This window comes from Megalobrama amblycephala, linkage group LG8 (genome assembly GCF_018812025.1).
Source record: "Megalobrama amblycephala isolate DHTTF-2021 linkage group LG8, ASM1881202v1, whole genome shotgun sequence".
NCBI classification, from domain to species: Eukaryota; Metazoa; Chordata; class Actinopteri; order Cypriniformes; family Xenocyprididae; genus Megalobrama; species Megalobrama amblycephala.
In genome coordinates, this window is record NC_063051.1 from 2117697 (window position 1) to 2189785 (window position 72089).

At 36.4% G+C, this 72089-nt stretch overlaps 2 protein-coding genes across 8 annotated transcripts in view; both read left to right on the forward strand.

Annotated features, from left to right (window-relative positions):
• The first annotated feature begins 2552 nt into the window (after window positions 1–2552).
• On the forward strand, window positions 2553–42972 carry ralgapb (Ral GTPase activating protein non-catalytic subunit beta). Of its 4 annotated transcripts, none has more exons than XM_048198640.1 (33): window positions 2553–2732; window positions 6106–6313; window positions 7725–7927; window positions 8034–8200; window positions 9132–9318; window positions 10634–10765; window positions 10897–11075; window positions 12033–12083; window positions 15954–16001; window positions 16181–16228; window positions 20353–20504; window positions 20713–20920; window positions 27344–27545; window positions 28287–28454; window positions 28628–28742; window positions 28850–28997; window positions 29370–29434; window positions 30415–30553; window positions 31692–31825; window positions 32939–33121; window positions 33239–33390; window positions 33478–33665; window positions 33751–33854; window positions 34914–35069; window positions 35220–35429; window positions 36860–37018; window positions 37124–37283; window positions 37483–37605; window positions 37836–37972; window positions 40866–40971; window positions 41158–41233; window positions 41308–41456; window positions 41546–42972. In XM_048198640.1, the coding sequence occupies exons 2-33, from the start codon at window positions 6137–6139 to the stop codon at window positions 41737–41739; spliced, it is 4620 nt and encodes a 1539-aa protein (XP_048054597.1). In that variant the 5' UTR covers window positions 2553–2732; window positions 6106–6136; the 3' UTR covers window positions 41740–42972. The 4 variants fall into 4 exon arrangements, with proteins under 4 accessions (XP_048054597.1, XP_048054598.1, XP_048054600.1 ...); XM_048198641.1 differs by having other exon boundaries at window positions 31704–31825; XM_048198643.1 differs by lacking the exons at window positions 12033–12083; window positions 15954–16001; window positions 16181–16228 and having other exon boundaries at window positions 2554–2732; window positions 31704–31825.
• Window positions 42973–58712: 15740 nt separating this feature from the next.
• LOC125273372 (potassium voltage-gated channel subfamily KQT member 2) overlaps window positions 58713–72089 on the forward strand; it is a 63917-nt gene continuing 50540 nt past the window's right edge. For all 4 annotated transcript variants that reach the window (XM_048198647.1, XM_048198644.1, XM_048198646.1 and 1 more), the window contains exon 1: window positions 58713–59107. In XM_048198647.1, the coding sequence (XP_048054604.1) occupies window positions 58815–59107 (293 nt within the window). In that variant the 5' untranslated portion in view covers window positions 58713–58814. The remainder of the gene's footprint in view (window positions 59108–72089) is intronic.

The window sequence follows — 72089 nt, forward strand, 5'->3', positions numbered from 1 at the left end:
ATTTAAATGGGGGGAATCTCAATATGAAATAAATGTTTTTCTCTAATGCACGTTGGATACAATTAATGGTACCCTTAGAAATTCGTATGAGTACAATATCTCTGAAGTATATTCACATCCATATTTATATTTTTAGCAAACCAGGGTGACTAGAAACATGAAATTATCCAGCCATGACTTCCTGTTTCACAAGTGTATAAATATGAGTAAACACAAAGGCCAGATTCCCTTAATCATCCATCAGAACAGGTAAAACCAAATAATATTGTTCTGAAAGCTTCACAAAATAGAAAGTGGCTCTAAGAAAGCAGATAAAGCATTGAAAATTCCAATTTTTTTTAAAATTAAATGATATTAACAATTAACAATAACTTTTCACAGTTCTTATTTACCAATACCAACGATTTTGTCCACATCTGTATAAAAATAAAAATAAAAATCAGACAGTAATGTTTTTTCAGGATTTGTTTTAGGTGCAGATGTGCACTTTCCCGACGCTGTAAATACTCTCCTCTTGAATAATTTATATCAACTGTCTGTTCGGGTTACTATAAGTGTCGCAAAGATTCGGACCGTTATACAAATGCCAAATCATGCTGACAAGGTTCAATGAGGCCATAAAAGAGGTATGAGAACAATTTTCACTACTGTAACTGCATACAGAATCTCACATGGTAACCAAAATACTACACACTAATCCACTAACGCCATCAAAAAATAAATAACTAAAAACTAAATAAACATTCTACAAGCATAATTCACAATGAATGAGATATGATTTTACAGTGACAACTGCAGCTAGTAATAATTACAATTTTATGATGACACAATTACAACTACTTTCAATTATGCAGTTACTAACCCAATTTATTTTCTTTTAAAGATTGCCTTTAAAAGAAATGAATCTTTTTGAACTGAGAATGAAAATTCATTATAATTAACATGCAGTTAACTGGCTTTAAATACAAATGGTAGTAGAGAAACACATGTGAAAGAGTGCATTTGATGTCTCTTCCAAATGAGGGCGCTGTTTTCAACTTTATTTATAGCGTCTAGATCAATAAACAGAGTAAGAATCAGTTTCAAGCAGCAAACAATTCAACACAGCAACCCTTCAGCAAAACATTTTATCTTTTGCAACTGCATGCTCTAAATATATTTCTCTTAATATATGTCTTTTTCCTCCTCAGAAGTTTTTTGCGCCCCTGGAGGAGGAGCATAGCGAGGTCAGACTCATTTGAACAAACCGATTCCCTAGGATGCTTCGTTCAAATGAACCGCATCAATACAAACGATTCACCGAGTTGTCAGTCACAGAAATGAACCATTAAAGAGTTAGTTCACCCAAAAATTAAAATTATGTCATTAATTACTCACCCTCATGCCCTTTTACATCCGTAACACCTTCATTAATCTTCGGAACACAAATTAAGATATTTTTGTTGAAATCCGATGGCTCCGTGAGGCCTGAGCAATGACATTTCCTCTCTCAAGATCCATTAATGTACTAAAAACATATTTAAATCAGTTCATGTGAGTACAGTGGTTCAATATTAATATTATAAAGCCACGAGAATATTTTTGGTGCGCCAAAAAAAACAAAATAACGACTTATATAGTGATGGCCGATTTCAAAACACTGCTTAAGCTTCGGAGCGTTATGAATCAGCGTGTCGAATCATGATTCGGATCGCGTGTCAAACCGCCAAACTGCTGAAATCACGTGACTTTGGCGATCCGAACTGCTGATTCGACACGCTGATTCACAACGCTCCGAAGCTTCATGAAGCAGTGTTTTGAAATCGGCCATCACTAAATAAGTCCTTATTTTGTTTTTTTGGCGCACCAAAAATATTCTCGTGGCTTTATAATATTAATATTGAACCACTGTACTCACATGAACTGATTTAAATATGTTTTTAGTACATTAATGGATCTTGAGAGAGGAAATGTCATTGCTGGCTATGCAGGCCTCACTGAGACATCGGATTTCAACTAAAATATCTTAATTTGTGTTCTGAAGATGAATGAAGGTCTTACGGAGGTGGAACGACATGAGGGTGAGTAATAAATGACATTATTTTCATTTTTTGGTGAACTAACCCTTTAATGTTCAAAATGAGATTCAAACATACATTTTGAGTTGATTTTCGGTGTATTTACGAATAAAACGTTTCATCATGTGTGATTTTCAGGCATAATTTGATCGAATTATTAAGGTACTAAACTATACCATTTATGGCATGTCATGAATATTCTAATCTTTAAGTGTAATTATATTCATCAAACTACTATGATATTATTTTCTGTCATACAATTTTTCGGAAATGTTCACGTGATCGTTTTCTGTAACGTTCAATAAATATTTGTAAAACGCATCTATTTTCGACGAAATATATAACATAGGCCCTTGTTACTGTAGTTAGTCGTGTGATTTTGATACTATTTGATATTAACTCTATGATTGGGACCATTATTGTGTTTTTTACCTGACAAGACAGTGTAAAACGCGAATCTGTGCGAGTGAATCACTGAAAGGAACCGGTTCAAATGAACGATTCATTCGCGAATCGGACATCAGCCACTGCAGCCAGCCAAACCCCCGCCGCCCGTGCGATGGAGGAGCGGATCTGATCTCATCGGATCTACCGACAAACATGCTGCTCGATCAAACCCGTTTCCCCGGCAATATTACCAGAACGAGCGACTGATTGATATGTGAACTGAATCAGGTAACGTTAACGCTGTATATATTCATATGTGTCGTTTGTGTGTCCGCTTCGGACAACTGTCACAAGGGCCGTTTTCCAAAATCTAGTGAGCTGCCTACATAGACAGCATTTTTGAGCACTCTAGTTTCAAATCCAAGTGTGATTCCTGCTTAGCCAGTATTTTTGAGGCAAAGTAGACACGGAAACTTGCTTAGCAGCATCCAAGCTCTTTGTTTTGAACACAAGTGCGCTATCTAGCTAGCGAGCTTTGCAGATTTTGAGACACCGCCACAGTCCCGCATTGCGGCCTGCTTCTGTGTTTACAATGCTCTTTAATATTGTCTTAGATTTAAAGGTTATTGTTTTTGAAGAAGGTATGATCAGCAGAGATCGATGATTGACGGCTGTCATTTGTTTATTTTGAAGCGCTCGTGAGCTGTCAAACAGATTGATTCGCGCCAAAGCTAGGAAAACGAGCATATTTTATATGTTTTCTGGTTTATTTAAGAGCATGGAAGGTAATTATGTTTGGTTTTTTTGCTCATCTGTTTGAATGTTTATCAATAAATTCGTGGTTTTAATCCCAGTCACCATTCCAATTGGGAATCAGTCTGTGTTAGCTTAGCTCGCGAGATGCTAATAGACTGTAGCGTTTCATTCTCTTTCATAAAATGAGTATTATTTGCATATAAATGTTCTAAGGGCGTGAAATGAATATATAAATATGAATTCGGACGTATGTGTTAAGATTTAAAGCTTCATTGACTCGTAACCGTTCGGTTAACACAGAGGCTAACAAACACATCGGCTACGGAAGTTGAAAAGAAAACATCATCTGGACATGATTTTTAGGAAGGTTTATTCATCTAATTGGTTGTTTGTCAGTAAGAGATTGTTTGTATAATAAGAAATGCGCTAAAAATAGATGATATGGTATTCTTAGAAGTACCTTAGAGTAACATGTAAATACATGGTACATAAATATTGGAACCAAACAGTATTTTGACGTGCCAGAATATACAATGAGACCTAATATTATATGTATGTATAATGTGTGTGTGTGTGTGTGTGTGTGTGTGTGTGTGTGTGTGTATATATATACACACACACACACACACACACTACCCTCCAAAAGTTTGGAAACACCCCTGGCAAAGTGTGGTTTTGGATGATATCAGCATAAATCTTTATCATTTTTGGTGCAAATACATTAAAGTAACTTGACACAAATTTAAGTTTTTTCTATGTATAAACTGTTTATGTAATAAAATATGTTTTCTTAGTTTGTGTTGTCCCTTATCAATGCAAAATTATCACAAATAAAAAAGGATTCATGCCAATATTGTCTAAAACCCCACTTTTCCAGGGCGTTTGAGTGTGTGTGTGTATATATATATATATATATATATATATATATATATATATATATATATATATATATGTATGTATATATATATATATATATATATATATATATATATATATATATATATGTATGTATATGTGTATATATGTGTATATGTATATATATGTAAATATGTATATATATGTAAATATATATATATATATATATATATATATATACAGCTATGGAAAAAATTAAGAGACCACTTAACATTGATTTCTGAACTTGGAGTGGTCTCTTAATTTTTTCCATAGCTGTATATGTATATATATATATATATATGTATATGTATGTATGTATATATATGTATATATATATGTATATATGTATATACATGCTCTAATGATTTACTCAAAAGACACATCAAATAATGGCGTAATATGCATTGGTAAACTTCTGTGCTGTGTATATATATTTTAGTCTATTCTACACAAGATAAGCGGTGTTATTTCTTAGGGTTTGAGATCCATTTGGCTCTGCTCCATGTTTAAAGTTTTCATTGTAATATTAGCTCAGATTGTGTCTAGATTAGTGAAGAAAAACGAGACTCGTTTGCAGCGTCTGGATAGTATCAGAGCTGGCAGGTTTTTCAATAAACTAACTGGTTCAGTTCAAATCACAGTTCCGCGTGTCTCAGGATCAGGTGATCGACACGGAACATTCTGAGTTTTTATCAAAACAGCATCCTGCATAGTTTGTCATCACTTCTGTGTGTGAAAACAGACCCTGATGTCTGATAAGAGGAAGCTTGTTATGAAATGAGACGGGTAATTTTATGTCACAGTAATGGGATATGTCATAATATAACTCTTTTTGCTGGAAATTCAGTGCAAAAATGTATTGTTTTATTCACCAAAAATTTAAATCACACACAAAATAAGTGTAAGCTTAAGATTTGATTTGAACATTTAACAAAAATGTTTTTTTTATTATTATTATTGTTTTAATTTTAGTTAAAGGGGGGGTATCACAAACAGTTTCTGCCAATCTCATGTTAATCTTGAGTACATCTAGAGTAGCAATGCATCCTTCATATCTCCGAAAAGTCTTTAGTTTTGTCGTTTTTATATGCTAAACCGAGTCTTTCCGAAAAAAGCCCAGATCCTGGAGGCGTGTCAGTGCTGTGGGCGGAGCTAAAGAGTCACGAGTGTACGCAGCTTCTGTGATGTCTGCATTACAAATAAAAAGGGAACAAAAACATTCGTGTTGTTTACATTATATGCACTTGTGCACCGATTGCCAACAAAACACAGACATCTGATGCAGCTTTACTCACCACCCGCGATCTGCAAATCCAGCGCCGAACTGGAACTTGTTTACAAAGTATTTGTCTCCGAAATCCCAGGAACAAACAAACATACATGCACAACTCCGTTGCTGCCTCAGAAAAAGCTGAAAAGGGTCATCTTTCCCTCGCAACCAAAAACACACTCCTTTGTTTACAGGAGCTGCATCTCATTTCGGAGGCTGCGTCCTCCGGAGGTCACATTTGAAGGCTGCATACGTCATCAAGGATGTCTTATTTAAGAAAAGTAACCGTAATAAAATTGACTGATATTCATTGTGAGGTGTAAAATACTGTAATTTCTTTCTTACGTTGCAATCTAACGGTTAATTTTCTTAAATGAGACTTCCTCGATGATGTATGCAGCCTTCAAAGGGTGCAGCCCCTGAATTGGGACACAGCCATTGTTAAAAAAATCTCTCGGCTTCCGTATCCTGAACGAAACGCGTTGATGGGCGTGATCTTGCTTTTGAAACTTTGGTCATGTTTAGCATGAGAATGCAACTCTTTAACTCTCAGCTCATTTGCATTTAAAGGGACACACACAAAAACGGCGTGTTTTTGCTCACACCCAAATAGGGGCAAATTTGACAAGCTATAATAAATGATCTGTGGGGTATTTTGAGCTGAAACTTCACAGACACATTCTGGAGACACCAGAGACTTATATTTCATCTTGTGGTCTCATTTGCATCTCTCCTCAGGTCGCAGTCGGATCCTGTAGAAGTCGCCGTCATGTACTCTGAGTGGCGGTCTTTACACCTGGTGGTCCAGAGCGACCAGGGCCACCTGAGTGTGTTACACACTTACCCATCGGGCGTGGGTCGAGACGTGGCAAACGCTGTGGTGCGTCCCCTGGGAAACAGCCTTGGAGGAGCGCCGTCCGAGTGCCTCCTCAAGACAGACAAGGAGGTAAGAAGTGTGTGTGTGTTTCATAAGATCTCACATCTGTGAAGAATCTTGAATTCAAACCCGAGGCTGCGGCAGGAAGAATTCAAGGTTGACTTACTGGGTGGCATGTTTGAATTAATTCAGAAGTACAACCTGTTAACTGTTAACTGTTAACTTCTGCTGAGGTTTTTGGGTGGAAAATGTTTGTTTTTCTCAGCGCAATTCATGTGCAGTTTATCTTTTATATTTGATATGGTCCAAATTCACTTTTTAACACACTTGCCAGTGACATAATAATTGAGAGTGTTTAACCAGCCATAAATATTTCTTGTGATGATGCAACTGTATTTTGCACGTCCTTTTATCTAATCTATATCTAATCTCATTTCATAATTATTTTATCTATTTACCTCTTTATTTGACTTATTTCGTTTCTCGTTTTTAAAATATTTCATCAAGCAAAAATGAATATACGAAATGTGCTGTATAAATAAATTTGCCTTGCCTAAAATGTTTTTTCATGAGATCATATGCACCATATAAGCAAAATTGTGATTTTTGTTCTTCATATTTCATATATTTGGTGGCTTAATTAATTAATTTTTCATGCAGTTCATAGATGTTTTCATTAGTAGATGAAATTGCATTATTTTCTATATGAATCACACACACACAGTCTCCAATTTATACATAAATTAATGTGAACATTGCTGGACAAACTTTATTTTTTGTTCTTAATCATAAATTATACACCATCAGACCTCAAAAGTGAAATTTAAACCTATTGTCCTTTTAAAGGTTGTCATATAAGGACCAATTCATCAAGCATGTAATGTTGCAGTTCCTAAAAAAGGGTTTATTAGGAAGTTAAAGACCAGCTCTGTGTTGTTTCCTCAGTTGCTTATTTGCATAATTTGGTTAAAAACAAAACATGCTGGTCAAGGTACATATTGACCTAAAATGGAAGATGTGCTGTGATGGTGTTATTAGTGCAAAGTTTTGAGTGCATTTTAAGGTCTTGTTTAGTTCTCTCTGTTGTTTGTGTATCTGGGTGGGTGTCATTCAGTGCTAGTTACAAACCTTCATTTGCTTGTGTGTGTGTGTGTGTGTCTCTTCACTGACTTCCATTGCATTGTGCGTGTGGTTCCTGTAGGCTTCTGTGTACTGTGATAAGAGGAGAGGATATCCTGCCAATTCCCTCTCTGCCTCCGATTTTTTCCTGACCTTTTTTCTGACCTCTGATCCATCTCATTGCTTGCCAATGGTGACCGATGCTTTTGGAATATAATTGTGCAAAAACGCAGATCTATTTTCCTGTTTTACTCATAAACATGCACCAAACTTTTCCCTCTCAAACTCAAGGATGGTTGATCCATCTCAAACCGGTTTAGTTGCTTATTTATCCATCTAATGCTGTCCTTGTCCTCCTCAGGTGAAATGGACCATGGAGGTGCTGTGTTACGGCCTGACGCTCCCCCTGGATGGAGACACGGTTAAGTTGTGTGTGGACGTCTACACTGACTGGATAATGGCCCTGGTGTCTCCAAGAGACTCAATACCACAGCCTATCATTAAAGAGCCCAACCTCTACGTCCAAACCATCCTGAAACACTTGCACAACCTTTTCCTGCCCAGGTGTGTTTAATTGCCCATGATGCACAACATAGCATGCATCCAAACCACTCAGACTCAACTTCCTGTTTGTGCTTTGATTTTGAATATGCATGTTTCTTTCTCCCAGACCAGAGCACTTCAGCCTGGTGCACTTTAAATTGTGTCAGCAAGTGTTGTCTGCGGTGCAGAAGTTGGCACGTGACTCGTCCGGGATGGCCAGAGAGACGTGGGAAGTGCTGCTCCTCTTTCTGCTGCGCATCAATGACACGCTACTGGCCCCGCCCACTGTGGGAGGTCTGTATGATGCCATGGTCAAACATAATGTTGTTTCACTGTAAAATAGAACAAAGTTCTGTATTTTACTAGATCTTACATTGACTAACAAACAAATGAGAGAAGGTTTTGCATCTAAGCAAACGGCTGGTAGGGACTACAACGAGCTTCTTCTCGGGTTGGTGACAAAGCAAACCCTAAAATTTACATAAACCCCGCCCCTGAGAACACACAACAAAGGGGGCGGGGCCATGTTGGGCTGCTTTAGAGAAGAGGAAGAGTTGTTGTAGTAGAGTGTTGTTGTCATGCCGTCATTTCACGCCGGACTGCTTCACAAACGAGGGTCAATTCAACACAAAAGATGAACATGACGGCACATGCTAGTGGATGAGTTGAATCAACTCCACAGCAACTACATCAATTTATCCACTAACCATTCAGAAACGTCTAAAAGTTGTAACTTCTTCCTGAGTCTCTCCATCAGTGTCGACTCCGGTTTGAACAATGTAAGGCTGAACAAAATCCTAATTTTGGCTGCATGAGATTCTCCAACTTTGTTGTTGTTGAGCTGTTAAAGCTCCGCCCTCTTCTGGAAAGTGGGCAGCTCATTTGCATTTAAAGGGACACACACAAAAATTGAGTGTTTTTGCCCACACCCAAATAGGCAAATTTGACAAGCTATAATAAATGATCTGTGGGGTATTTTGAGTTGAAACTTCACAGACACCAGAGACTTATATTACATCTTGTAAAAAGGGGCAAAATAGGTGCTGTGTTTTTGTGTATGGAAACTACCAGCACAAGAGAACAGGAATTTCTTCCTCTTTTAAGGAAATATTTCAGTAAAAATGTCTGCTTTTGAACCCCTAAAGTGTATTTACCAGTTGCCACTTGTGCTGCCAATAAAGCTTAACATGTAATAAACAGGTATCTGTGCTTGTGTCTCCTGTAGGTGGTATAGCAGAGAAGCTGGCAGAGAAGTTGATCAGCGTGCTGTTTGAGGTTTGGTTCCTGGCCTGCACACGCTGTTTCCCCACGCCGCCCTACTGGAAGACTGCCCGAGAGATGCTGGCCAACTGGAGACATCACCCTCCGGTGGTGGAACAGTGGAGTAAAGTGATCGCTGCTCTCACTTCCAGGTACTTTAGCTCTGCAGAAGTGAAATAGCTGCAGCTTTACAATACTTCTACAGCATTTATTCATCTTAGTTGATGTGCAATTCTACATGTACTAATACATTTTAAAGGTACACTGTAGCTTTTGGCCCTCTAGTGGTTAGAAAAACAAAATGCATTGTTTTGGTTGTGCTTTGGCTCTGCATGACTATCCTGCTGCTCATAAAACATTCACTACTAGACTTAGAGACATAACCAGCTAGACGTTACTGTAGCTTTTTTTTGAGCTACAGGAATTGGTAAAGTAGACTATGAAAGCTTGTTTCCGCCACTAAAAAAAAGGTACGCTGCCCTCCAAAAGTTTGGAAACGCCCTAGAAAAGTGTGGTTTTGGACAATATTGGCATGAATCCTTTGTGATAATTTTGCACTGATAAGTGTCAACACAAACTACGAAAACAACATATTTTATTACATAAACAGTTTACATAGAAAAAACGTTTGAATTTTGATGAATTTTCGATTCATCAAAATATCCAGCATTAGCAGCTATCTGACCTAAACTGGGTTCTGATTGGTTCATTGTATTCTAAACTTAATTGACAATCAATTGTTGAAGCTATTAAGGTGTGCTGACCCAAACATCTTTTACAAACCTGGGCCAAGTTTAAACCAGTAACCAGCATCACAGCTGGCAAAGGGGCGTGTCTGACTTTGACATAAATATATTGCCATTATTATGTAATCAAAATGAAAATTATTATTGCTGGTCTTCAATGATAATGTCAAGTTACTTTAATGTATTTGCACCAAAAAATGATAAGGATTTATGCTGATATTGTCCAAAACCACACTTTGCCAGGGGTGTTTCCAAACTTTTGGAGGGCAGTGTATATGCGACTTTTTATCTCACAATTCAGACTTTTTTTCTCGCAATTGCAAGTTTTTTTTGATGCAATTCTGACTTTTTTCTCAGATATAAACTCACAATTGCATCTTAAACTGTTTATATCTCACAAATTCTGACTTTATAACATGCAATTGTGAGTTATAAAGTCAGAATTGTGACATAATCTTGCAATTCTGAGAAAAAACGGCAGTCTTTTTTCCCCTCACAATTGCACACTATAACACACAATTGCGAGTTTATATCTCACAATTCTGACTTTATATCATGCAATTCTGAGAGGGAAAAAGTCAGAATTGTGAGATGAAAAAGTCACAATTAGCTTTTTTTTATTTTTTTATTTCATGGTGGAAACAAGCTTCCGTAGTATTTCTGTAGTACTTATGTCGAAGCTTTTGTTTGTTTGACCTTATTTGTTTTGTTGTCCACACAGGCTGCTGCGGTTCATGTACGGGCCATCATTTCCTCCGTTTAAAGTGCCAGAGGAAGACGCCAGCCTCATCCCCGCTGAGATGGACAACGACTGTGTGGCTCAGACGTGGTATCGCTTTCTACACATGCTCAGGTCTGCAGTAAAACTGACTCTGTGTTTCTAATAGGTTGATTACCCTTGATTTCCACTTCAGAAACAATTGATTTGAAACAGAATCAAGCTCTGTTTGTTTAAATTTGTATGCTATTGGATCCATTTTGCAGTAACCCTGTGGACCTGAGCAATCCCGTCATAGTGAGTTCCACCCCGAAGTTTCAGGAGCAGTTGTTGGGGGGAAACGGCGTTCCTCATGAGGTCATTCAGCACCCCTGCCTCAAACAGCTGCCTCAGATCTTCTTCAGAGCTATGAGGGGCGTCAGCTGCCTCGTGGACGCGTTCCTCGGTAAGATCTGTGAATATTCACAACTCTGCTGAACATTCAGGGCTCTTTTATGAATTGCATTGTTTTTTTGGATGCTACTGTGATGGCATTACCATGATATTTAATGAAATAAATGAATATGGTAGTCATTCAGTACCATGGTATGTAGGGGTGGGAGAAAAATGTATCTCTCTTCCAGCAATTATGAATCGATTCTGAGCTTATTATTTTTTTGAATGCATATGCACATATGGTACTTCTGTGCACTAGAGTCGTATTCTGTTTGCATACACACAAACACACACAAAACTATCAAACAAGTAAATAAACTTGCATAAGGTTTCATAGTTGAAGCAAAATACAAGGACGATCACAGGCTTCAATGCACATCATGTGCAGTGTAAGAAACATGCGCTTTGCACGTTTCACCCGCCTGTATTTCAGTGCTCTTGAATCTCAAAATGCTCTTTTGATGCAAAATTAAACAGTCAATTATGTCTTCAGGATCTAATATGGTAAAATAGATCTGTGCGTTAGTGTGAATGGCCTGTTATCAGTGATGATCAAACAGCAATAATGCTGAGAAAGAGGAAAAAAAAGTTTTAACATATAATTGTTTTGATGTATTGTTAATTTATAATTATTTAAAAAAGTACTTAAAATTTACTTAAAATAAACATGCACAGATAATATTGATATTCAGACTCATTAACTAATAAGAAAAAAATAGATCAAGAATTGTTTTAGAATCGGATTGTGATTCCCAGTAAATCAGAATCGTATCTGAAAGATTCGCACCCCTGATGGTTTGTACAACAAAGCCTCTGCATATATTATAAGGCTTTCCATGAATTATTTATTGCACTACATTCTAATCTCAGATGTTTTATTCTCTGTGGTTTGATGTTTCTCATTATTGTTTGAATCTCAGTTGCAGTGATGTATGAACACTGGCTTTGACTGTCTTTCCATTTCTAGGTGTTGCTGTTTCTAAGAAACTCGAGTGTCATGAAACTCTGCATTCTTCTGGTACTCATACAACTGTGCTCTTCCCTTTTCAATGTCAATCTTACCGCTTTTCCACCGAAATGGTGCTGCTATTCTCTCGGAAAGTGCATAATGTTACTCGTTGCAATGTAGGTGCATTTGATGAACTCCTACACAATTTACTTAATTTCCCAGTGCTTCTGAAATTATTTCATTTACAATCATCACATGTAAATGCTATTATTTTTACTTGTTACATAATATATTTAAAGAAACTAGCTAGTTAGTGATTAGAAACATTACTTTGGATGTTAAAATCACACTCTAAAAAAATGCTAGGTTAAAAACAACCCAAGTTGGGTTGAAAATGGACAAACCCATCGGTTGTGTTAAATGTTTAACCAAACTACTGCGTAGTTTTATTTAACTCAACTATTGTTTAAAAATGACTATGTCTGGCTTAAAATGAACCCAAAATATGTTGGAAATTAAAATTCAAACACATAATTATTAGACACAACAATAATAATCAAAAGGTGAACATTTATTAATAAGCTTTATTGTTTAATTATCATTCATTAAACTTAATAATAAAAGTTAATTTCCAACATACACTGGGTTCATTTTAAGCAAGTAATTTTTAAACAATAGTTGAGTAAAATAAAACTACCCAGTAGGTTTTGGCAAACATGTAACCCAATCACTGGGTTAAAACAATCCAATCGCTGGGTTAAAACAACCCAATTAACCCAATTGCTGGGTTAAAACAATCCAATTGCTGGGTTAAAACAATCCCATTCGCTGGGTTAAAACAATTCAATCACTGGGTTAAAACAATCCAATTGCTGGGTTAAAACAACCCAATTAACCCAATTGCTGGGTTAAGAAAATCCAATTGCTGGGTTAAAACAATCCCATTCGCTGGGTTAAAACAATTCAATCACTGGGTTAAAACAATCCAATTGCTGGGTTAAAACAACCCAATTAACCCAATTGCTGGGTTAAGAAAATCCAATTGCTGGGTTAAAACAACCCAATTAACCCAATCGCTGGGTTAAGAAGAAAATCCAATCGCCGGGGTAAAAAATTGCCATTCGCTGGGTTAAAACAACCCAATTAACTCAATTGCTGGGTTAAAACAATCCCATTCGCTGGGTTAAAACAACCCAATTAACCCAGTTGCTGGGTTAAAACAATCCCATTCTCTGGGTTAAAACAACCCAATTAACCCAATCGCTGGGTTAAGAAGAAAATCCAATCGCCGGGGTAAAAAATTGCCATTCGCTGGGTTAAAACAACCCAATTAACTCAATTGCTGGGTTAAAACAATCCCATTCGCTGGGTTAAAACAACCCAATTAACCCAGTTGCTGGGTTAAAACAATCCCATTCTCTGGGTTAAAACAACCCAATTAACCCAATCGCTGGGTTAAGAAGAAAATCCAATCGCCGGGGTAAAAAAATTGCCATTCGCTGGGTTAAAACAACCTAATTAACTCAATTGCTGGGTTAAAACAATCCAATTGCTGGGTTAAAACAATCCCATTCGCTGGGTTAAAACAATTCAATCACTGGGTTAAAACAATCCAATTGCTGGGTTAAAACAACCCAATTAACCCAATCGCTGGGTTAAGAAGAAAATCCAATCGCCGGGGTAAAAAATTGCCATTCGCTGGGTTAAAACAACCCAATTAACTCAATTGCTGGGTTAAAACAATACCATTCGCTGGGTTAAAACAACCCAATTAACCCAGTTGCTGGGTTAAAACAATCCCATTCTCTGGGTTAAAACAACCCAATTAACCCAATCGCTGGGTTAAGAAGAAAATCCAATCGCCGGGGTAAAAAATTGCCATTCGCTGGGTTAAAACAACCCAATTAACTCAATTGCTGGGTTAAAACAATCCAATTGCTGGGTTAAAACAACCCAATTAACCCAATTGCTGGGTTAAGAAAATCCAATTGCTGGGTTAAAACAACCCAATTAACCCAATCGCTGGGTTAAGAAGAAAATCCAATCGCCGGGGTAAAAAATTGCCATTCGCTGGGTTAAAACAACCCAATTAACTCAATTGCTGGGTTAAAACAATCCCATTCGCTGGGTTAAAACAACCCAATTAACTCAGTTGCTGGGTTAAAACAATCCCATTCTCTGGGTTAAAACAACCCAATTAACCCAATCGCTGGGTTAAGAAGAAAATCCAATCGCCGGGGTAAAAAATTGCCATTCGCTGGGTTAAAACAACCTAATTAACTCAATTGCTGGGTTAAAACAATCCAATTGCTGGGTTAAAACAATCCCATTCGCTGGGTTAAAACAATTCAATCACTGGGTTAAAACAATCCAATTGCTGGGTTAAAACAACCCAATTAACCCAATCGCTGGGTTAAGAAGAAAATCCAATCGCCGGGGTAAAAAATTGCCATTCGCTGGGTTAAAACAACCCAATTAACTCAATTGCTGGGTTAAAACAATACCATTCGCTGGGTTAAAACAACCCAATTAACCCAGTTGCTGGGTTAAAACAATCCCATTCTCTGGGTTAAAACAACCCAATTAACCCAATCGCTGGGTTAAGAAGAAAATCCAATCGCCGGGGTAAAAAATTGCCATTCGCTGGGTTAAAACAACCCAATTAACTCAATTGCTGGGTTAAAACAATCCAATTGCTGGGTTAAAACAACCCAATTAACCCAATTGCTGGGTTAAGAAAATCCAATTGCTGGGTTAAAACAACCCAATTAACCCAATCGCTGGGTTAAGAAGAAAATCCAATCGCGGGGTAAAAAATTGCCATTCGCTGGGTTAAAACAACCCAATTAACTCAATTGCTGGGTTAAAACAATCCCATTCGCTGGGTTAAAACAACCCAATTAACCCAGTTGCTGGGTTAAAACAATCCCATTCTCTGGGTTAAAACAACCCAATTAACCCAATCGCTGGGTTAAGAAGAAAATCCAATCGCCGGGGTAAAAAATTGCCATTCGCTGGGTTAAAACAACCCAATTAACTCAATTGCTGGGTTAAAACAATCCCATTCGCTGGGTTAAAACAACCCAATTAACCCAGTTGCTGGGTTAAAACAATCCCATTCTCTGGGTTAAAACAACCCAATTAACCCAATCGCTGGGTTAAACAATCCAGTCGCTGGGTTAAGAAAATCCAGTCGCTGGGTTAAACAATCCAGTCACTGGGTTAAGAAGAAAATCCAGTCGCTGGGTTAAACAATCCAGTCACTGGGTTAAGAAGAAAATCCAGTCGCTGGGTTAAGAAAATCCAGTCGCTGGGTTAAGAAGAAAATCCAATCGCTGGGTTAAGAAAATCCCATTCGCTGGGTTAAAACAACCCAATTAACTCAATTGCTGGGTTAAACAATCCAATCACTGGGTTAAAACAACCCAATTTCTGGGTTTGTCCATTTTCATCCCAACTTTGGTTGTTTTTAACCCAACGTTTTTTTTATTTAGAGTGTAAGATCTTTAAACTAGGAGTAAGACTTGTTAATAACATTTGCAGGTCAGTAAAGTATATTGTAACTTAATTTTAAAAAAAGCGAAGCACAGTCTGGTTTAATTGACTTAAGTTCAAGTACTTGAAGGTTGCAAGGTTTGCAGAAACTTTCCAGAATTTTTTTGGAAAGTTTCTGGAAATTTACAGGAAATTTTCCTTTGTAACCTATTCAAGATACTCCTGTCTGCAGCAATATTTTTTTTGTTTATAACTGAATATATCCAGTTGAAATTTGTTCCAAAAATGAACAAAGAGTGAAATGTCTGACCTCATTATAGTTAGTCTGTTAGTTAGTTACATTAATCTTAGCTGCACATGCTCAGTGGTTTGTCACTCTGAGCTCACTTGTGTTCTTCTCAGTTTCTAACATTTCTTTAGAGGTCTTGTTTTATGTTTCCTCAGGAGTCACAGTGTCTAGGAGCAATATTCGAGACAGACTTCCCTCTATAGGTACACTAAACCTGTCCAAACCCAATCAGTTAGTGACTAACAGTGGGTTTGACTACCCAACACACTGATTCTGTTCATGGAGGTGTTTGGAGTTTTTAAATGTTATGTTTAAGTCTTTCTTTTTGAGGTTCCTGTTTTTTTTTGTGTGTGCGTGTGTGTAATCTCATTTTTTTCCCCAGGTGTTGCTGTTTCTCGGAACAATTTTCGAGACAGGCTCCCATCCTATGGTATTTGATAACGCGCCTCTGACTAATCAAGAGGGTGTTTGATGAGGACTGTAGATTTTGCGAGGTGTTTTGTGCATACACAAGCACTTTTAGCTCAAAAATCTGTTGTGGAAATCAATTATATGTCATTAATTATCTTGTTAATTGCCTTGTTTTTGCTCCCATGCAAGACTGAAGGTCCGTTCACACCAAGGATGATAACTGTAATGATGACAGTAAAGATACAGTCATAAAAATCATTCTAAATATAAAAGAATAGCAGAGTTCACACCACAGCTATAACAATACAATATCGATGGAATCCCATTCAAAATGTTTTGTTTCCAGCTAATGAACGATAAAAACATTGACAACCAATCAGAATCTATCCTGCTTTAAAGAGCTTGAGCATTTAAAGTGACAGATGACAAAACTGCAGCGTGCACTTATAATAAATAGAGCAATAACGTCCGCTGGTGTGGACGCTAACATAGTTATCATTCTCGGTTTGAACTGGCCTTAAATCTTTGCCCAGAATGAATGTGAGCATACTGATTGGTTGGTATCCAGTCTATTCCAGATGATGTCATGTTGAGAAACAAAACCAACTTGACATAAAAATGGCATAAAATCTTGTACTTTCTTTTAAAGACCCCATGAAATAAGAATGTTGTTGTTTTTAGTGACCGTCTGTAGCTTTAAGATCATCCAAATTCTTGATTATGCCAAAAAAAAAAAAAAAACACAGATATGCATATTTAGAATGTAAATTAAATGAGAACATAATGAATAAGAACATCATCTGCAAATTATTGTTCTTCAGATTTCCTTTCTCAACCAATTTATTGGATTTGAACTATCAGTCCAGTTGCTGTTTTGCCAGGATTTGTAAGCTAAAGGCTATTGGATATTTGAAAAAAGCAGACGAGGCCTTTGATGTCCTGCTCCAACTTCATGTTTCTTTAATATGGGGTCTTTAATGTCTCCTGTGAGGTGGCAGAGGTGGAGGTATATATGATGAAATGGGTCTGAAATATCAGCTTTCCTCTTACAGGCGACAATCAATGACCTGTTGGTTTAAATCTGTCGGGAGCCTTCTGGAACATAAGATGTCAAGGAGATCATCTGCTTCTTGCGCCAGCCAATCAGTATCCCCACAGAGGTTTTAGGCAAATAACCAGATTTGAATGCAGGGGTTACCAGCATCTTTCAGCCAATCAGCTGCTGAGTTGGGATGCTGTGTGGAAACGCATCAGTGATGATCTGATGTCTTTAATGGAATGTGTAGCTGGTTGCATTTCATTGCATCTCTTTGAAATGCTGTGAACAGGTTTCTCTCGCGTTATAAGCGTAACTCATAAAACGTGTCGTATTTAAGAACTTGCACTCTAAAAAATGCTGGGTTAAAACGACCCAAGTTTAGTTGAAAATGGACAAACCCAGCTTAAAATGAACCCAAAATATGTTGGAAATTAAAAATCAGACACATAGTTACTAGAGGCAACAATAATAATCAAATGATGAACATTTATTAATAAGCATTGTTTATTGTTTAATTGTTATTCATTAAACTAAAAAACTAAAAGCTCATGTATTAAACATGTTAATAAATGTGGGTTTATTTTAAGCAAGCAATACAGTCATTTTTAAACAATAGTTGAGTTAAATAAAACTGCAGCATGTTGGGCAAACATTTAGCCCAGTCGCTGGGTTTGTCCATTTTCAACCCACCTTGAGTTGTTTTTAACCCAGCAATTTTTAGAGTGTACCATACAACATTATCACCTTAAAAGTCCTGGAATAAAATTGTAAAAGGATTAGAATTAAGAAGCAACCTAGTTTCAAACCTTGTCATCAAATATCAGTTGCAAAGAACAAATCAAATTGTACAAAATCATTGCCCATTATAGTTCATTCTTTTACACAAACTAACTAAGAAATTGGTGAATTGAAGGCTCGTAATGCGAGGGACATCTGTGTTTGGATTCAAGATTATTGTGTGTGGATTAAAGGAATAATTCACCCAACAATGATAATCATTTACTCAGCATCATGTCAATTCAAACCATCAGAGAGAAACTCATACAGGTTTAGAACAACATGAGGGCGAGTAAATGATTTTAATTTTTGGATGAACTATCCCTTTAAAGTTGGTGAATCTTGCACTTCTGACCCAATCAGTACTTACCATGAAGCAACATGGATATACAGTGGGTACAGAAAGTATTCAGACCCCCTTAAATTTTTCACTCTTTGTTATATTGCAGCCATTTGCTAAAATTGATTTTTTTTCCTCACTAATGTACACACAGCACCCCATATTGACAGAAAAACACAGAATTGTTGACATTTTTGCAGATTTATTAAAAAAGAAAAACTGAAATATCACATGGTCCTAAGTATTCAGACCCTTTGCTCAGAATTTTGATCTAATACAGCTATGAGTCTTTTGGAAAAGATGCAACAAGTTTTTCACACCTGGATTTGGGGATCCTCTGCCATTCCTCCTTGCAGATCCTCTCCAGTTCTGTCAGGTTGGATGGTAAACGTTGGTGGACAGCCATTTAGGTCTCTCCAGAGATGCTCAATTTTAAGTCAGGGCTCTGGCTGGGCCATTCAAGAACAGTCACGGAGTTGTTGTGAAGCCACTCCTTCGTTATTTTAGCTGTGTGCTTAGGGTCATTGTCTTGTTGGAAGGTAAACCTTCGGCCCAGTCTGAGGTCCTGAGCACTCTGGAGAGGGTTTTCGTCCAGGATATCCCTGTACTTGGCCGCATTCATCTTTCCCTCGATTGCAACCAGTCGTCCTGTCCCTGCAGCTGAAAAACACCCCCACAGCATGATGCTGCCACCACCATGCTTCACTGTTGGGACTGTATTGGACAGGTGATGAGCAGTGCCTGGTTTTCTCCACACATACCGCTTAGAATTAAGGCCAAAAAGTTCTATCTTGGTCTCATCAGACCAGAGAATCTTATTTCTCACCATCTTGGCAAACTCCATGCAGGCTTTCATGTGTCTTGCACTGAGGAGAGGCTTCCGTCGGGCCACTCTGCCATAAAGCCCAGACTGGTGGAGGGCTGCAGTGATGGTTGACTTTCTACAACTTTCTCAGCCACAGTGATCTTTGGGTTCTTCTTTACCTCTCTCATCAAGGCTCTTCTCCCCCGATAGCTCAGTTTAGCCGGACGGCCAGCTCTAGGAAGGGTTCTGGTCATCCCAAACGTCTTCCATTCAAGGATTATGGAGGCCACTGTGCTCTTAGGAACCTTAAGTGCAGCAAAAGCATTTTTGTAACCTTGGCCAGATCTGTGCCTTGCCACAATTCTGTCTCTGAGCTCTTCAGGCATTTCCTTTGACCTCATGATTCTCATTTGCTCTGACATGCACTGTGAGCTGTAAGGTCTTATATAGACAGGTGTGTGGCTTTCCTAATCAAGTCCAATCAGTATAATCAAACACAGCTGGACTCAAATGAAGGTGTAGAACCATCTCAAGGATGATCAGAAGAAATGGACAGTTAAATATATGAGTGTCACAGCAAAGGGTCTGAATACTTTCGACCATGTGATATTTCAGTTTTTCTTTTTTAATAAATCTGCAAAAATGTCAACAATTCTGTGTTTTTCTGTCAATATTGGGTGCTGTGTGTACATTAATGAGGGAAAAAAATGAACTTAAATGATTTTAGCAAATTGCTGCAATATATCAAAGAGTGAAAAATTTAAGGGGGTCTGAATACTTTCCGTACCCACTGTACATGTTCCATTTTACACACAAAATAGTTTTAAAATACTCAAAATATCTATTCTACAGCTTTGCATTATTGTTTAGTGATTGTTTTGTCTTAGAGCTGAATTGTTTGGCCTTGCTGATGATGTTGAAATGGCCGAATCCAAGAAGCATCAGATGTCTCAACATCCCAAAAGACCTCAACTGTTTGCGTTTTCTCATATTTTAGGGCTGAAATGGATATTGTCCTGCGATTAAATAAACATTGGGCATGTTGGCAGGTGCTTTATGGCTGAATATGTGTCCAGACATGATCTCTCGAGTGTTTTATCCCTCTTTTCTGTGGCATACTGAGCCTTTAGGTTTTAATTCTTTGGTTTTCTTGCTTCTCTACCCGTTTCGTTTGTCTCACAGGTATATCCCGCCCCCGATCGGACAGTGCTCCGCCCACACCTGTCAATAGGCTCAGTATGCCGCCGCCCCCAACGACAACCAACACCACGCCCCCTCACAACCGCAGGCACCGCCCCACTGCTGTTGCAAAGACAACCAGCAAAGCCTCAACGGTATGAAGACAATAGCTCAATTCAGTTCAATTTTTTGTTCTGGCTGAATATTGCTGAATATTGTCTTTTAAACCACTCGACAGAAACTTGTTAACATAACTAAAGTCTTGCCCTACATGTTTCTTTGTTTATTATCCTCACAAATGCTTCACATCTCATGTTGACTTCTAAAAGGTTTCAAAATAACAATTTACTCTCTGCTCCACAGACTGGCCAGACCAAAACGTCGCACCAGCCGTCTTCCACATCCCCTCTCTCCAGCCCAAACCAGACGAGCTCCGAGCCCCGACCGCTACCGGCTCCGACCCGACCAAAGGTCAACAGCGTGCTGAACCTGTTTGGCCAGTGGCTGTTTGACGCTGCGCTGGTTCACTGTAAACTCCACTCCGGTCTGAGCAGAGACAGCAGCATGACCGGTAAGACCAGAATACCTGTTATAATCAATACTGCAGTCACCCGTTTTCCTTTGTTTTCATTTCTCTACTTATTTTACCTGTTGAGGGTGTTTTTATTTCTTTTTTCTTTTACAAAATATTCCTACCTGCAAGATTGTACCACATTCAGGGTTCACTGGCGTAGATGCTGTTAAACAAGCATTTTGAGATCTTTGATGTTTGATATTCTGGATTTTATGATTGTTTGTACGTGAACATCTAATAAAAATAAATAAGATGTCATTCGCCAACTGTACACACATAGAGACCTCAAATTGTATTTAAAATACAATTAAATGACAGAAAATTGTATTTCTGTAGCTCAAACTGTAGATCATGACATTATGCCAAGGTCTGCATGAACCGATAAAATGTGTTCCTTAATGCAATGTAAGGGTGTGTTCACACTTAAATTAAAGCGAATTCTGGTGTGATTCCTCTGTGAAGCCTGATTTATACTTAATATAAATGGATATGTGAACATGTATACAACTAAATTAAAGGTGCCCTAGAATTAAAAATTGAATTTATCTTGGCATAGTTAAATAACAAGAGTTCAGTACATGGAAATGACATACAGTGAGTCTCAAACTCCATTGTTTCCTCCTTCTTATATAAATCTCATTTGTTTAAAAGACCTCCAAAGAACAGGCGAATCTCAACATAACACCGACTGTTACGTAACAGTCAGGATCATTAATATGTACACCCCCAATATTTGCATATGCCAGCCCATGTTCAAGGCATTACACAAGGGCAGCCAGTAATAACGTCTGGATCTGTGCACAGCTGAATCATCAGACTAGGTAAGCAAGCAAGGACAACAGCGAAAAATGGCAGATGGAGCATTAATAACTGACATGATCCATGATAACATGATATTTTTAGTGATATTTGTAAATTGTCTTTATAAATGTTTCGTTAGCATGTTGCTAATGTACTGTTAAATGTGGTTAAAGTTACCATCGTTTCTTACTGGATTTGCAGAGACAAGAGCCGTCGCTATTTTCATTTTTAAACACTTGCAGTCTGTATAATTCATAAACACATCTTCATTCTTTATAAATCTCTCCAACAGTGTGTAATGTTAGCTTTAGCCATGGAGCATTATCAAACTCATTCAGAATCAAATGTAAACATCCAAATAAATACCATACTTACGCGATTAGACATGCTGCATGACGAACACTTTGTAAAGATCCATTTTGAGGGTTATATTAGCTGTGTGAACTTTGTTTATGCTGGTTAAGGCAAGCGCGAGCTCCGTGGGCGGGGAGCACGAGATTTAAAGGGGCCGCGCAGCCTGAATCGGCGCATATTTAATGATGCCCCAAAATAGGCAATTAAAAAAATGAATAAAAAAAATCTATGGGGTATTTTGAGCTGAAACTTCACAGACACATTCAGGGGACACCTTAGACTTATATTACATCTTTTAAAAAGACGTTCTACGGCACCTTTAAACAACGATCTCTTAAATATCTGATTTCACTAAACATTTTCATTTAATTTCATAAACGTTTTTATTAAACATGAACCTTAATTTTCATTTTCATTTTCAAACGCTCTATCTCATACCACAAGAAAACAACAAACAGGGATAATATACACACATGATGTGGTGTAATACTACCAAAAAAATTATAATCATAACCTTTATCTCCATACCACAATCCTAGATGGCTAGACAGTGACTCATCTTTTATAAATCGTTAAAATATTAATGTCTGTGACGTATTTTAAATGTTTACATTTTTAAAATGTTTAATATGAATAAATAGCGCTCATAAACGACTGTCAAGATGGCATTCTCAAGTGAAACGAATGGAGGCTTGGACCCAGAAACGGCATTTCTTGCGTCCGGACTTAACAAGCGGATACAAGCGGACTGGTTCCAAACGAACTCTGGTGCGACTGAAATATGAACGCAACATGGACCAAAGACATCTAAACGAGCAAAAAACATGATGTGATGTTAGTAAACGGAAGGATTCCTGCCAATGTTTTGACTCCTTTACACATTTTCTGAGCTCTTTGTGAGTTCTCAGCTGGTAAAAACACCATCATATGTACGTACGCACATACAACGAGCACATTTTAGCCTCAAAATCAAAATCCGGTGCATATCCGATTGAAATCCGATCAGATTTAGGCCAAAAATCACATGAAATTTTTACAAATCCCTTTCAAGCTACATTCATATGTGGTTTGGAATCCTATTCAAATCGCATTTCTGGAAATCCGTTTCAGTCTGACTGTTCTGATTGGATTTTGCGTGCTTTATGTGACTTTCTCACGCAACGTAAAACGTAAACGTTAGACGTTGTTATAGAAAACATTCTGAAAGTCGCTGCAGAAACAAGGCTGTGTTGTTGCAAAGTGCTGGACGTGCAGAAAATAGCAATAGGCTATAACTTAGACATGTTTTGTGGTTGTTGTTTTTGGTGTATACCTACCAACGCAACGTCGTTGCCATAGAAACCAATACAGATATTCCGCAAAACGAAAAAGCGAAATAAAATCTTTAGGTTTGGTGTTTAAAAATGACTGTAAACCCCAAGCGAACCAGGACTAAATGTTTAATTTTCATTTTTGGTCCGGACCAAAAGAACCAAGAGAAGTGAACTACAAGTGTGAACACACCCTAAGTCAATTTGGATTAAAGCGTTGGCCAAATGCATTAATGAAAATGGAAAAACATGCATTGATAAATCTCTCGATAGATTATAGAACTGATGCAAACACTTCTGTTAATTGGACATGACAAATATTAGCTGATTAATTGACTCCATTGACTTTACATGTATGTTTAGATTATTTAGCCATTGCAGCAGATGTCAGTTGAAAAGTTCTATTGTATGAATCAATTACTAACAAATAGGCTTTTATTTTGATGAGAATGTGGGATTAATCTAGTGTTTTATGTAGTGAGTTGTTGATAGCATTGCGTACATCTTTTCTTTACTTGCATTGTTTTTGTTCAGTTTTCATTTTTGCATGATTGATGGGTAATTGAAACTCTTTTTAATGGTCTCCTTGTGTCTGTTAAAACCACAAAAACAGAACAATAGTTTACTGAACTCTACTACTGCTGTTCTTTGATTTGTTTCCATTTTATCTCTGTTATCTTGCAGCAACATTTTTCCAAATTCTTCTTTCTTATAAATCTTGTAAGTAGGAACACAAGCTTTACCAGTTGCAGTTATTTGGTTCATTTCAGTTTTTTTTTTTTTCCTTTGGTTACACTGTCACTCGTTCATTGTTGCAGTACTTGTTTTCTTGGGGCAAGAGACTTGCGCATAAACTGCTTGAGTTAAAGGTCCGGGGAGTGTTTTGACTGCTGCCCAAATCTCATTGGCTCAACTGCAACAAATATTCAGGATCCTAAGGTGGGACGTCGGCCGAGACCACAGTGCCGATGGTTTTCGAGCGCCACGTGGCCGCCGAGACCCGAGAATGTTTGTTGCGCTTGATCCTTCTCCTTGATTCAACTTACCCGCCATCATTAAAACTAGTTCCTACCCATACCATCTCCTGAAGGACCTCTACTAACTGATCTTCTCCAAAGAAACACACCAACCAATGTTATTTTGAGTTTTTGCCCAGCATTTATTTGACCGCTTTTGTTTTACGTTAGCCTTTGATTCATTTCCTTCAGTTTTCATTTGTTCTTATGTTTTGTATGGATATTTCTGCATGTTGTGGTTGTTGGTGCAATTTGTTTCAGCCATATTGTGCCTTAATGTCTTAATTTAGGATGCTGGACTATAAAAATTGGCCTTTAATCAACGTTTGTCTGACATGAAATCCAACTGACATGCTCTGATAACAGGGAGACTGACCAGGAGATGTAGAAGAGCGTGTTCTGTTCTGTCTCAAGAGCGCAAACACGATTGCACATTATGGCACTACAATGTGATTTTGCGTGATCCGAAAAAGGCCGTGCCTTCAAATAGATACAAACGTGCTGCTGTCGCAAAAGTCCCATTAGATTAGCACTCGCTTCCTACTGCAAATTAAATTATGCCTGTCAAACAAATGTAATAAACTCTTGTGAAAGGATAAATCTTCTATAATTTGAATATTTATAGCTACAAATGATGATAAATATGTAGTAACATTTAAACACAGTGACTTTCTCAGGATCCCTTTCACTCAGTATTTAAATATATGCATTACCGGTCAAGTTTGTAATGATGACTTTTTTAATGTAACTGATGTTAACTTAGTAGTAATGCTGAAAATTCAGCTTTGATCACAGGAATAAATTACATTTTACAATATATTCACATAGAAAACAGGTATTTTAAATTATAATAATATTTCACAATTTTTACTGTATTTTTGATCAAATAAATGCAGCATTTTAGAATGATTTCTGAAGGATCATGTGACACTGAAGACTGGAGTAATGATGCTGAAAATTCAGCTTTGATCACAGAAATAAATTACACTTTACAATATATTCACATAGAAAACAGTTATTTTAAATTATAATAATATTTCACAATTTTTACTGTATTTTTGATAAAATAAATGTAGCATTTTAGAATGATTTCTGAAGGATCATGTGACACTGAAGACTGGAGTAATGATGCTGAAAATTCAGCTTTGATCACAGGAATAAATTACACTTTACAATATATTCACATAGAAAACAGTTATTTTAAATTATAATAATATTTCACAATTTTTACTGTATTTTTGATCAAATAAATGTAGCATTTTAGAATGATTTCTGAAGGATCATGTGACACTGAAGACTGGAGTAATGATGCTGAAAATTCAGCTTTGATCACAGGAATAAATTACACTTTACAATATATTCACATAGAAAACAGTTATTTTAAATTATAATAATATTTCACAATTTTTACTGTATTTTTGATCGAATAAATCAGCATATTAGAATGATTTCTGAATAATCAAGAATGGAGTAATAATGCTGAAAATTCAGCTTTGATCACAGGAATAAATTACATTTTACAATATATTCACATAGAAAACAGGTATTTAAAATTATAATAATATTTCAAAGTTTTTACTGTATTTTTGATCGAATAAATCAGCATATTAGAATGATTTCTGAATAATCAAGAATGGAGTAATAATGCTGAAAATTCAGCTTTGATCACAGGAATAAATTACATTTTACAATATATTCACATAGAAAACAGGTATTTAAAATTATAATAATATTTCACAATTTTTTACTGTATTTTTGATCGAATAAATCAGCATATTAGAATGATTTCTGAAGAATCAAGAATGGAGTAATAATGCTGAAAATTCAGCTTTGATCACAGGAATAAATTACACTTCACAATATATTCACATAGAAAACAGTTATTTTAAATTATAATAATATTTCACAATTTTTACTGTATTTTTGATCGAATAAATCAGCATATTAGAATGATTTCTGAAGAATCAAGAATGGAGTAATAATGCTGAAAATTCAGCTTTGATCACAGGAATAAATTACATTTTAAAATATATTCACATAGAAAACAGTTATTTTAAATTATAATAATATTTCACAATTTTTACTGTATTTTGATCAAATAAATCCAGCCTTGGTTAGGATAATATATATATATATTTATAGTTTAATATATAGTTTTTCTTTCAAAAACAACAAAAAAAGAACCATAATCATTTCAAATTTTTGACCGGTAGTGTAAAATATTTGAAAACTGAACATTTTAATAATTAATAGAATGTTTATATTGTTGACAATGTCCAACATTTTTAAATTGTGACGTTATCTATATGCATCCACATATTTTGCCCGTGTAATAATAAAATATCATGTAATTTGTCTAATTATTGGCAGTGCATCAAAAGATAAAGTTAGAATAGTTTAAAAGTTTAATGCCGTGCTTTTGGCAGTATTTGTGCTTTATAAATTTCAGTGCATTTTTCAATGCAACATTGACACCTTAAGGTAAATATAATATATATATACTTATCATTAATATATTATCATTAATATATTTTTTAAAAATCCCACAAAATATCCAGCATTGATATTTATTTGATCAGAAATTAAGTCAAATATATTTACAATACACATTGTTTCAAAGCAGCTTTAAAGAAAATCACCATGTTAATGTTTAAAATCTTAATATTTTCGCAGATTAGAGCAAACGAGTCACGTTTTTTACTTTTCACCTGTAAGATCTCTTTGTCGGTAATCCCTGTCATGGCTTCCTGCGGTACGCATGTGAAAGTGTCACTTAGTGTTTGCGTTTGTGTCTCTCCCTGTCCGTCTCTCTCTCTCTCTCTCTCTCTCTCTCTCTCTCTCTCTCTCTCTCTCTCTCTCTCTCTCTCTCTCTCTCTCTCTCTCTCTCTCTCTCTCTCTCTCTCTCTCTCTCTCTCTCTCTCTCTCTCTCTCTCTCTCAGCCCTGGCGACTCAAGCTGGAGTTGAACTGAGACGTAAAGGGTCTCAGATGTCCACGGACACCATGGTGTCCAACCCCATGTTTGACGCCAATGAGTTTCCTGATAATTACGAAGCTGGTCGAGCCGAAGCATGTGGGACGCTGTGCAGGATCTTCTGCAGTAAGAAGACTGGAGAGGAGATACTGCCAGTGTACCTGTCCAGGTAATCGCTAGCAATCACCTATTTTAAAGGCTCCTAATTTTGTTTCAGGTCTCCTACAATAAGTTTACATGCATAAAGGGTTATAATTTTCTCATAATGTACACTACAGCATCAGCTATTTTCTTGCAATATCTGAAACGGTTCAATTAGTGATTCGGTCTCTCTAAACCCCACCTTCCTGAGAGCCTCCTCTGCTCTGATTGGTCTGTTGTGACTGGTCGGAATCCAAATGCTCATTATCATATCTGAATTTCAGCTCTTCCTCAGGACTAGATACACAGTGATACGAACAGTAACGATGATGTTGATTTTACCGTATCAATCTCATCAAAAAGTGGATTTGCAGAAAACGGCGTCTTCTCGACATGAACAACACGAACCAAACTCTTCCAGTCTCTGATACAACTACAGTGTATGAGGGCGGGGCAAAGTATACCTTGTTCACCGGCAGCCAATAAAGACCATAGGCTGGCATTATGCAAATTTGTCACAAACCTACAAAGATGTAGCAGGAAGTAAGACTGGAATTACTGACGACTCGTTTCAGGCAATTCAGAATCACTTCCTTTTTGGGAAATAATAACTCCATTTATCTGCACTTTGATATTTGAAACTTTGCAGACCATGCAGACACTCACAATCAGCTATATATCACACTACATGAAAGAGAATATCTGTAAAGCATAAAAGAGGTGCATTAACTTAAACTAACTTCTGTCCTGTATCTGATGATTCTGTCAGGTTCTACATGGTCCTGATCCAGGGTCTTCAGATATCAGACTTCATCTGTAGGCCGGTTCTAGCCAGCATCATCCTGAACTCCTCGGCTCTGTTCTGCTCCGATCTCAAAGGGATCAATGTTGTGGTTCCGTACTTCATATCTGCACTGGAGACCATCCTACCGGATCGGTGAGCAATGTTTTCGGATACAAAACATGCACTTTAGATGTATTTAAGTTTTGTTTTTTGCATAGTGAGTGATCTACACGATAACATCAGCTTCCATATTATCTTAGACGATACGTATCTCTCACCCTGCTTGATTGTTAATGCACTTTTTTCTCTTTATTTTGCGCCATCAGAGAGTTGTCCAAGTTTAAGTCATATGTGAACCCTACTGAGCTGAGAAGAGCTTCCATCCATATCCTGTTATCCATGCTTCCTCTTCCTCACCACTTTGGCAACGTCAAATCGGAGGTAAAAAGGGTTTTTTTATGTAGTAATCTTCCTGGGATCTCTGTAACTTAATATTCTGAGGAAAAATACAAATTTAATTGGCTGTGATTTTCTAATTACATTTGCAGGTTCTGTTGGAAGGGAAATTCAGCAATGATGAAACCTCGCTCCATGACAAGGCGGTCACCTTCCTCTCCCTGAAGCTGCGATTGGTCAATATTTTGATTGGCGCCCTGCAAACAGAGACAGATTCGATCAATACACAGATGATACTAGGTACGGCTGCCTGTTCGATATGTCCATTTACTGTTTTGTCAAGTGAAATATTATAAAACAAGCTATGTATATACTAATTTATGTTATTATATTGGAATAATAACTATATTAGTATTATTATTAATTAAAAAAAAAAAAACAATGTTATTAAAGCAATAAGGAAGCATGTAGTGATTTTACCGCAGCCCACTTTGCATCATGCCAATCAACTCAAGCATTGCGGTTTAATTTCATAAATTGAAAAATTTAAATTAAGCAAACTGGCAATATGAAGTCTGTCATAACCTCATCTTCTCTTAAAACACTATTAAAAATCAGTCAGAAGAATTATTTTTGCTGAAATCTCAATAATAACTTTGTGACTTTTTACAGCGGCGATGCTGAATATCGTCCAGGATTCGGCTCTGTTGGAGTCTGTTGGTGCCCAAGCTGAAGTGGTACGAGTTATACTTTTTATTTGTAATTTATGAGTTCAAAAAGAGAGCTTGAAGTGTCTGCAAGATCCAGTTAAAGGATTAGTTCACTTCAGAATTCAAATTTCCTGATAATTTACTCACCCCCATGTCATCCTAGATGTTTATTTCTTTCTTTAATTGGAAAAAAAAAATCATGTTTTTGATGAAAACATTCCAGGATTTTTCTCCATATAGTGGACTTCACTGGGGTTCAACGGGTTGAAGGTCCAAATGTCAGTTTCAGTGCAGCTTCAAAGAGCTCTACATGATCCCAGACGAGGAATAAGAGTCTTATCGCTCATCTAGATCAGTAATTTTCTAAGAAAAATTAAAATGTATATACTTTTTAACCACAAATGCTCGTCTTGCACTGCTCTGTGATGCTCCACGCATTACGTAATCATGTTGGAAAGGTCACGCGTGACGTAGGCGGAAGTACTGATCCAGTTTTTACAAAGAGAACGTGCAAAGACTAAGTCAAACAGCCTTTACAAAAAAAAAGGTAAAACAACGATGTCGGACGATTTTGAGAAAATGAGATGGAGGTTTTCACCTACGTCACGTGTGACCTTTCCAACATGATTACGTAATGCGTGGAGCATCACAGAGCAGTGCAAGATGAGCATTTGTGGTTAAAAAGTATATTAAATTTTATTTTTTAATCAAATGAGTGATGGTTTCTCTAGATAAGACTCTTATTCCTCGTCTGGGATCATGTTGAGCTCTTTGAAGCTCCACTGAAATTGACATTTGGACCTTCAACCCGTTGAACCCCAGTGAAGTCCACTATATGGAGAAAAATCCTGGAATGTTTTCATCAAAAACATGATTTTTTTTTTCAATTAAAGAAAGAAATAAACATCTTGGATGACATGGGGGTGAGTAAATTATCAGGAAATTTGAATTCTGAAGTGAACTAATCCTTTAAAAATGGCATTGATGAAGTGCTGAATGTTTTGCAGGGCAGTGTGGATGGAAGCCATTCTCTGGCTAAGAGCCACAGCCGCAATAACAGTGGCATCAGCAACGCTAGCGCAGGCAGCTCCGAGGCCACAACTCCAGACAGCGAACGACCCGCCCAGGCCCTGCTGAGGGACTACGGTAAGGGACACTATGCAGAACCGACCGCCGCATCTGAGCTGCATTAGAGGCGTTTGAGCTTTCGACTGTTTGTTTTTGACCAATTGCTTTCGTTCCTCTCATGCATTTACCATCTGCTGAATGCATAAGTGTAACTATTAATCAGCAAAAATCCCAGAATGACTCTCATATCCTATAAATGATCTCGTTTATTATATTCACACTCAAATTTCCCATACCAGCCAGAGTGTGGGTTAGCTGATTTTATTTGTGCCATCCCACAACATGGTTTTCTTTTGATTTTCCATTCGGGCAAAGCATACAGTACAGTAACATCATAAAAGCACCACAAACGTATCATAAATCTAATCCAACCCCCTTTTTTTTTTTTTTTTTTTTTTTTTTTAAAAGGGACCTGTTAGGTCAAAGTCTTTGTTGTTTTTGGCCTCTACTAGAACAGGTTTTCATGCTTAAATGTTTCCAAAACACATTATTTTCCTCATATTCTCCATTGTTGCAGCTCCTCTCTTCCCAGTCTGTCAATAACATTCCTGTCTCTATGAAGCCCCTCCTTCTGAAAAGCGCAATGCGCTCTGATTGGTCAGCTGGAGCAGTGTGTTGTTAGTTTCAGTTTCAACGCACTACTAACCAACTCGTTTCAGGGAGTTCAGAAACAGTGACGCTGATATAGAGAATAAATCCCGCTGGAGGGACTTTGTAGAGCTTTTTAATGCTCAAACAGCAACATTACACACTAAAGAAAGTAAAAAAGCATAACGGGACCCCTTTAAAGCATTCATAAAGTGCATCCCAGGAATGTGACGTAATGCATCTCTGCATGTTTGTAGAAGTTGCATGGTGTCCGTCAAACATTTCTTTAAACCCAAAGCTGTCGAACGTCTTTAACCAGTTTTGTTCTGTATAATGAATGCTTTTTTAATTTATTTTCAAAGCACGATGTCAAATGAAGCCTAACGCGGCTTGTTGTTATGATTTTGCTGGACTAGACGGTCATCATTGTCTGTAACTTGTTCTTGTGCTTGTCTGTGTTCATGTGTATGGTTTATCATTGCCGTCACATGCCTCTGTGCCTGGCTTGCATTGTGCGTGTGTGTGTTACTAACCCGCTGTCTGTGGCGTGCTGTGTGTTATATCCCAGCTCTCCACACAGACACGGCGGCCGGGCTGCTGATCCGAAGCATCCACCTGCTCACCCAGAGACTGAACTCCCAGTGGAGACTCGACATGAGCATCTCACTGGCCGCCCTCGAGCTGCTGGCCGGCCTCGCCAAGGTGCGCTGACAGATTCATCTGCACATTTAAATAGAAAATGGTTGTAGACAGAGGGTCTTTTTTATGTAGTTTGGAATAATTATGATTTTTAATGTTTTTCAAGAAGTCTCTTCTGTGCACCAACACTCCATTTGATCAAAAATACAGTAAAAATATTATTACATTTTAAAACAGCTGTTTTCTATGTGAATATATAGTAAAGTGTAATTTATTCCTGTGATCAAAGCTGAATTTTCAGCATCATTACTCCAGTCTTCAGTGTCACATGATCCTTCAGAAATCATTCTAATATGATGATTTCCTGTTCAAGAAATATTTCTAGTTATTATCAATGTTGAAATAAGTTGTGCTGCTTTAGATTTTTGTGGAAACCATCATGCATTACAATTCAAAGGTTTTGGAGTTTGTAAGATTTAATTTAATATAATATATATTGTAAACTGTGATACACTACCATTCAGAAGTTTGAGGTACAAATGACTCTAAATAAGTAAATAAAGTAATACCTTTATTCAGCAAGGATGCATTAAATTAGTCAAAAGTGACAGTAAAGACATTTATAATGTCAAAAAATATTCTATTTCAAATAAATGCTGTTCTATTCATCAAAGAATCCTGAAAAATAAAATTTATTACAGTTTCCATAAAAATAATAAAGCAGCACAGCTGTTTTCGACATTGATAATATTTCTTGAGCAGCAAATCATCATATTAGAATGATTTCTGAAGGATCATGTGACACTGAAGACTGGAGTAATGATGCTGAAAATTCAGCTTTGATCACAGGAATAAATTACACCTTACTATATATTCACATAGAAAACAACTGATTTACATTGTAAAAATATTTCACAATTTTTACTGTATTTTTATATCAAATAAATACAGCATATTAGGATGATTTCTGAAGGATCATGTGACACTGAAGACTGAATTCAGCTTTACTATCACAAGAATTATTGCAATACTCCACAATATTTATTCACAATATTACTGTTTACTGCATTTTTGATCAAATAAATGCATTTTTGGTGAGAAGAAGAGACTTCTTTCAAAAACTTTTGAACCATTCCTGTACAAAATGAGTAAAATGCATGTTTGTTTTCCGCACAGGTGAAGGTGAGCGTGGAGTCATCTGATCGTAAGCGCGCGGTCAGCTCTGTGTGCAGTTACATCGTGTATCAGTGCAGCCGTCCCGCTCCGCTCCACTCCAGAGACCTGCACTCCATGATCGTCGCTGCCTTCCACTGCCTGTGTGTCTGGCTCACCGAACACCCCGACATGCTCAATGAGAAGGTACGACCAGTCGAACCTCAACTGTTTAGAGGTCATAAATGCTGAAACTTGATCACCAGCTAAGCCAAAACAAAGCTTTATGATGTCAGTCTTGTATTCTCTTCTGTTGTGTCTAAGGATTGCCTGATCGAGGTGTTGGAAATTGTCGAACTCGGCATCTCAGGCAGTAAGTCCAAAACCGGCGAACAGGAAGTGAAGTACAAAGGAGACAAAGAGCACAACCCGGCGTCTATGAGGGTCAAAGACGCTGCAGAGGCCACGTTATCATGGTGAGCGTCTTTCATAAACAATCACTGATTTGATTTTTCTCTCACGATACGTACGCCTCTCTTGATTTGTGCTGTTGTGTGTTCCAGTATAATGCAGGTGTTGGGTGCGTTCCCGTCTCCCAGCGGCCCCGCCTCGCCCTGCAGTCTGCTGAACGAGGACACGCTGATCAAATATTCCCGACTCACCTCCACGTCTCACAGTAACTTCAGATACTTCGTCCTGGATAACTCCGTCATTATCGCCATGCTGGAGCAGCCGCTGGGAAACGAACAGAGTGAGGAAAACACCTGTCACATTTCATTCCTCCAGTACATTACAGCTCTGATTTCCTGTTAATATGTTTGCGCACGTGTCAGCAGACCCCTGTCCATCAGTCACCATGTTAATCAGAGGCATGTCCGGTCGACACGCGTGGACGATGCAGCTCTTCCATCAGCCTCGAGGGGCAAGAGCCAATCAAAAGGTAAGATGCAACATCAACCGCCAATCAGAACAGAGATGTGCTTTCAGTAGCCAGATTGAAGCAATAGAGTGCAACAGTCGGAAGTACTTATAAACCTTTAAAGATGAGGTTGTTAAATCAATGGTATATGCACTTGTTTAATTAATTTATCAGCATTATTTCAACTTATTTAAAAAATAATCATGTTTAACAACTGAATATGTGGTGAAAAACTACATTACCCATGATGCTCTACTGAAAAATCATGGTAAAAGAGCTTGCAGGGAATGCCCACTCCCATGAAGCAATGCAAAGGACGTAATCAAGATGTCAAAATACTTTTTGTGCATAATTTGCAATGAATTTATTGTTTTTAATAGATATAATCGACCACTTTAAATGGATAGTTTTATATTTCTCCATTGTTTGTAGTAGTCGGGTTCCAGAAGTAAAAACTTTTATTCATTTTCTCCATAGGGAAATTTAATTTTTAACAATAACTTATAAAATTTAAGTTCTGAGGTTGTTAATCGATGGTATTTGCTTCTGTGGAAGCTGTCAGCCATTATTATTTCAACTTATTTTTAAACTGATTGTGTTTAACAAGTGATTTTGTTGTTGAAAACTACATTACCCATGATGCTAAACAGAAAACTCCACCAATCAGAGAGTTGCGACAAGCAAAATACACCAAAAGAGCTCTTTAGCTCCACCCACTTCCATGAAACACTACACTTTCAAAATATTTAAATATGTGTCTTTATGTCTACATTGTTTTTAATTTGATTGTCATTCACAATGCTTCATGGGATTGTAGTTCTTTTCCTTATAAAAGCCATTAAATTCACAGTCTTTGCTTCAAATAAGTTTCTAATGTTGTGATTCACCTTGGCTTGGTTCATTTTAACGCTTTTTTGATTTATTAAATTAATGGAAAAATTACTTGCTGAACCAGCGTCACTGATAAAAGAGGACAGGCAGTAATGCATGATGTCCTTCTTGTGAATGTGGCATCTCAGATTCTGTATTTGGGAATGATTATGAGCTTATACTGTCTCTTTATATCCGTCTCTCCTACAGCAAGTGTTTGTTCCTGAAAGCCGACCCACTCCCAAAAACGACGTAGGGATTCGGTTTAACGTCAAGCACAGGCCGTTCCCAGAAGAAGTGGATAAGATTCCGTTTGTGAAAGCTGACCTGAGCATCCCAGATCTCCATGACATTGTGGATAAGGAGGTATAAAAGCCTCAGAACATTCTGTTATCTTCAACATCACACACTTTACATTATATGTGGAAACCTCACTGCTAGGCATGCAATTTGTAATATTATGTGTGTGTTATCAAAGTACATGCTATATTCATCTTCACTGTGTGTGTGTTTCAGTTGGAGCAGCAGCACGATAAGCTGCGAGCCGTGATGGGGAAGCAGATAGATTACGAGACGAAACTGGAGCACTACACGGAGGACTTATGGAGGAATAAACCCTTCCCAGACCCACTGACAGACTGTAAACCTCCACCTCCTGCTCAAGAGTTTCAGACCGCACGCCTCTTCCTCTCGCACTTCGGCTTCCTGTCACTAGAGGCGCTCAAGGTATGAGAACAGAGTTTGTGTAGTTCAAACAAACTCTTTATTTAAAAACCAATGGACTACATAAAAACGTCCAAACACCATCTTCTGTTGTAAAAACACAGGAAATGACTTGATGCATGCTTGCCAGAGCTGATGGTATTCCCCACCGCTTACTGTGGGTCTGGCAAGCATATTATGTGGACAACTTGGTAGTCATGTGACTTCTACATGTGTGCGGATCATGTGACTTGTGCCAGAGTTACTTCCTGTGTTTTTTTTACAACTTGTCTTGTTGTTTCTTTTTTATGTAATCCAGTGATTTTTAAATAATTTGTTTGAACATTTTATAACCTGGTTGTTTTAAAAAGTCATTAATCTACATAGTTAACTAAAACTAAATGCATTTTTTTTTTTAAAAATTTGTTATTTGAAATAAAATAAATGTAAACTAAAATGAAAAAAAATATATATATTTTATATGAAGGCAACATTTATCATTTTCAACTTGAACTACTAAAATAACTAATACAAAAACTGAAATAAAAATTAATAAAAAACTATATAGACAAAAATCAAAAAATAAAATTTTGTAAAAATAGAATTTTGTAATTAGTTTTTACTATAAAAATTAGTTTTTTTTTGTAATTTGTAATAAAAATTAAAAAATTAGACGAACAGAAATTCTAAAAATTAAAAGTAATTCAAAATATTAATAAAAACTATAATAGTATCTCAGTGATACTAAAATAACACATATTTTGCACAATAATATGTTAATTTAATTATTAAAATGTATTATAAAAAATATTTAAGCAAAATCACAATATCAGAAAGTCATTAATCTACATAGTTAACTAAAACTAAATGCATTTTTTTTTTAAATCGTTACTTGAAATAAAATAAATGTAAACTAAAATGAAAAAACGATATATTTTTAAAAGGCAACATTTCTCATTTTCAACTAATACAAAAACTGAAATAAAAAAGAATAACAAACTATATAGACAAAAAAATTAAAAGTAATTCAAAATATTAATAAAAACTATAATAGTGTCTCAGTGATACTAAAATAACACATTTTGCACACTAACATGTTAATTTAAGTATTAAAATGTGTTATAAAAAATATTTAAGCAAAATCACAATATCAGACAGCATTTGTGAGTTAAAATATTTTATTTCATTAAAATATTTATTCATTTTACTGCCCTTTTTTTTTTTTTAATTTTCCCCTTCCCTAGCTACTCTCAAAATACAAAAAAAAAATTACATTATACATTATTTTATACATTGTCATTCACACTCAATTAATTCTGTAGTTAATTTTCAAGTAGCTGGACTGCTCTAATTTATGAATCTGCTCAGAAAAGCCAGAATCTTCTCAGTAAAAATTTAGAAAATTTATGACAGGGAAAAAAACATTGTGTGTGTGTGTGTGTGTGTTTTCTCAGGAGCCTGGAAACAGTCGACTGCCTCCTCACCTCATCGCTCTGGACTCATCTGTGTCGGGCTTTTTCGATGACATCGGATACCTGGACCTGTTACCGTCCCGACCGTGTGACACCGTCTTTATCTTCTACATGAAAGCTGGACAGAAGAGCAGTCAAGAGGTGAAAACTCATAAGTGCTGTGAAACTGCACAGCTGCTGAAGTGCATATACAAATGTGCATAAATCACTACAGCTAATAGAATATTAATGAGCTTGTGTGTGTAGATCTTGAGGAACGTGGAGTCATCGGCGAACGTGCAACCACACTTCCTGGAGCTGCTGTTGTCTCTTGGATGGCCGGTGGAGGTCGGGCAGCATCCGGGATGGACGGGCAGTGTGTTCACCAGCTGGACCATCAACACATCCAACGGTGCTGAAACACCAGGTACACACACACACACACACACACATTTCCTATCTTTATAAATGTAATCATCACAATGCACATAATTTACAACCAATGTAACAAGTCAACATGATTATCTGAAAACAATCTTTTCGTGATCGGACTATAAAGATAAAACGTTAAATAATTGTGTTGCTCATAATGTGGAATAATGTAGCAGCTGTTTGTTTTTGTGCAGATGATTCAGTGACGCTGGGCGACACCGGCGGTGGTGTGTTTAACGGAGAGAAGCGGGTGCTTTACTACGCAGACGCTCTGACGGAAATCGCGTTTGTCGTACCGTCTCTCAGCGACTCATCCGGTAAACTTCTCTGTTTCTACACGACGCTGTTCTGTGATTTATTGCTGTATTCAAGCACTTTCAGGTTTGATTATGTTTGCGGCTGTGCAAAAAGTGTCTTTTCTGTCACATGCTGCTGAGGACTATTAATGCCGTATTGATTTCTCCATTAGTCTAATGCGTTTAACCCGTTTAATGAATTAATATTGATTTATTTAACATGACAAATGTTCATTTCTCTCCTAATGCAGCGGAGTCATCCGAGCACAGCTTCCCCACGGCAGACTCGGACTCTCAGATGGAGCTGTTACCCAGTTTACTGAAACAGCCCAACCTCACGCTGGAGCTCTTCCCCAACCACTCCGACAACATGGGACCCGCACAACGGGTAACTTCTCATCTCATTCTCAGACCTCTGAGCCTTTAAATCACTTCAGTAATGAGGCACTTACTGGTTAAACGGTTTCAGCTGGCCAGTCTGTGGTGTCTGTCAGGAGTTATCGAGCAATAAAACACTCGAGACAGGGGTGGCGAACTTCATCCATCTTGTTTTCTCATTCACACTCACTCAAAAGTACGAGAAAGGGGGTGGGAGAAGAAAATCAACACAAATTGAAATTATGGTAAGAAAAAAGGTCTAAGCCACCAGGAGCCCAATTTAGGAAAAAGTAGGAAAAAGGAAGAGGGGAAACATTCAAAAGATAAAGGCATGTATGCAGCTATCACTCATCTCGTTATAGTAATATGCATATAATAAAATAGGCTAATTTATCACTTGTGTTGTGTTATGTTGCTTGCTATGTTATTATGCACATAGAGCAACAGTATTCCTTTTCTGTCCAGCTACTTTACATAATCAGTAAAATGTGATTTTGTAACATAATGTAACTTTTTTTAATGTAATATCGCTCACTTTATTAATATTTTACTGTAAAGTTGTGCAATTTTGGGCGATTAATTTTTTTTTATTGTAATAATTTAAATATATACATTTTATATAAAATTTCTCAATTTCATTCATGATGATTGTTGGTTTAGTGGACAATTGCTGCCATCTACTGGAAAACAAACACTTTTAAAATTAAAATAACATGAATTTTTAACTACAGCCACTAGATGGCTGCAGAGGATTACTCAATGGCTTTTCTTTTAGATTTGTTTAGACATTATAAAATCATTATTATAACAATAAAATGACTCTTTTTCAAAGTTTAGGAATTTTTTTGTACTATATCTTTTTTGTTTGTTTTGCAATTGTCACAATATTACATACTGTAAAATTGAGTTGTTTTAAAACAAGCAAGTTTTTGCTTCTTTTAAGCAAAAACTCACAAAATTTAGATTTTTTTTTTCTAAAAACAAGACAATTTTTACTTGTCTAGAAAATGCTTCTTAATTTAAGAGTTTTTAGATATTTGTACTTGAAAAAAGACCAAAAAAAAATCTAAGTAAGAAAAGCATTTTTTGCAGTGCAGTCAAACCTGAATGCTGTTATGTGTTACGTGTGTGTGTGTGTGTGTGTGTGTGTGTGTGTGTGTGTGTTTTCATTTGTTCTCCATCGGAGATGTTAAGGTGTCACTCCTCCATTTCTGTGTGTATTCTTCATTGTAGCTGATTTTTCTTTTTTGAAAAATTATGTAAAAGTGAGCAAACTGTGTAGTCTACGGAAGAGGATTAGGGCCAAGCAATAATAAAAAATAAAACCTTCTTGAGATTAAAGTTGTTAAATTTCGAGAAAAAACTCGTTAAATTTCGAGAAAAAAGTCAAAATAAAATGTTGAGAATAAAGTCGTTAAATTACGAGAAAAAAGTCGTTAGATTATGAGAAAAAAAGTCGTTAAATTATGAGAACAAATATGTAATTTAACGAATTTGTTCTCGTAATTTAACGACTTTTTTCTTATAATTAATGAGTTTATTCTCAACATTTTATCTCGACTTTTTCTCGAAATGTAACATTTTTCTCATAATTTAACGAATTTGTTCTCGTAATTTAACGACTTTTTTCTCATAATTGAGTTTATTCTCAACATTTTATCTCGACTTTTTTCTCAAAATTTAACATTTTTCTCGCAATTTAACAAATTTGTTCTCGTAATTTAACGACTTTTTTCTTATAATTAATGAGTTTATTCTCAACATTTTATCTCGACTTTTTTCTCGAAATGTAAAATTTTTCTCGTAATTTAACGAATTTGTTCCTTGTAATTTAACGACTTTTTTCTTATAATTAATGAGTTTATTCTCAACATTTTATCTTTTTTTTTTTTTTCTCGAAATTTAAAATTTTTCTCGTAATTTAACGAATTTGTTCTCGTAATTTAACGACTTTTTTCTTATAATTAATGAGTTTATTCTCAACATTTTATCTCGACTTTTTTCTCAAATTTAAAATTTTTCTCGTAATTTAACGAATTTGTTCCTCGTAATTTAACGACTTTTTTCTTATAATTAATGAGTTTATTCTCAACATTTTATCTCGACTTTTTTCTCGAAATGTAAAATTTTTCTCGTAATTTAACGAATTTGTTCCTTGTAATTTAACGACTTTTTTCTTATAATTAATGAGTTTATTCTCAACATTTTATCTCGACTTTTTTCTCAATGTAAAATTTTTCTCATAATTTAACGGATTTGTTCTCGTAATTTAACGACTTTTTTTCTCGTAATGACTTTATTCTCAACATTTTATCTCGACTTTTTTCTCGAAATTTAACAAGTTTTTTTCTCTTAATTTAATTAGTTTATTCTCAACATTTTATCTCGACTTTTTAAATTTAACAACTTTAATTTCGAGATGGTTTTATTTTTGTATTATTGCTTGGCCCTAATCCTCTTCCGTAGTATTCTCACCCATTCATCTCTATGGCCCTGTTTACTCCTGGTATTAAGATGCATTTTGGTCGATCAGATCACAAGTGGACGACGCTAAATACAACTGGTGTAAAACGTTTTGACCGCTTCCAGAGGTAGAAAACTCATTCGACCAGATTGCTTTCGTAGTATAGACGCTCATGTCACGCTCACGCCACAAAAGACCGCTTATGATGCTGAAAATTCAGATTTGATCACAGGAATAAATTACATAGTACTACATATTCTCATAAAAAACAGATATTTAAATTGGTAACAATATTTCACAATATTACTGTTTTTACTGTATTTTAGATCAAATAAATGCAGCCTTGGTGAGCATAAGAGACTTCTTTCAAACACAAAAAAAATCGTAATTATTCCAAACTTTTGAGCGGTAGTGTTTAATGTTTATTTCTTACGGTCAGTCCCCTACAGTGAAAAGCAAGAAGTTGCCGCCCGGCAGGACGATACCGCCATTGGGACCGGATACAAAAGTGTTGGTCGTGTGGGTTGAGCGATATGATGACATAGGTAAAATGTTTACCACACCTCCATATTCATTTTCATTAACAGCAACAGTGATATGTATATATGTAAAACAGTGATTATTAGTCTTTCTTTGTAATTACTTGTGAAATTTACTTGCAGTTTCTGAGTGAAAATTGTTTCAAAGTAAACCTACACCAAATTTTTTCAGTGTTGTCCTTTTTCTCGCAGAAAACTTTCCTGTGTCGGAGTTACTGGTGGAGACGAGCACCGGGGTGGAGACGGCCGTCAATAGCAGTGCTTCCAGGTAATAAACAGTTCGTAAGATTGATTTCCGTCCCTGACACGATCTCATTCGCCCTCACATGTATTCTCTCTCAGGTCCAGCTCCTCAGAGAAGGACGTTCCCATAGTTTTCATCCATCCGTTGAAGACCGGTCTGTTCCGGATCAAACTACATGGTGCTATGGGCAAATTCAACATGGTCATTCCTCTAGTGGACAACATGGTGGTTAGCAGGAGATCACTGGGTATGTGTTTGTGTGTCTGTGTGTCTGCGTCCCATGGATGAAAACTGAAGTCTGGAATCATGAATTTGTCATTCTCTCGCCCTCTCCAGGATTCCTGGTGCGACAGACTGTTATAAACGCATGTCGGAGGAAACGTCTCGAAAGTGACTCTTACAGCCCGCCACACGTGCGGCGGAAACAGAAAATCGCAGAAATCGTGAACCGCTATCGTAACAAACAGCTAGAGCCTGAGTTTTACACCTCGCTGTTCATGGAGGTCGGCGAGACGAGCCTCAACCCATAAACAAACACGCAGACGAACGCAAACGAAGGTGGAATTAATCTGCACTCGAGTTGGTGGTTTTGGGTGAATTACATTTTTAACGTTGATTGGCCAAATACTTGCTCAACTTAACCTCTACACGATCAGTGCCCACCTGACAGGATGATTATTGTTTCGTATCTTAAAACGGAGCCTGTATTTCTCCTGTGAATCTCACACAAACTGTCAAGGTTACATTTCACCCCCAAAAATAAATTATATTCGTGCAAAATATATATTCCTATATTTTGCATAAAGAAAATAAGCCTGTTTTTAGGGGGGTTTTTTGTTAATTACATTTTTATTATGATTTTTGGGACATTAAAGCTAATTTTCCCCCAAATTCACATTGCATGTATTTTTTTTTTTTTTTGTTTATAATAAATTACTTTTAGAATTAATTTAATAAATAATCATTTATATAGAATAATTTTCATTATTCTCAAATGTGATTCTCATTACACTAATACCATAAAAACACTGTAGTACAATTATTTATTTCATTTAAATTGGCATAATTAAAAAGCAGTACAACAAATGCCACCATGATTTATAAATACTTTGAAATGTAAATAATAAATCATTATTCTTTGAGTTTTTTGCATTGTCATTTAATATCAAATGTAAAAAACAATCTTAACTCCTAAAAAAACAGGCTTTATTTTTTATTTTTAAACAAAATATAATTTATTTTTGGAGTGAAATTTGACTTTCATGAGATTCACCCCGTTACTGTACTTCACAATGAGTGACGTTTTATTTGATCATGTTTATTATTTGAAGGACTGCCACAGTAAGAACGTCCTCATGTGAAGCCGTTTCCTGTAGAAGCACTATTGAAATGAACACTAATCTCCAGCAGCCAATGATGTGATGCCAGTAGCTTCCTTCCTGCACACGTCGTCTTCATCTTCAGATCATTCTTCATCATGTCCTTCAGTGCGCTCACCTCAGCACTGCTTGCTTTCTTTCCAGGAGTTTTGTCTGCAGATGATGGGGAATGTATGGAAGCTTGTTTCCGCCACAGAATAAAAAATAAAAATGTAATTGCGACTTTTTATCTCACAATTATGACTTATAAACTCGAGTTATATCTCACAATTGTGAGAAAAAGTCAGAATCTTGAGATATAAAAAAGTCAGTGTGCAATTGACTTTTTTTTCGATTTTTTTTTATCGCAATTAAAATTATATATCTCACAATTGTGAGAAAAAAGTCAGAATTGCAAGATATGTTAAACATGTCATTTGACAATTCTGACGTTTTCTTGCAATTGCAAGTTTATATCTTACAATTTGGATTTTATAACTCATAATTACAAGGAAAAAGTCCAAAATTGTCAGCTGACTTTTTATATAATGCAATTCTGACTATTTTTCTCTTAATTCCATTTTTATCTCACAATCCTGAGAAAAACTGCAAGATATAAACTCGCAATTGTGAGAAAAAGTCAGAATTGTAAGATATAAACTAACAAATGCATTAAAAAAAGTCAAAATTGTTTTATATAAGAAGTCAGCTGACAATTCTGACTTTTTTTCTTGCAATTGCGAGTTTATATCTTACAATTTGGATTTTATAACTCATAATTACAAGAAAAAAGTCAAAATTGTCAGCTGACTTCGGCAATTCAGACGTTTTTTCTCGCAATTGCGAGTTTATATCTTACTATTTGGATTTTATAACTCATAATTACAAGGAAAAAGTCCAAAATTGTCAGCTGACTTCAGCAATTTGGACGTTTTTCTTGCAATTACGAGTTTATATCGTAATTGCAAGAAATTGTGAGACATAAACTCACAATTGCAAGAAAAAAAGTCAGAATTGCAATATATTAAAAAAGTCAGCTGACAATTATGACTTTTTCTTGCAATTGCGAATTTATATGATACAATTCAGACTTTATAACTCAATTACAAGGGAAAAAGTCAAAATTGTCAGCTGACTGTTTTCTCACAATTACGAGTTTTTATCTCACTTTATTATTATCATTCAGTGGCGCTTTAATAGGATTGATTGAGAAACACATATTCGGTCATGTGTCCGAGGACCACAGAGGGCTTGACATTTTGATGCCGCAAATTGCCAAAAGCAAAGAAACTACAGAGTACGTAGTGATTTTCAGCGGACAGATCCTTATTGGCTATTGATGTGACTTTACTTTGACCCATAATGCATTTCAGTCGAAAGACATTATAAGGGCTTATCATTTATTTATTTCTTTCTTTTACTTAATGTTTTTCACACATTTTCCCCCACCTTTCCATACCAGGTTTCATTTATTCAGCATTTTTGTCTTCAAATCAAGCTGAATTTGTTCACCTTAGCAATTAGATGTTTCATATTCTAGAAAGCACTTTTAGATACAAAATAATTCCCGTTTCCATCCTCATTCAGGTTGGCCTGTATTTATTTTTTTCTGTTGTCATTATAAAAATGCCTTTATATACGGTGATCACCTCTCGTGTCATAGAATAATGAGGCGTCACCCAAACACAACGCCAGTTTTGATCTCCGGTTATTCATGATTCTGGAAGAGAATTACACGTCCCGTTTTTGTGCTCAGAAGCTCCCTATTAACACGTTTCTTTTTGTAAGAACAAACTGTAATGACCCACATCCAGCACACAGGATGGTTGCTCGACGGCGTCTCTTTTTCCGTGTGTAAATATTGACGGCATGGACTTTGTATAAAGTTTGACTTTCTATGTAAATATGCGGGTGTGAAGTTCTGCTCACTCATCTTATACTATTGATTAGGGACGGCACAACGGATGAACGCTTGTTTGTATTTATGCCATCATCATATACGTGTCCAAAAGAAACATTGGATATTGAATGTAACACATGTAATGAAATAAAGATTTTAATTAAATTCTTATCATATAATGACTGTGAATGCTTTACTGTGAGTGTGTGTGTCTTTCATTTATCTCTGAATGTTTGCCGATTCGAGAAGAGAAATGTTTCATTAATTTTTTCTCCTGGACAAAAGTTGCGTATGGCCGTTTGGTATTGCTGTTATCTTGTGAAGGAGATAAAACCACGTTATTACCCAACAGTCAAATCCCCAGAGTTAAATCAGCTCTGCTCAGAGTACATCTGGTCCCTCTCTATATAGTGGTAAAATAACACTGAAGCACAGTTAAAGTTAATGAGATAATTAGTGATGATTGAGCATTAGTGATGAACGCCTGCTGTTAACAAGCAGAATCACTGAAAAGAAACACAAGAACTACAACTGACTTTCAGCCACAGCCTAAGATGAACTCCACTGAAGAAAAAAGACATTAAATCCCTCAAGATTATCTCATTAACTTTAACTGTGCTTCAGTGTTATTTTAACTCTATGAGCAGAGTTGATTTAATGCCGGTTTGCATGAATAGGATACAAAATAGAGCTTGAAAATGAAGTCTGGCTTTTGTTCTTATTCAACAAAAGATCAGTAAATGGACCTACAGAAAATGTTGACATCCTCAGTAGGTTGATCTACACAATATGAGTTTAATTTGGCATGAAGTTTGTAGTAAATGAAATAGCTGCAACATTGATAAGAAAGTGTCAAATTTAACCTGTTAACTGTCACCCCCTTTTTCAGCACAAACGCCTCCATTGTAGTCTTGAGTTTTCTTCCGGGAATGAACACATCACAATATTCCTCATTTAAATAATTCATATGCAGAATAAAGGGGTCGGATGAAAGGTAGAGTTGTCAGGGTTCCCACTCTGAAAACCTTGAAAACCTGGAAAATCGATGACAAATTTTCCAGTCCTGGAAACACATGGAAAATTAGAGAAAATGTAAAATGTCCTGGAAAATCTTGTAGTAAAATTATTTTTTTTAAAAGTTCTTAGGTTTTTCTTTAGAGACCAAAGAGCTAAAAGATGATAAAATGAGCCAAAAAGAGATTTATCTCAGACTGAAAGGTCAAAAATTATTAAATCCCCCCAAGAAGGATGCAATACTAATGCAATACTAGAAATTGCAGTTAAGGCATGATCATTGGACAGCAAAATTGCTCAGTGAAGAATTAAGTGTGAAACCATCAGAAACCCTTTAGTCTTCAGCGCCACCATTTTCCAGAACTGCAACCAACCTGGAGTCTCCAGAAGTGCGAGGTGTCAGGATCTCAGAGACTTAGATTAGGTAAAAAATCCTAAAAATGCCCCCCATTTAAGAATCACATACTGAATTGTAGTAAAATACAAGACAGATTTTTTATAGGCTTTATAGACGGACAGATTGAGAGTGACTCTTGAAGGACCAGCACCACATCCTCTTGTACCACTGTTTGAAGAATTTTTCTTCCAGAATCTAGCTGTAAGGTGTTAGGGTTTATTTTTAGTCCATCTCTTACCCTGAAAAGTCCACCTTGCAAAGATAATGATCTTACTGCCAAAAAAATAGATGTGTGCATCAGTAGTTAAGTAATGACAATAAACTATGGAATCTTGTTTCTGCCACTGAATAATAAATAAAAAAAGTCTAAATATTTTTCTTACAATTGCGAGTTTACATAATTGATTTAAGCTCGCAATTGCAAGGAAATAAAGTCAGAATTGCGAGTTTATATCACTCTTTTTTTTGCAATTATTATTTTTTTCTGGCATTTGACAGTTTATATCTTGCGATTCTTACTTCTTTTCTTAGAATTGTGAGATATAAACTTCCAATTGCAAGAAAAAGTCAGAATTGCGAGTTTCTATCATGCAATTCTGACTTTATATCTTGCAATTGCGAATATCAAATCACAATTACTTGCGATTGCGAGGGAAAAAAAGTCAGAATGGCGAGATAAAAAGTAAAAGTTGCATTTTTTTTTTTTTAACGGAAACAATCTTCCATAGTCATAATGTATGATTAAGAGCTCATATTAAAAACTGATTTTATAGTTAAGTCATGGCAATAAACCTTTTAAAGACTAGAGAGCAATATATTACTTTAGGGTGTAATCCCAGTCTTTTATTCCCATTGTTGTAAAATTGAAAATGTCCTGGAAAATGATCGCTGAAAAAGAGTGGGAACCCTGATTGTGTGTCATCAGCATAGCAATGAGGGGAAAAACATGTTTCTGAATGACAGATCCTAGTGTTGACATGTAGATAAAGAAGAGAAGCGGTCCAAGCACCGAGCCCTGAGGTACTCCAGTAGCTAGATGTTGTTTAGACACCTCACCCCTCCATGACACCCTGAAGGACTTGAACCATTCTGAGATGCCCTTTTTTAGATTAGGAATTAAAACGTAAAAACATTCTTAAATATGTAGAATAAAGGGGCGGGGCCTGGTTGAGTTAGTTGAAACTGGCGGTTATGGTAAGGGGCGGGACATTTCCCAAACACCAATCACAACACACTGCTCCAGCCGACCAATCAGAGCACATTGTGCTTTTCAGAAGGAGGGGCTTCATAGAGACGGAGCGTTACTGACAGACTGGGAAGAGAGGGGCTGCAACAATGGAGAATATGAGGAAAATAATCAACATTCAATCTAGTAGAGCCCAAAAACAACATCAAGACTTTGTAAAAGAGCATGCTGGTGACTTTATGTTTGTCCAAGGTAATCAGACACTATTTTGCACCTTGTTTATGGAAAGTGCATGTGAACATACTGAACTGTGGCGATACTCAGTTCTTGCCGTACGTCAATGTGTTGTAGATAAAGGTGCTCAAGAGGTCTGTATGTTACAGCAGGAGGATTTATTCAAGGTCTCCGGCACTAGAAACACTCAAGTGTAGTGTAGAGAAACGGGGTCACAGGTGCCGCAGTCAGATGTGCGTTTGGCCCACATAAGAGCTCTGATCCATTGTCTCCTTTCACAGTGTGCTGGAGAAATACTGCCATGAGACTGTAATTCTCAGAGAACTGATATTATTAATTGAATACAGAACTTTAAGTTGTTTAAGATGTCACTGTCATCAAAAAAGAAGATTATTATTCAATTTGATGCAAGCGGAGTTGGAAGTGCCTCATCTTCCTAATGTTGTATTAGGCAAATCTGCAGGATTGGGCAGTTCTTGCAATATCGTCTGTGAAGTTTAAATGATCATCAATCTCAACTCCAAGGTTCCTGGCTGTCCCGGTTGACAAACCATGTCTCTGAATGAATGTTTATAAGTCTATGTGGTGTTTTCAATATGCTTTCAGACAAACCATGTGCAAATTCATCAGTCAAAACCATTGCTGAGTATTTTCTCAAAAACCTGCCCCTGTTTCCTACCATCACAAACATGTGACCAACCCCGTAAATGAGAGGGTGGGGCTTTTCTCCACTTCCTATTCTTCTTCTGAATCAGTTTCTGGTTCAAACATATATGGCTGATTTAAACCAATATTTCCATTTGACATTGTGTAGCGTTTACTACAGGTAATCCGAGCTGGTGTGATTGAGTGGAGGCGGGGACTAATTTGCATATTTATGAATCTGCGTATACTAAATGAAGCAATGGTGTCGAGTTACATTCAAGGTATTTTAAGGCATGAAGAAAGTATTTTCACTGGAAAAAACATTTAAATATGTCATTTTGAAAATCAAAGATGTTTTAATGGATAAAATTGATCTTGCATTTTTACATACATGCGTGTTTTACGTTATTTTTAATGTAAATTAAATTGATCCTATATATTATTTACATTTTTACCAACAATTTTTACATAATTTACATGACATTTGACATGCAATTTTTAAATGTTTTGGATTGTTTTTAAATGCAAGTTAAATTGATCCTATATATTATTTACATACATTTTTAATGCAACTAATTTATTTTATATATTATTTAAATTTTTATATACAATTTTCACATGATTTTTAATGCACCTTGAATTTATCTTATGTTATTTACATTTTTACATACAATTTTTACGTTTTACATTATTTTTAATGCAAGTTAAATCGATCCTATATATTACTTACATCTTAATACACAAATACATACATGTTTTTAATTCAACTAAAATTCATCTTATATATTATTTATATTTTTGCATACACTTACATACAATTTTTAAAAAAAAATTTAATGCAACCTACATTTATCCAATATATTATTTACATTTTTACAAAAAAACAAAAACAATTTTGATTATCAAAGATGTTTTAAAGGATAAAACGACTGCAGGGGAAATTTAACTTATATCAATGTACAGACAGCATCTAAAATATAAGCTTTTAAGTATAAACAACTTTAGAGAATTACAAATCCATGCAAATCCCTAGTAATTGCGCAACTCATCAGTAAATGATGCAACTTTGTCAGAGAAGAACCTTTTACTGAAATATTAAATCCAGATGTGACTTGTAATAAAGTCATTTACTCTCTGAATTTAATTATCTTCAAAGCTGAAACATAAGTGACATGCAGATAAAGAAGAGAAGCGGTCCAAGCACCGAGCCCTGAGGTACTCCAGTAGCTAGATATTGTGACATAGACACCTCATTCCTCCACGAAACCCTGAAGGACCCTCCCGAGTGTTTTTCTGATATACCCTTCTATAGATTAGGAATTAAAAAGTAAAAAGATTATAAAAAATAAGATTAAGAATTAAATTAATCCAAAGAATTTTCAACACAATAATAAGACAAAACATACAGGTGAAGAAGGTGAAAATTTAAACTAATAGATGTCACAATAATTTCTCAAAATTGATTAATAACAGTTCATTAAGAACATAGATCTGAACATTGGATGAAACCAGGTTCAGAAAATACTGTCACCAAAAAAATAATAAAGTTTTAAAAATAAAAAAGAAATCAGGCAAATAATATATGAATATGTGTTACCTTTAAAGTACTAATAGAGCAACTTTAGAGGTAAATAATGTGCAAAAGTGAACCTTTGTGAGAGCTTTTGTACCTTTTTATTCTGAGCGTGTGTAAAACTCTAAAGTTTGGTGCATATAAAGCTGATGAAGTGGAGATTCAGAGAAATCAATTGCACATTCATTTCACGTAAGATTTCGCTCTAAGCTCTGCGGTCTGTTTCCATCCTGTCGCAGTGGATCTCGTGTCGATGGGCATCACTAAACCCGTCGATCTTCAGACGTCCTCCCATGGGACTCACGTCACCTTCAGCAGCTCAGGTGGAGGTCGAGCTCCTCAGTCTGAACCATTTGTAAAAGCACAATCATGTAGGCGACCCATGAACCCTGCATGCCTCATTAATCAATGGAGAATAATGAGAACTAGCAGAAGACACGGCTTCGTTGATTATAACAAGAGTGTTTTAGTTTTGTTGCATTGCTTGCTGTGTTGATACAGCATGATATTTTGGATCAAAGAGTATATCGTATGCAGAAATAACAGCCATGATGAGATTAGACTGACTATGAAACACTATTATAGAAGCTGTTGTTGGGGTTTATATGATCATATGGTCTTTTTTTTTTACTTATCTCTTGCAAATGTCCTGTCTAATTGAATGGTTTCAAAGGGGAGCTGGTGAATGATAAGTTTGGTTGGATGGAACAATTTTTGCACAATATTTTGCATCCTCCAAACTGTCAGAAAAAGCCAAAATAATCATCAAAAGAATTAAAAACATGATATATGTTTTAAAGGTCATTTTTGAGCAAAACAACATGTTAATATACAAATTCACATAGCTATGTTTCCAAATTTAACTTAAATTAAATTGGAATATGGCATAAAACATTTGAGAATTAAGCAGTTTCCATCCATTTTTGGGATTAGAAACGTTTTAGTTGGATGTTAATCTAACACTTTATATGTTACTATTTGTTTCAGAACATTCAGAGAACATTTAAAAGTATGTTTTGAACATTTAGAAGACATTCAGAAAGTATTTTCTTGTAAAATGTACTCCAGTATTCTTTATTTACAACTTTGAAAAACATTTTTAAGGTTCTTTCCTAAAACATGTTCACTGTTCTGAAAGAGATCTGGAGAGATGTGGCAGCATTATCTGTTCTGGAGCTTCATCTTCAGCAGATGGAGGATTCAGCGTTTCTTTGCTGTTTGGTGTTTGTTATTGGAGAGCCGTGTGGAAAGAAACGCCAACGGTTCAGTTGTGCAGAAGAGAAGAAAAGACTTTCCATTTTTGGTTCGTCTTTTATATTTCTATTGTCTTTTCAACCTTCAAAACCTCTGATTGTACTAATGTCATTTGTTAAACTATCTGTAGGAGGTTTAACTGGTCACCATTTAGTTTTTTACCATTTTAATCAATTTTTTTGGGTGATTGTTTTCAAACATTGGAGCGCACTGACTTTGTATTCATGGACAAACTACAGATCCCTGTTTTTAGATTCTTGGAGTTTTATAGGACATTTTGTCCTAAAAGTTTTTAAAAGCATACTAATTTTGTGTGATGATGATTTCACTTTTGATGTAATATTCAAATTTGTGCACATTGTAAAAAAATTATATGATCAATAAGTCATGACAACATGTTTTCACATTACTTTTACTCATCAAAATAAGTTAAATAATTTTTTTTGTTATACAAGATTCAACTCATTTTTTAATTAAATAAAAGTCAGTTTAATATAATTTAAGTTGAAATGACTTAAACAGCCAAGTTGATTGTACTTAATCTAAGGCAGTGACTTTTTTACAGTGCATATTTATGCAAATTACAAACATCTTGTTATTCATAAGTTTGCATGGGTTAAGTCACAATATTTTCTTATTTTTGTGTATTTTAAAACAACATTCAAATTTTATGCATTTATTTTTAATTAAAGGTTTGCTTAATTTTTTTTTTTTCATGACTTCTAAATCATAATAAGTCATGATAACATGTTTTTACATTACTTTAACTCATCAAAATAAGCAATTTTCCTTATTTTTATAAGTTTTATAAGATTCTACTCATTTTTTAAAGTCAGTTTAGTATAATTTAAGTTGATTGTACTTAATTTAAGGCAGTGACTTTTTTACAGTGCATATTTATGCAAATTACAAACATCTTGTTATTCATAAGTTTGCATGGGTTAAGTCACAATATTTTCTTATTTTTGTGTATTTTAAAACAACATTCAAATTTTATGCATTTATTTTTAATTAAAGGTTTGCTTAATTTGTTTTTTTTCATGACTTCTAAATCATAATAAGTCATGCCAACATGTTTTTACATTACTTTAACTCATCAAAATAAGCAATTTTCCTTATTTTTATAAGTTTTATAAGATTCTACTCATTTTTTTAAAGTCAGTTTAGTATCATTTAAGTTGATTGTACTTAATTTAAGGCAGCAACTTTTTTACGGTGCATATTTTTGCATGGGGTAGCATGGGTTAAGTCACAATATTTTCTTTTTTTTGTGTGTATTTTAAAACGACATTAAAATTTAATAAATATAATAATAATTTATTTTAATTAAAGGTTTGCTTAGGGCTTACATTTGACTGTATAGGCGACTTAACTGGTCAATAATTCCAATATTTTCACCATTTTCACTCTTTTAGTGATAGTTCATATATATATATATATATATATATATATATATATATATATATATATATATATATATATATATATAAAATATTAAAGAATGTAAATGACTTAAGATTTGTTTATTTCCAATGACTTTCCCGGGTCTAAATCACACTTTTAAAATTCCAGATTGTCCAAGAATCTTACTATAAAAGATTAATCAGTGACGCTATTCTAAATAAAATGCTCGCTTTATCAAAATATCATATCTGAAATACTTTCCTTTTCAGCTCTCAACAAAGCCATCTCTGTAAATATACAGTAAGTGTGTTTTATTTCACATGTCCATCAGCAGTGTCAGGCTATGATTTATATTATATGTTTTCCATCATCACAGAAGCGCTGTTACAGGATGATGGCGATGAACACGCACAACCTGAACGGACTCATTGTTAGATGAGATGTTGTCATGGCAACACAAACCAGAAGAGATGAGAAGCATAACACGTCTCCACCTGACAAACACGCTCTATTGATGAATTCTTTGCAGAACTTCTTCTGATAATTAAGGTTTTCTTTATGTTCCTCTAGCGCTGACCAGAAAACAGATGTTTGTAGTATTTGTTGTCCATCTTATATTTAATTTAGTGATTTTTAGGCTTTCGCTCATGGGGAAAAGGTGAAATAACACATTGATTCACACTGCACTCAGGCCTTGATCAATAATACATCCATCCATCAATACTGTCATATTCCCCTGTGTGAGAGTTCACATCCAACCATCTGCATCAGTACAGTGACAGAGAGGTTTGATCTGGATGTGTTTACACTGCAGACAAGAGCCAGATAGTGTATATATAGTTTTTATGAGTTCATGCATGAGAATTTTGCTGAAAATTGAGCCCATGATCTTGGCATCGCTAGATGGCGCACAAAAATAAACAAAAAGTGTGTGTGTGTGTGTGTGTGTGTGTGTGTGTGTGTGTGTAGTACAGCCCAGGGAAATTGACATTTTCACCCTTTGTTCAAATATTATTAAAAATGTTAAATGTGTTAAATAGTGTTAAATATTTTGTAATCATATTGCATAGTTGTGATTGGAGTCGATTGTTTTGTTTGTGATAACGCAATTAAACATGACAAATTGTGCGATATAATTTTTGTCCAAGCTGTCATACAGAATAATTATGAACACATGCAAAAATGACCAAATATTAATATTAAATATTTGATTATGTTGTATTCAATGTTTGCTTTTTCCTGTCAGCTTTTATATATATAAAATTTGGCAAAAAAAAAGAAAAAAAATATGCATATATATATATATATATATATATATATATATATATATATATATATATATATATATATATATATATATATATATATATATATATATATATATGCATTTTTTTTCTTTTTTTTTGCCAAATTTTATATATATAAAAGCTGACAGGAAAAAGCAAACATTGAATACAACATATTCATCAAATAATCCTGAAAAAAAATATTGTACACAAATATTTTGTACAATTGTACACATTAAATGTTTCTTGAGCAGCAGATCAGCATATTAGAATGATTTCTGAAGGATCATGTGACACTGAAGACTGGAGTAATGATGCTGAAAATTCAGCTTTGCATCACAGAAATAAATTACTTTGTGAAATATATTCAAATAGAAAACAGTTATTTTAAATTGTAATAATATTTCACAATATTACTGTTTTTACTGTATTTTTAATTAAATAAATGTAGCCTTGGTGAGCAGACGAAACTTCTTTTAAAAACATTAAAAATCTTAGTGGTTCCAAACTTTTGGACTGTACTGTATATATATATATATATATATATATATATATATATATATATATATATATATATATATATATATATATATATATATATATATATATATATGCATTTTTTTTGCCAAATTTTGTCAGATAAATACCTTAACCAAGTGTAGTTTTGTTCTTCCCTCATATTTTAAATTTTAACCTAGGCTACAATAATATGTGAGCAACATGTACATGTTTGTATTTTTGAGAGAATTATGTATATGCATAGCTTTTGAAAAAAAAAATACACTGAAATAAGGCCTCAAAACACATATTAAATATTTTTTCACAAGACTTTTGTGAACTGTATATTTTAGTCAAGAGTTTTTTCTTCAAAATGATGTTAAAATCATTCTGCCTACTTGGTCACATAAAACAATGTATTAATTTAAAATTTATAAGACACTTAATATAAAATATTTTCCTCATATTTGATGGTTTAATCAAACTTGTAAGGACATTAAAAACAAGTATCCCCTCCAGACATCACTACTATATGTGACCCTGGACCACGAAACCAGTCATAAGGGTCAATTTCTTGAAAAATTTTTAAATAACAATTTGTTAAGATAGGACAATATTTGGCCGAGATACAACTATTTGAAAATCTGGAATCTGAGGGTGCAAAAAAATCTAAATATTGAGAAAATCACCTTTAAAATTGTCCAAATGAAGTCCTTAGCAATGCATATCCACTCACAAAAATACATTTTTCATATATTTATGGTAGGAAATGTACAAAATATCTTCATGGAACATGATCTTAATATCCTAATGATTTTTGGCATAAAAGAAAAATTGATAATTTTGACCCATACAATGTATTGTTACTATTACTACAAATATACTTGTGTGACTTATGACTGGTTTTGTGGTCCAGGGTCACACACATATATATGGTTAAATACAGTTTTAAAAAGTCATATATTCTCATATTTACTTTTTTTTTTTTTTTTTGTAATGTTTGAGAAGTATTAATGTTAAAGGTTTGCTGTTTTTATCTGACTTTTTTCATAGTGTGATTTTTGGTGAATTGTATTGAATCCAAATAGTGTCAGCTTGAATATAACAATCATATTCATTAATTTTAACGTCTGTCAAGGGTTAAAATGTTCTGAAAGCATCATAAGGTCTTTTCTGAATATCTTTGTTTACTGACTGCAAAAAAATGATGTATTTTCTTTTGTCTTGTTTTCCATCTATAAATTCTTAAATCAAGATACATTTACTGGAAAATCAAAATGACTTCAGATAATAAAGTTTTGTTTACTGAAAAAAATCATCAAAATAATAATAAAAACATTGTCTGTGGGGTCAGAAAAATAAACTAATTTTTTTTCTTGTTTTAAGCACAAACTCACTTAATTTTGATCAGTTTGTCAGTAAACAACACTTAATCTTCAGTCATTTAGCATTAGCAGTAAATGCTGTAAACAGAGTCTTGCTCCTCGCTCGCTCTGAGTGTCGGCTCCGGCAGGTGTGATGTGTGTTGATGCATCTGAGATTGCTCTTGATTTGATTAGCAGGGTCTGGAGCAGCTCTCGTGTGTCCCAGGAGACATTGCTGCTGCTGTCTGGAAACAAACACACGAGGAGCTTCAGTATGACGAGCACGCAGCGGGGGGAGTCTGGATCTACCGGCTCGTGATGGAGGGCTTGATGTGTTTCTTTGTGCTGTGGATGGGTTTTTAAGTAGGGTTATCTGGTTACTCCTTTGACATCTGCAGATTACGCTGTGAGACCTCAAACACTCGACACTAGAGTCTGATCATGACTCGCCTGTGATGAGCTTTGATTTAACTCAGTCTCTCCACATGGTTCTACAAAGGAAATATTATCTGATGCACTACAGTTTTTGTTCTGGTTATATTCCCAAAGCTTTAAAAGCCAAAACCCCTTTAAAACCAGCTAACAGGTCAGGGCTGCGTTTCCCAAAAGCCCATTGAGACCATTGGTGGCAATTGTTCTGTGATCAACTTAAGCTTACGATGCTTTTGGGAAACGCAGCCCAGGCTGGTTTAAGATGTTCGATATCTGCACTTTAAGAAAAACTGACAAGGTGCTGGTGATTTTCTGCCAGGATATTATCCATTAGTTTGACTGACATTTCCTTTAACCCTAAAACACAATGAAATACATAATTCAAAATATAAAATATTGAAAATTCACAGTACATCAGTCCCTGTTTTTACAGCAGTGTGAGAGGAAACTTCTCAATAGGAACCAATTCAGTTAAATAGCCTACAATTAAATAATAAAAGTTCCTACCTGCTGAAATAACCTTTAAAACAACCTAAACTGCTCAATGAACACTATAAACAATGCAGGGTTGAAAATGGACAAACCCAGCAATTGGGTCATGTAGTAATGTTTAATCAATATTTGAGTTCAAGGTGCAATATGTAATATTTTTGCAGTAAAATATCCAAAAACCACTAGGCCAGTGTTATATATTTTGTTCACTTGAGTACATACAATATCCCAAATGTTTGCAACTATTTGTAAATCGTGAGAAAATTGCAATTTTAATCAAGGCTCCGGGACGTGTGAGGAGTCGCCTGTCAATGGCGTCATACCCGCGTTACCCTCGGTTTCCGGTTTTATTTTGTAGAAACCATGGAAACACCAAAGACGCATTAAATTATTACATGTTTTAATAGTCAAGGGAACAACTGTTTTGATATATTTGTAGACAGAAAACTAATTATTGTTATATAGCTCAACAACACGTTTAGTCTTATCGTTTAAATCTAATGTTCTTGATGTTTTGTGAGTAAGTTACCATGCTTTACCATGCCTCAGAGAAAAACACTATTTTGTCAAGTAGCTAACATAGCATAATCAGATGCAGCTTTATTTTTAGTAACAGTAATACAGAATTTTCTCCATCATACAATACGTTTTAAAATTAATTGCATGACATTTATCAACACAATCATCCAGCATAAATATGATATTGTAAAATCGATCTATCTTACTGCAGTGTGTAACAGTGTCTCACAGCAGCCGCCGAGCGAACGCACAGAGTAACGTTATAACACCATTTTCAACACTCTCAAATGTATCTAATATGATAAACAGAGCTGCGTTACCTCATACTCATGACCGGAAAAGCGGAAGCGGCGCCGGCGACTGTGTCATAATAAAAGTCCCGCTGCTCGTGAGGCGTGTGTTGATCAATCGCTCCAGCTCCTCGTTCAGCTCCACAACACTCGCTCCTGCTCTGCTTCACACTACAGTAACGTTAATAATCACATCCATGAGCATGATTTATTCCCGAGTCCAATCCTGAATGTTTCCACCGGCTGTGAGGTGAAGATCACATGTCCCAAGATTCCGCGCTCAAACTTGGCGTCATCAAGCTACGCCTTTGTTTTGAATAGGCTTCTAGCGACCTCTAGCGGACAGAAAATATTACGTATTGCACCAGCAGGTTGGGCAAACATTTAACCCAACCGCTGGGTTTGTTAATTTTTAGCCCAACATTTTTTAGAGTAGTCTAGGCTGGTTTTAGAGGGGTTTGAGATGACCAGTTAAGTAACACTCTAAAAAATGTTGGGTTAAAAATGGACAAACCCAGAGACTGGGTTAAATGTTTGCCCAACCTGCTGGGTAGTTTTATTTAACTCAACTATTGTTTAAAATTACTGTAGGCTATCACTTCCTTAAAAGTCAAGTCAAGTCAAGTCACCTTTATTTATATAGCGCTTTTTACAATGCAGATTGTGTCAAAGCAGCTTTACATTGATAACTGGTACATAATTTGGCTGCACAGCAGCTCTTAAAGAATAGTGTCAATGCAGGCAGATCAAAGCACTGTTGAATAAATGTCAAGAATACTATTGAATATCAAATGTCAAGTGTCCCCAACTAAGCAAGCCAAAGGCGACAGCGGCAAGGAACCCAAACTCCATCAGGTGACATCAGGTGGCAAACAGGTGGCAAATAGGTGTTAAGATGGAGAAAAAAAAAACCTTGGGAGAAACCAGGCTAAAAACTACTTGTGCACACATTTAACCCAACCACTATGTTAAAACAACATAAACATTGGATTTGTCCATTTTCAACCAAACTTGGGTTGTTTTTAACCCAGTATTTTTTAGAGTTTATGCAAATTTATCAGTCAAAACCAGATACAGAACAAAAAGAACATCATTTATGACTGTAAGGTTGTGTAAGATTCTTGCTATTGACACCCAAAACAGGTCTAATTTCCTTCTCATTGAACGGAAACAACTACACAAAACAGGCCTATATGCTTCAGTGAGTGTGCAGTTGTTTCCGTTCAAGACTACAGCTTTTTCCTTCAACTTGCACTTCTGCAGGTTTGGTGTTGAGGCACTTCTCAACAACAAAAACCAGTTCTCCAGGGACAGTCGAACCTACAAAGAAAAAATATTCAACATTATAATATAAAATAAAGTCTGTGTTTGACCTTTATTCTTGCTCAAACCAAGAGGATCGACCCTGGGAAAATGTACAATGAGGAATTTTTTTCAGTTTTTTTTCAGTTTTTGGCACAAAAACAAATAATCAATTTAGGGAAAATGTTAAACCAGCAAAAGATGCTGTGCTGGTCTTACTACAGGTCTCATTTCCTTCTCAACACCAAAACAAGCTCGAACCTGTGTGTGTATGTGTGGAGAGAGAGAGAGAGAGAGAGAGACTGCAGATCGTCTTCGCATCGCTATTGGCTTCTTGTTCCTCCGCGCGCCCTCAGCGCCGCGCACCTCTCGCGCGCAGTGATGCTCGCACCTGGCGAAGGGCGGAAGACCCGCAGCATCAGCAGCAGCGGATCTCCATGACGACAGCACTTCCAGCATGGTGCAGAAATCCCGCAACGGCGGCGTGTATCCCGCCCCGCAGGCCGAGAAGAAGCTGAAGGTGGGCTTCGTGGGGCTGGAGGCGGGCGCGACGGAATCGAGCCGAGACGGCGCGCTGCTGATCGCGGGCGCGGAGGCGACGAAGCGCGGCAGCATCTTGAGCAAACAGCGCTCCAGCATCTCCGGGAAGAGGCCGCCGAAGCGCAACGCGTTCTACCGACGCCTGCAGAATTTCCTCTACAATGTGCTGGAGAGACCGCGCGGATGGGCGTTCATCTACCACGCTTACGTGTGAGTATAACACTGTTCTTCTGCTGCTGGAACCACCAAAACAAAGAGCTTCTGAAAGCTCTCTGTCATCTCCTCCTCACGCGCTTTTGTTCACGCACTTGACAGGATGTTTACAGGGTGGCAGGATTGTTCGAGCTGTATATCACTCGAACAAAAGCTTCACTGGAGCTTCTTTAATATGAACAGTCCAGTCTAGAGCCGTTTCTAGCCAAAAACCCTTTAATGGGTTGTTTAGTGTTGAGGCTCAATACACTGTTCCTTGTGGAAAAGCGCTTCATGTTTAACATGTTTACAGAGTCTGGTGATAGATGATGATGGGACTTTTCTTCTGGTTGTTTAAAGATTTGTTTATATGAATAGTACATTCTAAAAATGCTGGGTTAAAAACAACCCAGGTTGGGTTGAAAATGGACAAACCCAGCAGTTGGGTTAAATGTTTGACCAACCTGCTGGGTAGTTTTATTTAACTCAACTATTGTTTAACAATGACTGTATTGCTTGCTTAAAATGAACCCAAAGTATGTTGGAAATGATCATTTATTGATATGTTTAATGAATAAACAATAAACATTTATTAAATTGCTTATTAATAAATGTTCACCTTTTGATTATTATTGTTGCCTCTAGTAATTATGTGTCTGATTTTTAATTTCCAACATATTTTGGGTTCATTTTCATTAGTTTTTAAACTGAGCACGTTGGGCAAACATTTAACCCAGTCGCTGGGTTTGTCCATTTTTAACCTGACTTGGGTTGTTATCTGCCACACTTTTGATGTGCATTTTCATGCATTTTACAGATGTTTACTTTTTTGGCAACAGAAATTGGTGCATTTTCCATCTGATTGCTAATAATATTATTAAGAAGATTCTTTAAAGCTTTTTAATGATATTAATGGTTCAGTTTAGAGCCATATTTGCCCAAAGAACTCTTTTGTGGATCATTGTATTGAAACATTGTATTGGGGTTTTTTTTGGGCTTCTATTCCTTGTGGAAAAGCACTTCATGTTTAAAATGTTTGTTGTAGTAATAGAAAATGATGTGATAGTTTAAATCTCACTCTAAAAGCTTTTTTTAATCTTAATAGTTGGATTTGGAATCATATATGCCCAAAGAACCCTTCTATACTGCAGTGAATCATTCTGTTCGGGACTTTAGGCTCTTGTTCTTCATGGAAAATTGCTGTTACATGACAAAAAAACTGTTTTATGCTACACTTTTGATGTGCATTTCATGCATTTTACAGATGATTACTTGTTTTGGCAAAAGAAATTGGTGCATTTTCCTTCTGGTTACTTATATTATTAAAAAGTTTCTTTAAAGCTTTATTAATAGTTTAGAGTCATATTAGCCCAAAGAAGTCTGGATCATTGTATTAAGTCTCATTGTATTACGTTTCCTCTGATAGTTTAATATCTCACTCTAAAAAGCTTTGTTTGTTTGAATCATATTTGCCCAAAGAACCCTTTATACTGCAATGAATGGTTCTGTTTGGGACTTTAGACTCTTGTTCTTCATTACAAATAACTGTTTTCTGCAACACTTTTGTTGTGCATTTCATGCATTTTACTGATTTCCTTCTGGTTGCTTATATAATTTTAAGAAGAAAGCTTTTTTAACAGTAGCTGGGTTTAGTAGAGCACCCTGTCACGCTGAATTGAGTTTCTGCACTTGTATGGAGGATGTGTCTTCTGTTGCACACCTCATGCAGTTACAGATGCTTCATGGGATTGTTCAGCAACAGAATATGCGTCTGTATGACTTTTTGCTGTTTCATTATATCACTCTGAAAGCTTGCTATTAATAGTCATTTACCCGGAGAATCTTTCTCAAGTTGTGTTGAGGTTGAAGGTTCTCATTACAAGCCAAAGAAACCCGATCTGATGCTCATCTTTTGCTTGTAAGATATTCAGTTTTCCTTGTTTTAACTTGTCCAGAGCTCATGTGAACCTGGAATTTCAATTAAAATCCCGCAGAATGTTGCAGCATTGTTCCTCATTCAGCACTGGATTCTCGTATCTTGTATTATAAACAAACTGAATTACAGACGTCTGCAATCATCAAAACACGCTTGCGCTGTTTAATCAATCAGTTTCTGTGCATCAAATTACCCTCACAGTCTTTGTCAGTACTTTAAGATATCCTCTAGTACTGAATCATCTCTGCAGTTGTTATATATAATTGTTTAAATGATGTATTTACAGCATGTTTTAGTGATATCAGCCCCAGATGTAGACATGCTCACTAGCGAGTCGCGACCCTGTATCTTCTCAGCGTTACCCCCTGACCGCGTCTAATCTCACTCAATTACGCGCGAGTCAGCGGCTCATTGAAGTCAATGCGAGGCGCTGGTTTCAGCACCACAGCTTGCTGTCAAGAGAAATGGTGTTCTCTACCAAACAATTTTGTAAAGATTTAAATTATAAGAAAAGATTCAGAAAATTGTTGAACTTGGAAAATCGCTGGGGTATATGAAGTTTGACATGAAAACATAAACATGTTTTGCGCTCAAGTGAGTGTATACCACATCCTGTACAGATGAAAAAAGATGATCGATGCAAGTAAGATAGTAATTGACGCATGCAGGTAATATGCTAATGCATAGAAGCAAAACAGGGTGTAGATGATCTGACCACAACCCTCAAAGAAGACATCTGATTTCCTTAGAGGAGATTTACTGAAAACAGAGGGTAAGCTTTAAAATCTAATTATTTATTTGGCCCATGAAACGTCCAGCTTAGCTGGCATATTTAGCTTTTGTTAATTATTAATTATGTTTGATTATAATGAAAATTATTTCAGTTTTTACTGTAAATTTAAGTTGTCAACTTGTAAAATTTAAAATTTTGCTACCATATTTTTTTTTTTTTACAATCTGGCATCCGTTTTATTTTACCATCAATTTTATTTTAAACAGTGTATGAAAGCTTCAGTAGCATTTGCTTTGTAAAACACACACATCAAACCTTTACAGCTGTTGTTTGGTGGACATCAGCACCTCTGAACATCATGACAGCGGCAGTTTTGACTCATTTATTTATTTAACTCTTCCTCTCCGGTTTCCACACTGTCTACTACGATTAGCAGTTTTTGCTGAGTAGAGCGTGTTACTCTGCAGTTCACTGTCAATGTGTTTTATACTCATACAAGACTATCTAAACACACCTCGGTTTACACACATCTTCTGCAAAAACACAAGAGTGGAGAATTTCAAATTTCGAATTTCCTGTTACTGTCAAAATCAGGACTTATAATGCCTGAAACTGAAGCGTTTTGTATACAGTACATGTTGTCCCAAAGCAGCTTTACACACAAACAGTGCTTTAGTACCTTTGAAGAACGACTATGGCATTGAAAGAAAGCTTTGGAGGAACTAATGGAGAATCTACACCCACACAAACTGCTAATTCGACCAGATATTGTCCAGTACTCATGATAACATTGACTAATGGGTCCACTGTTCAATTAAGCATAATTATGATAAAGACTAAACCAGTTAAAGAGAAACAACTACATCCGATAGGAAGGAAGTGAGGAAATATGGGCAAATGGAGAAAAAAGATCTTCAGCTGTGAAAACAAAAAGATCATTAAAGGACAATGTGACAGATATAAATTACATCTAAAATACATTAAACAGACAATGATTTATGGTGATTTACATAATAAATGTTCAGATGCCAATGCAAAACTATTCATTTGCATACTTTGATCATTTTAATTGCATGCTATATTGAACTTGCTTTGACTCTTTTGAATCTAATGAATGACATTCAAGCCTTTTTTTGGGGACCGAACGTGTAAATTCTGTTTACTCAAATGCATTTGTGTCTCTGCTTTGCTGAGATTCATTGGAGCCGTCCGCGTTGACCCTCGTCACCCCCTGGTGGTTTCTACCGCGACCACGTAACACTACCTTGTCACCACTTCCTCTATTCGTATTACTCAACTCCTGTAAAAGGTTTGCCTTTACAGATTAACATAATTATTAATATACTGGCAAACACCTTAAAGGCCCACTGAAGAGCAGTGGAATGCACAGCATTATTCAGTGTGTTGACGTAATTTCAACTGAAACAGGAAGACAGGGCGATATATCAAACAGCCTCGCCCCTTTTTTAAAATAGCCAATTGCGTTTTGTTTATGTTACAGATCGGCCAGAGCCGTTAGACTCTGTAAAACATCAGATTCCTTCTAATCTCGAACCGTTTCTCCTCCTAATGTCCTCTATATCACTTATACACAGCATTCTGTGCAGAATTCAAATGGGTCCGATACCCTTTGCGGTCTGTGCCGACTCGCGCATACGATCCACTCTGTGCGCTCGTGTCTCTGAACCGGAGCAGACTGTGCTCGCATTGCAGCGGTACATGTGACATTAACGCGAAAACGGACTTCATTCGCGTCAACAATAAACAATAGTTGAGTTAAATAAAACTACCCAGCAGGTTGGGCAAACACTTAACCCAATCACTGGATTAAAACAAATCAATCGCTGGGTTAAAACACCCCATTCGCTGGGTTAAAACACCCCAATCACTGGGTTAAATCAACCCAATTGCTGGGTTAAAACACCCCATTCGCTGGGTTAAAATAACCAATCGCTGGGTTAAAACACCCCATTCACTGGGTTAAATCAACCCAATTGCTGGGTTAAAACACCCCATTTGCTGGGTTAAAACACCCCATTCGCTGGGTTAAATTAACCCAATAGCTGGGTTAAAACACCCCATTCGCTGGGTTAAAACACACCATTTGCTGGGTTAAAACACCCCATTCGCTGGGTTAAATCAACCCAATCGCTGGGTTAAAACACCCCATTCGCTGGGTTAAAACACCCCATTCGCTGGGTTAAATCAACCCAATCGCTGGGTTAAAGCAACCCAATCGCTGGGTTAAAACTGGGTTAAACCCCATTCGCTGGGTTAAATCAACCCAATCGCTGGGTTAAAACACCCCATTTGCTGGGTTAAAACACCCCATTTGCTGGGTTAAATCAACCCAATCGCTGGGTTAAAACACCCCATTCGCTGGGTTAAAACAACCCAATCGCTGGGTTAAAACACCCCATTCGCTGGGTTAAATCAACCCAATCGCTGGTTTAAAACACCCCATTTGCTGGGTTAAATCAACCCAATCGCTGGTTAAAACAACCCATTCGCTGGGTTAAAACAACCCATTTGCTGGGTTAAAACACCCCATTTGCTGGTTAAATCAACCCAATCGCTGGGTTAAAACACCCCATTCGCTGGGTTAAAACAACCAATCGCTGGGTTAAAACACCCCATTCGCTGGGTTAAATCAACCCAATCGCTGGGTTAAAACACCCCATTTGCTGGGTTAAAACAACCCAATCGCTGGGTTAAAACAACCAATCGCTGGGTTAAAACAACCCATGCGCTGGGTTAAAACACCCCATTCGCTGGGTTAAAACAACCCAATCGCTGGGTTAAAACAACCAATCGCTGGGTTAAAACACCCCATTCGCTGGGTTAAAACAACCCAATCGCTGGGTTAAAACAACCCAATCGCTGGTTTAAAACACCCCATTTGCTGGGTTAAATCAACCCAATCGCTGGGTTAAAACAACCCATTCGCTGGGTTAAAACAACCCATTTGCTGGGTTAAAACACCCCATTTGCTGGGTTAAATCAACCCAATCGCTGGGTTAAAACACCCCATTCGCTGGGTTAAATCAACCCAATCGCTGGGTTAAAACACCCCATTCGCTGGGTTAAATCAACCCAATCGCTGGGTTAAAACACCCCATTTGCTGGGTTAAAACAACCCAATCGCTGGGTTAAAACAACCAATCGCTGGGTTAAAACAACCCATGCGCTGGGTTAAAACACCCCATTCGCTGGGTTAAAACAACCCAATCGCTGGGTTAAAACAACCAATCGCTGGGTTAAAACACCCCATTCGCTGGGTTAAAACAACCCAATCGCTGGGTTAAAACAACCAATCGCTGGGTTAAAACACCCCATTCGCTGGGTTAAAACAACCAATCGCTGGGTTAAAACATCCCAATCGCTGGGTTAAAACAACCCAAACGCTGGGTTTGTCCATTTTCAACCCAGCTTGGGTTGTTTTTAACCAGAGTATAATACATAGTTGTATTATGTGAGTGTTGCTGATGTGATGAATTCGGTGTGATGATGTGTTGAATACGTCACATACGTCTCTCATGTGACGACATTGTGCTGTAAAACTCGTGTCTCATGTGGCCTTTTGAGCTCTGCTGTCTTTCTGCAGCCAGCGTCAGCAGTTTTTCTAATTAATACCCATCATTATAGAGCCAGGTAGGCTGTGTGTGTGTATGTGTATGTGTATGTGTGACCTCTCAGCTCAGGTGTGAATCAGGCACCACCATTTAAGTTTGCTGTGAAAAAAGCAGCATGGTCGCAGGCCGACAGAGACGTGTGCGGGCAATCTGCCCTGCGCTAAAACACTGATTCATCTGCTGCTCCGCCTGGTTTATATGGAGCCGTTCGTGTGCCGCACCATTATAGTGATGAAGGAGACCTACACCTCATAAACAACAGCTGGAGTGTTTTCATGCATTGATGTATGGCGACCAAAGATTTAGTTCAAGCTTTTAGTGTTGATGTTAGGCTATATTTCACGTCTTCTGATGTTGATTTGTGTACAAAAGAGAAGCTCTTCTGTTTCCCTCTTTCCACTTTTCTTTGCATTTTTCCCCTGCTATTTATGTGCCGTATTTGTTCATTAGGTTTGTAGTAAAGGGTTGAAATGAATATGATCTGTTTGTGGCAATAGCCTGCCAAAGGTTTGAAATAATTAATATTTTTTAATGTCTCTTTTGCTCATAAAATCTGCATTTATTTGAAAAAAGACATGGTAAAAACAGTAATATTGTGAAATATTATTACAATTTAAAACAGCTGTTTTCTATGTGAATATATAGTAAAATGTAATTTATTCCTGTGATCAAAGCTGAATTTTTAGCATCATTACTCCAGTCTTCAGTGTCACATGATCCTTCAGAAATCATTCTAATATGCTGATTTGCTGCTTTCTGAAGACTGGAGTAATGATGCTAAAAAATTCAGCTTTGATTACAGGAATAAATTACATTTATTATACATTATTTTAAACTGTAATAATATTTCACACTGGTTACAGGACACATGAAGTGAAGCAGAGGACTGTGTGTCAATCAGTCTGTCAGTCAGGGTTGTAAAGCCCAGTTTTGTGGGTCAAAGTACAAATGTGCTATTAGAGGAAAAAACAACATAACAGGATAAATGAAGGACTGGATGTGGCCTTTTGCTTTCTGCTGAGTAAAATGATGCTCTTGCTGTTTTGTAGGTTGAATTGCGCCGTCTGAAAGCTGCTATTTCAGTCACACAACAGCCTGAGATGATGCTGTTGGCAGAAACCATAAGGCAAACAGCATTTGTAACTCATTTTACCTTTATAATATGACATATTTCTGAGTGAAACTAGATATTCAGTGAGATAAAAGTGTGTTTCATCCATCAGGAGCTGATTAGATTGAAAAAATGATGTTTTATACCAGGGGTACTCAAGTTCAGAGGCCAAGAGGGCCGCATTTTAACCAAATGAAATGCGAAGGGCCACAAATTATAACTTTGATCGTAAGACTTTTATTTAGGCCTACTTAAGACAGTATTTGTAGTTTTACTGTTTATTTACTAAAAGTGCAGTTTATTATCTAGCTAAGTCTTAATAGTATGGTGTCCTTTTTAAAGTGTCACTGAACATGATAAATGGCATTTAAAAAAGGGACTAATAGCTTGTCTTGCTGTATTCTTAATGTACAAATGCATAAAGAAAAACAAGAACTGATGAAATGAAATCCTTGTTCATTTGAAATGTCTGCATTGTTTTCACAAGAAATTTAAGGTATGGCTGTTGTTCACTGGCTGATGAGAGTTTGTCCGTAAGACAAAAACATTGCAATTTTTATAGTCTTTTTATACTCCATTGCACCTTTTTAACACTTTTTATAGCACCTATTTATACTCAGAGAATAAATGTTTTATCATTCGTATTATTATTAGGCTACCTACCTTTTAATTTGGTCAGAATCCAAAAATCTTTTTTTTTTCTTTCTTTTTTTTAATGTTCAATCACAATCTCATGAATTATTTAACTATAACCAATGTTGTAAACATGATAAATCAGATATTCTCCGTGAGCTCAATGATGTGAGGACAGATCTGTAATGGGAGCGCTGCTTGCTTTCTGTTTATAACACATTGACATTAAGAATAAAAGGTTTGTTTTTCATGCTGCTCGACAACTTGCAAAGTTTGAGGAATGTCAACTGAATTTCATCATGGAAAAATAAGGTTACTTTGTTTTTACTTGCGCGCACAGTCTCGAGCCTTTGATGGCGTTCACGAACACAAGTGCTCGACACATGCGCACTAGAGAGATTCATGCTTGTCTAGTCTTTTTCGCTCAAATAGTTACAATAAAATGTCTTTGTACTTGTTTAAAATTAGAGTTGCTGGTATCTTTTAATCCCCTCAAACGAGCGCTCTTCAACACGGTCGGCTATTGTGTTTGTTGTTACTCTTGTTCTGTCTTCTCCGTTTCTTTTCAGACTGAAACAACAGCCCGTTTCAGTGCTGACACCTTGTGGACAAAGTAAATTAGTGCAAAAACTATTCAATGCGCGCGTGCAAAGTGCCTTCAGTTTACATTGTTCTTTGCGGTTAGAAAAACTGCGCTGCGCGCGTTCACTATATGCGTTCTCTGCTGATGATTACAGCGTCACGCGCACTGCACGCCTACCCTAGTGTACGTGTAAAAAAACGAAGTAATATTCACGCTAATTTTGAACGCAAATTATAATAAAAATACATTTATATGTAGCATGATGCGGCCCACAAATTTAATGCTGACGGGCCGGATGCGGCCCGCGGGCCGCCTGTTGAGTACCCCTGTTTTATACAAACCCAATTCCAAAAAAGTTGGGACACTGTACAAATTGTGAATAAAAAAGGAATGCAATAATTTACAAATCTCATAAACTTATATTTTGTTCACAATAGAATATAGATAACATATCAAATGTTGAAAGTGAGACATTTTGAAATGTCATGCCAAATTTTGGCTCATTTTGGATTTCATGAGAGCTACACATTCCAAATAAGTTGGGACAGGTAGCAATAAGAGGCCGGAAAAGTTAAATGTACATATAAGGAACAGCTGGAGGACCAATTTGCAACTTATTAGGTCAATTGGCAACATGATTGGGTATAAAAAGAGCCTCTCAGAGTGGCAGTGTCTCTCAGAAGTCAAGATGGGCAGAGGATCACCAATTCCCCCAATGCTGCGGCCAAAAATAGTGGAGCAATATCAGAAAGGAGTTTCTCAGAGAAAAATTGCCAAGAGTTTGAAGTTATCATCATCTACAGTGCATATTTGGTTGACTGGTTTTCCGGTCAAGGCCGGAAAACCATACTGGATGCCCGTGATCTTCGGGCCCTTAGACGGCACTGCATCACATACAGGAATGCTACTGTAATGGAAATCACAACATGGGCTCAGGAATACTTCCAGAAAACACTGTCGGTGAACACAATCCACCGTGCCATTCGCCGTTGCCGGCTAAAACTCTATAGGTCAAAAAAGAAACCATATCTAAACATGATCCAGAAGCGCAGGCGTTTTCTCTGGGCCAAGGCTCATTTAAAATGGACTGTGGCAAAGTGGAAAACTGTTCTTTTTGGAAAACTGGGACGCCATGTCATCCGGACTAAAGAGGACAAGGACAACCCAAGTTGTTATCAGCGCTCAGTTCAGAAGCCTGCATCTCTGATGGTATGGGGTTGCATGAGTGCGTGTGGCATGGGCAGCTTACACATCTGGAAAGGCACCATCAATGCTGAAAGGTATATCCAAGTTCTAGAACAACATATGCTCCCATCCAGACGTCGTCTCTTTCAGGGAAGACCTTGCATTTTCCAACATGACAATGCCAGACCACATACTGCATCAATTACAACATCATGGCTGCGTAGAAGAAGGATCCGGGTACTGAAATGGCCAGCCTGCAGTCCAGATCTTTCACCCATAGAAAACATTTAGCGCATCATAAAGAGGAAGATGCGACAAAGAAGACCTAAGACAGTTGAGCAACTAGAAGCCTGTATTAGACAAGAATGGGACAACATTCCTATTCCTAAACTTGAGCAACTTGTCTCCTCAGTCCCCAGACGTTTGCAGACTGATATAAAAAGAAGAGGGGATGCCACACAGTGGTAAACATGGCCTTGTCCCAACTTTTTTGAGATGTGTTGATGCCATGAAATTTAAAATCAACTTATTTTTCCCTTACATTTTCTCATTTTAAACATTTGATATGTCATCTATGTTGTATTCTGAATAAAATATTGAAATTTGAAACTTCCACATCATTGCATTCTGTTTTTATTCACAATTTGTACAGTGTCCCAACTTTTTTGGAATCGGGTTTGTACCAGAATGAGTCCATGTGTGTGTGTGTGTGTGTGTGTGTGTGTGTGTATGATAGAGGCACATATGTTGGTATTTATCCATCAGTGCTGGTCTTTGGCTTTGCTCCAGTTAAATGACCAGAGCAGCTGCAACCGGCAGGAAGTGTAGTGAGCAAAATAAAGTTACAAACCTCCCATAGCGATTCCTTCACACTGTGGGAATAAATCATATGAGAGTGTTTAAATGTGAGTCTGTGTTTGTGACAGAATGCCTCTGTCATCATTTAGTATTAGTGAGTATTATGGAAACTGACCTGCAGATCAAATCGGATCGAACCTGCTCTTGGAAAGGAAAAGAGACTTGACTGCAGTGACTCACCTGTGTGCTCCAGCTCATCTTCCTGTTTACCTGCTCATAAACATTCTGAAGCGTTACCTTGGTGTTGCTGTCAGTATAAATCACATGCATTAGAAGCACATCAGGGTTGGTTTGATGGTTTATTAACGTTCTTTTATAGCAGAACGTGTCACTTTGAGAAAAGCATCAATCAAGCACACTGTCCTAATAAAAGTACACACACACACACACACACACACACTGACGTCTGTGAATCAGCGCGTCTCCTCAGAACATCCTGACCTGTGAAGAGCCTCAGTCTCGGCTTTTACTCTTTCTTCTGCATCTCTTCAGTTTTTGATGGTGTTGAAGGATGTAGAATTGCACTTCCTGATTTTTTATTTCTGTATATTAAGCAGCACATCTGTAATGCAGTAAAACACAGATCGTGTGTTTCTGTATGATTCTCTCATTGGACTCATGTGTCTGTAGTTTATCTTCAGGTGAACATTAATATAGAATTATTGAATATAACAGAGGAGGATGAATAGAAAACAGTTTATTTATGCATTTGTCATTATGCATTCATCTTGTTACAGTTTTTTTATTCGCTTTGGTAATTGATACATTTTCAAAACTCTTAGTACTAATATCACAAGAGATCATCAAAAGTGCACTTTTTTCAAACATTTCAGCATATTTTCAGTTGTGTTAGTACAATACACAAAATCACTAAGTATCCTTTTTACAATACAAAATAAGTGTTTCATCTATATAAATGTTTCATTTAACTGCCTTTCATAATGCTATTATTATCAAACTTTTGATTTGCATCTCTTCTCGTTCAGTTTAATACATTTATCTATTATTTAATCCAACTGGACTTCATGATTAATCAATGGATCATTTGGTACACCTATAGATTTCTATATATTTTGTTTCTTTAGGCATAGTTTCTATAGAAATTATTTGCAATTTCAGCTATGGATAATCAAATGTAATGAATTATAAGCAATTTGTCTTAGATGATGACCACAATTTTCAAAGTGTGTGTGTGTGTGTGTGTGTGTGACATGACTGTGGTAAAGCACTAGTCATGTATTCATGTTCTCTCTCTCTCTGTCCCGTGCACTCGTCCTCTTCACTGGTGTCCATCTGTCTCTCTCTCTCTCTCTCTTTACAGCAGAGAAAGAGTTTTGACAGCTCGGCCAACCGAAAAACTCTCATGACCTTCAGCCTCCCGCTTCTGTTTTATAGTCTTACTGAACACACACACACACACACACACACACACACACACCGTCCGATGAGAGGAACAGATCACCTAAAACAGCAGAACTCACTGCCCAAATCTGTATGACTTTCTTTCATCAGTGCAACACAAGTAGATGTTTATCAGGATGTACCTGCTGCTCTTTGCATCGTGCATAACACTGTTAAACTCTAAAAAATGACTGTAAATATCATGAAATATCTTTAAAGTACTTAATGTCGCATGAGGCTTGTATGCTTTTCTTAAATGCATTCATTCTTCATTGCTCTGAGTAAATGATGTCAGAACGATCATGTACAGGTGCACTGTCACTTTAAGACAGCAGCGGTGAGCTCATGTCACATGCCTCTCTAACCACCTTCACACTTCAGAAAGACTGTAGTAATGAGAGACGTCATGTGTTATTAGTGTGTTTTCAATCACTGTCACACACACGCACACACTGGTTCATTTCCAGAGAGCCGGTTATGGCCGGTGTGTGTGTGTGTGTGTTTGAGAGGGTCACGAGTAGGTGGAAATGCACCTGTGACGCCATTGATTGCTCATGGTGGTCACGCTGTTCAGTTTAGATCTTCCTGCAGATTACACATTTATTTCACAAGAGAAGTTTTAGATTTTGAATGAAATAAAACCTCAAATCTAAGTTTTAACTTCTGAGTAGTTCAAACAGCAGATCTTTGAGTGAATATTGCTGCAGGTTCTTCATTGATTGTGCTTTAAGCCGTGTAATCACATGTAAAACGCTGAAGGAAACACTTATCAAGACTCTTTAAATCACTTTATTACTCTTATCTTGTTTCTCTTGTTTCTGAAATCTTCATTCCTGTCGGATCTGCTCCACTCGACTGTTTCAGCTCGTCGTTCAGTTTGAGGAAGGTTCATATTTGATTATATTTGTCGTGTCCGTCACTGTCAGCA

Coding starts and splice junctions, on each gene's coding strand:
- ralgapb (XM_048198640.1), top strand. CDS start 6,137: ATGTACTCTGAGTGGCGGTCTTTACACCTGGTGGTCCAGAGCGACCAG. Junction 10,766..10,896: donor CGCTTTCTACACATGCTCAG/GTCTGCAGTAAA, acceptor TCCATTTTGCAG/TAACCCTGTGGACCTGAGCA. Junction 16,002..16,180: donor AGACAGACTTCCCTCTATAG/GTACACTAAACC, acceptor TTTTTTCCCCAG/GTGTTGCTGTTTCTCGGAAC.